Source organism: Prionailurus bengalensis, chromosome B4 (genome assembly GCF_016509475.1).
Source record: "Prionailurus bengalensis isolate Pbe53 chromosome B4, Fcat_Pben_1.1_paternal_pri, whole genome shotgun sequence".
NCBI lineage: Eukaryota > Metazoa > Chordata > Mammalia > Carnivora > Felidae > Prionailurus > Prionailurus bengalensis.
Window position 1 is genome coordinate 76,593,958 of NC_057358.1, and position 64,066 is coordinate 76,658,023.

The window sequence follows — 64,066 nt, forward strand, 5'->3', positions numbered from 1 at the left end:
GTGGGTGGGGCACCCACCTGGCCTGGCCAGAGGACGAGAGGGGTCCAAGGCCTTTGGGCGGACAAGTTGCAGCGGCGGGCTGTTTGGCCAGCAGAGGGCGCTGTGTTCCTTGGTGTGTGATCCGCGCGGCTGGGTCCGGAGCCCACAGAAGCCTGCGCACACATGAACACGCACACAGTAACCCCGCGCGTCTACGCTGACCTTCACTTGTACCCAAGGGGCTGTGTCTTCTCGGCATTGACTGCTCCGTGTGTGCGTGTGTGTGTGTGTGTGAGAGAGAGAGAGAGAGAGAGAGAAAGAGAAAGAGCCACATCAACCCACTTCCATTCTGTCACAGGGCTGATGAGGACCAGATCTAGGAGCCTGGCTCCCTGTGTTCTCAGAGGGGCATATGTGTGCATCACACCCAAGCACACACATGCTCAGTCACCCCTGACCCTCTGCTCCACCTAGAAATGGAACCTGGGAAGAGCCTTGATTCCTCCCCCTCTCTGCCCAGGGGCTGCTGGTTTTCACCAGGTAGGAAGGTGGACTTGGGGACACAATGGGGAGACGGAGGAGGGCTGAGTGTAAAGGCAGAGAAAGGACATAAGGCTGGCTGTCTAGGGAGGTGGACAGGACGAGGGGTTGAGGAGAGGGTTGGCTCTCGGAGCCTCAGCTTCCTCGGTCAGGTGTGGATGAGGCCTCCACAATTTGGGAGGATTGGTGAGACGACGCGAGGGAAGCTGCCTTGAGCCCTTCCCTTTCTGGAGGGCTTTCGTTCTCCTTGCTCTCCCAGTATGTCCCTCCTTCCCCTCCCTTTTGCTCCCTCTCCATTCCCCAAGCTGAGAGGACCTCGGTCAGAGCTCACACTGCCCCTTGTGCACATGCACCTACACACACCCCGCTCCCCGACAGACACAGCCACCCCAGCGGGCTGGGGCGCCCAGAGACAGGGCTCTAGGAGGCTAAAAGCACACGGCCACCTGACAGGCATCTGTAGGCAGCCAGGTGTGGGGCCTTGGCAAAAAGCCTCTGAGCATAAGGGACCTCAGAGCTTAGCAGTAGAGCCCAGGACTGGTGGGGTCCGGGGAGGAGCTGGCGTGGGAGCAAGCCCTGGCTCACTTGGCCTCAGGGGCTGAAGGACCTTGTTCTGGGCCAGACAGGGCCACAGGAGGCTCAGCTCTAGGCCAGCTGGAGACAAGAGCTGCTCTTGTACTTGATTCTCTCAGCCTCCAGGGCCCAGAGCAGGAGCCACTAGCCCTGGAACTGCCGCAGCAGCCAGGACCCCTCCCAGCCCAGCTCAGTCCTCACACGCCTCTCACTGGAGAGGTGAGGGGAGCGGCAATCCTAACAGCCAAAATTTTCTGGCTCAGAGACACTCTTCTGGTGTCAGCACATTTACCCCTATGACACGTGGGGAAGTGGGAATTGTCTCCATTTAAAAACGGGGAAACTGAGCTCACAGAAGTTACATATTGGTCAGGGGTGAGGTATACACGGCAGTGTGCAATTGCTTTTGCTTGTATTATCTTACCGAAGGCTCTTAACAGACAGGCATTAGTGCTGCTTGGTGGACAGGTGCAGAAAGCGAAGCTAGGTAAGGTGTCGGGAAGCCCTTTGAGGCCCTGTCTGCAGGAAGGGAGAGAGAGAGATGCCCTTGAGTTTCCCTAGGACAGCCCCTAGGCAGAGAACCTACCGAGCTAGGGAGGAATGTCACCTACACTACCCCTGTGGCCACATTCCTTCATTTCTCGAGCATTTATTGAAAGCCTCTTTTATACCAGGCAAGCATGGGAGTTTGCACTGGCACAGGGGAGGCACTAAGGAGGTCGAAGCCAGAAGTAGCCACTGGCTGGAGGGGAATATCAGGGCAGGCTTCAGGGTGGAACTAGACCTGAGCAAAGTCTTGAAAGGGAGACAAAGAGGAAAGGCATAAGAAGCCAATGGTCTCTCTACTGCAGGATTTTCTAGGCCTGTTATCAAGAAGCATCCAGGAGATGGAGAAGTGAAAACCCCAGAGGAGACTGGAACCAGCCCTGAAAGGGTGTCTGTCACTCAAAGGGAGCCAGGAGCACAAGGAGGGGCCCCCCGACTGGATGCAAGAGAAGGGCTGCCTCTTCTTCAGGGCCCGAGGGAAGCTGGTGAGGGCACGGGGCAGTGGCAGGTGAGTTTGTGGCTGGCAGGAAGGATGGGAAGAAGTCTTGCCTACGAGTGTCTCTTTCCAGGTGGGACAGGAGGCAAGCTGATCCTCTGGAAGAAAGCTGGAAGGGGGGCACTTGGAGAGCTTGGGCAAGGTTGGAAGTAAGCCTTAGAAGAATGGGGAGAGAGCGAGCAGACTGAGGATGGCATAAGGATTGCTGAGCAGATCGGCGGCCCCTGCTGAGGCCAGAGACCATGGACTTGTCATGGCAGCAGTCTGCACGGATGGGCAAGTTTCTCCAGCAGTGCTCAGCAGTGCAGATCAAGACAAAGAGCTGTGGAGGAGAATGAAATGGGAGAGATGCAGGAGGTGAGGCAAAGAGAACAGGGAGCCAGGACGGTGGGGCGCTGACCACCTGGGGATCCGGCGGGGGGGGGGGGGGGGGAGGCCAGGAAGGCTGGAAGCACAGAGAGGGAATGAGGGAGGCATTTTACAGGGACTGAGATGGGAGAGGGTGGATGGACAGAACCTATAATTAGAGCTGGATGTTCCCCTGGAAGATTTCAGAGGGTTCGATCCCAGGTGAGACAGGTATGAAGCCGTAAGAATAAGCTGGCTGAGATGAAGTAGATATGAAAGTCACCTGCCTCCAGGAGGTCAGGAAGCTTTTATTCGTCCATTTGTTCACTCAACAAATATTTACTGAGCACCAACTATGGCTAATCCCTGTGCGCAGCACTGTATGTGGGGATGAGCGAAATTTGGCTCCTGCTCCCTGAGGGACTCACTGCCTCATTAAGGAGGCACATTAACACCATGACAGCATTCTGTGGTGACTGGAGTGTATGAAAATGCCCAGGTGTGGTGGGAGTACGCAGAGGGGTCCTCCCTCACCCAGGACAGGAGGTGACACTGAAGTTGAGCCTTAGGGATGAGTTAGGAGTTACCCAAGCAAAGGACGTAGGAAGGGCTCTCTGAGAAGAAGACAGGGCATCCGCCAAAGGAAAGACCAGCAACGGAGTGTTCCAGAACCACTGGCCCTTTGGTGAGGCCACCGGGTAAAGGACAAAGCTGGGAGCGGGGAGAGGTGAGGCAGGAGGAGCAGGATCCCAGAGGACCTTGTAGGCCAGGCATGAGGGACGCTTTGAAGGGATTTCAGCAGAGGAACCGCAGGATCAGATTTGCATTTTAGAAAGATCACTCAGGCTGCAGTGTGGATAATTGATTGGAGCTGAGTGAGGGAGCAGACAGAGAGAATGGTTAAAGGCCGCAGGGCAGCAGGGGTGGCAAAAAGAGGGCACAGTCGAGAAATATTTAGGATTCGAAATCAGCAGGATTTGATGCCACTATTGGTTGGGGGCAGGAGGGAGAGGAGGGTCAAGGATGCTTCCCAGGTGCCCCCAACAGAGCTGGAGAAAACAGGAATAGTGCATTTGGGGGGGGGGGGGTGGGCACAGAGAGAGATGAGGGTCTCCTTCTGAGACAGGCTGCATTTGAGGAGCCTAAGGACAACCGGGGGATATCAACTGAGCAGGGAGATTTGGCCAGGGGCAAGGTCAGGGCGCACCCATGTGGTTAAAAGATGAAAACTGTTATCTTAACAGCCACACCGATTCTTCTTAGGGAGAGAAGGAGCACCTTTGTTTGAGAAAATACCTCGACGTGCTGCTGGGGTTAAAAGGGAAGAGCCTAGGGCATGGGCGACCTCAGGGCCAGCATTGCCACAAAAAGGGTTCGGCTGCCCTGTGAGAGGCTTGAGCAGAATTGTTCAGGCCCCTGAGAAGGAGGAGAGCAGATAGTGGAGGGGAAAGGGGCTGAAAGGGAGGGGGTGGGCAAGGGAGACAGAAAGGGGCACGGACAATGCAGTGAAGGACCAGTGGAAATTCCCAGCTGGCAGGGGAAAGTCTCCACTGCCATGCGTGTCGTCTCATTAGCTGTGGAATAAACCCCTCCTCCCTCTGTCCCCTCTGCACCCACACAGGCCCATGTCCTTAGTAAAGTTGACTCTATTCACATCTGCTTTCTACGAGTAGGGGTTTGGGTGGGAAAGGGGGAAAGAGCTTCATTTCACATCTGGGTTTATGGGGCATAGAATAGTGTGAGCCCATCTGGAGGCAGAGCCTGCAGGCAGAGGGGACCGGGACAACAGGAGCCTCTGAAGCAGGCCTTGGACTTGGGGACCTGGCGAGCTTGCTGCCTCTGAGCTGACATCGGGATGTGAGCACCCTGGAATCCCATGCCCACCATGACTCCTGTACCTGCCACCCTTGGGCCAGGCCTGTGCCTGCAGCAGAGTGAGGCCCGTCCAGCTTGGAACCCTGGAGGTTCCAGCTCAGCACCTGGAGGCGGCCCCCCTCCCCCAGCCGTCAGGTGAGCTCAGGGTGGGGCAAGCGTGTGAGCACCACTCCTTATATGAGCCCCGCACCTCCCACCCACCCAGACACACATAATCCTGTGCGCCTGCTCCCTGCACAGTCTGACCAGGTGGGGGCCAGAGGAGCCTCAACACAGTGAGACAGCCAGAGCAGGCCAGAGGCAAGAGACCCCAGGAGACAGCGAAGATCAGAGGCAAGAGGCCCCAGGAGTAGAGGCGGCAGCCGAAGCAGCAGGACCAGGACACCGTGTGGCCAGGCGGGTGAGGCTTGGCCAGGATGCTGCTGGGCCAGCTCTGGAGAGCTATCAGCAAGGAGCTGTTTGCTGAGTTCCTGGCCACGGGGCTGTACGTGTTCTTCGGTGTGGGCTCCAGTCTGCCCTGGCCCTCGGCGCGTCCCACCATGCTACAGACCGCCATCACCTTCAACCTGGTCACGGCCGTGGCTGTGCAGGTCACCTGGAAGGCCAGCGGGGCCCACATCAACCCTGCTGTGACGCTGGCCTTCCTCGTGAGCTCCCAAATCTCCCTGCCCCGTGCCGTGGCCTATGTGGCTGCTCAGCTGACGGGGGCCATTGTGGGGGCCTCAGTGCTTTATGCGGTCATACCAGGAGACATCCAAGAGACCCTTGGGATTAACATGGTAGGTGCAGGGAGGGTCACCCGGCAGGGCCAGAAAAGGGATGCCCACACAGGTGGTAAGGGTGGAGGACCAGGCCTGAGGAGAGGGGACAGGGAGGTGATAACTTGACCACGTGCTCCTTACCTGCTCTGGGCTGGGCCCTGGGACCCAGGGGAACCAGACTGTGGCCTTAGTGCAGGCAGAGCAGGAGTGGGGTTATGGTACGAGGAACGGGTAGAACAGAGAGAGGCTGCAACTAAGGAGTAAGAGTCAGGGAAGGACCAGGGATTTAAGAGGCAGGGTAGCAAGGGGGGGGGGGGGGGCTGTGGGTAATGCAGGAGACCTGGCATGCCCTTCTTCTCTCCGGGTCCACCCCATGTGCCCTGCTCCTCTGTGTTCCCATGTTCCTCCTTCCTCAGCACCCTGAGGCCTCACTCCTCCAGATTCCCCTAATCATCTATCCTTCCACCTACTTCCCCAAGTCTCCTCCTTCCACTCCTACCCACGGTCTCCTCCCAGGCTGCTTGAAAACATGCACCCCAGCTGCTCTGAGCCTTCCCTTCCCCACCAGTCCTGAGCCTGTCGCCAGCTACTGGCCTCAACAAACCGGTGGGCTAGGAGGGGGTGCCACGCGTTTCTGCAGGCAGCAAATGTCCAGGGCTGACCCGAACTCTACTGCACAGCTGTCCCCGATCCTTCATCTCCTTAAGTCCTGGACTTGGTGGTGGTGAGGCATCACCTCCTCACAGTGAGGCAGTGAGGTCCAATGGGGTCGCCAGCCCCTGGCAGAGCCCCCTTCGCCTCCAGCGTAGCCTCCTCCTCACCCAGGTCCAGAGCAACGTCTCAACTGGCCAGGCCGTGGCAGTGGAGCTGGTTCTGACCCTGCAGTTGGTGCTCTGTGTTTTTGCTTCCACCAACAACCGTCAAGCATCGGGCTCCCCAGCTATCGTGATTGGGATCTCTGTGGCATTGGGCCATCTCATTGGGGTAAGAGGCAAAGAGGGCACTGGGTGTATGCACACACTGATCCCTCCTTGGGGAGACTGCAGAGGCCCTGAAGGCCAGGAAGTGTCCCTCCCTGAGCCCCTAATGCGTTGGGCCGAGGCTGTGTTCCCACAGTCCGGGCCCAGGATACGGCAGTGCCCAAGGCGGGTGCCGGGGCTCTAAGCCAGGGCAGAGGAGGCTGTCCCCTCCCAGGCCTGCTTTAAGCCTCCTCACACCACAAACCTCCACTTGCCCCTCCAGATCTACTTCACCGGCTGCTCCATGAACCCGGCCCGCTCCTTCGGCCCCGCCATCGTTGTTGGGAAGTTCACGGTCCATTGGGTAAGAGCCTGTACTGGCAGCCATTAGGTGGGGAGAACCCGAGCAGGGGAGATAGGGATTGTGGCTTTCACCAGCGGTGGGTCCACAGGGACCTGGGGAGACAAGGCCCTCTACCACAGGCCATCTTGACCCCCAGAGGAGGTTTCCCTAAGCTCAGAAGACAAAAGCGAGTATCCTGGCTTGTATTTCCTGTCTTTCCAGCTTCAATAGCCCAGAGTACCCAGTGGAATGTCCATAAATGGGCCAGGACAGGAGATGCAGCCTTGGCCCAGGCCTTAAGTCCTGGCTGTTTCCTTATTCACTTTCTCCAGCTGGACCAGTTTCCAAACTTGGATAAAGAAAAAGACAAACAGAAATAGACACACACACCAGCAGAGACAGGAACAGCACTAGCAAGGGCTTCTGGTTGGAACACGGGAGGGGAGAGGAGGGAAACAGAGTGGTGAGGAGACTGGGCCCGCCCTATTGAAGGCAAGGTCACCTCACCTTCAGGGACCTGAAAGGCAGAACACCTGCTTCTCAATTTTGTCAACTTGCAGCAGCTCGAGGGGTCCCAGACAAGGGAGCCAACACTAGGGAGGCAGGCAGGGATCCCAAAGCTACCCTATGATCCTCATAGCTCCTGACTGGGGCACCTACTTCTCTCTGCTTTTGCAGATCTTCTGGGTGGGACCCCTGACAGGAGCTGTCCTGGCTTCACTGATCTACAACTTTATCCTGTTCCCTGACACCAGAACCATGGCCCAGCGACTGGTCATCCTCATGGGCACTGAAGAAGTGGAGAAAATGACAGGGGTAGAGCCCGAGAAGAAAGAATCCCAGTGCAGTTCAGGGGATACTGAAGTGGGGAATGCATGTCAGGTGGTATAGAACTTGGCCCCCACCTTCCGGCTTCTGAGAGGCGCCCTTTAGGTGGGTAGCATGCCTCGTAGAACTAGACTTCAGGTTTTACAAGGAAAGCGGGGTTGGGGGTGGATGAGGGCAGGAAAGACGGGGAGGCTTGGCCTCTTGTCCTAACAGGGTGGGCAGGGAATGCCACTCCCTATCCCTGGCATTATATTTCTGGATAGAAAGAATCTGGGGAGCAAATCTGTTCAGTTTCCTCCTCCTACATCTCTTAATGGGACAGAGCAGAAGGAGGCAGGGGAATTCATGACTGTCTTCCCCTTCTCTCATCCATCTGGACTCTAGTGGGCATCCTGGGCCTCCAGACCCCCTTGTCTTGGGTATTGGAGCCCAGACAGCCACTCAGCTTAGACACTAAGAGATGTAGAGACCTCGGGGAGCCCCAACTTCTCACCCCACCCTTGGGGGGGGAGAGCCAGACTTCCCAGAAGAATCAGGCCCCAGGACAGTCTCTGAGCTCCTCAAAGGTATATCTCTGCTCTTGGGTATGGTTTGGGGGCTAGGGACCTGCCCTCAGTGTGGGGGCTTCCTGAGGATAGAGACAGCCCTTCCAATAGATCTTCATTCCTCACACCTCCAAATGCTCAGGAGAGGACCCCATCCTTGGGAAGCGCTGACACAAAGAGGAGCCTTTTCTAGGGCTGGCAGAGGGGCAGCATATAGGCAAGGGAGGTTTGGGCCAAACAGGCCTTTTCCAGGTGTTTGCCCACCTTCCATCCCCCATCCCCATTCATGGGAGCAATCCAGAGAGGGGGGAAGTCCCTATCACAGCCCCCAGCCCATGACCTGGGCCACAAGCTATCTCCAGCCTCATTCTCAGTTCTACCAAGATCCTCAAAAAGCTATTAAGTCCAAGGATGGTAAGAACTCAGGAATGACCCAAGAAACCAAGATTTGCCTTCAGTGCCTCTGAAGGACTCCAAGGTCTCAATTGGTTTGCTAATATTTACAAGCTGCTGTAAACATACTCTCCCCATGACTTGGGGTCCTACCTGGATCTCGGCTTCCCCAGCTATAAAATGGGCATAGTCCTCCCCCAGGGCCTGCTGTGAAAACAAGAGATTGGAAAATGTTTTTGGAAGTTAAAATGCTTAAAAAACAAACAATAAATGATGATTATTGTAGCTGTTACTGTAATTATCGGGTTTGAATACAATTGCTTTTGGTAATGGGAGGGAGGAAGAAAGAAGAGAGATGGGGGGATGATTGAGAGGGAGGGAAAAGAGAGTACATTTTTCTCCTTTCATCTGTTCCACTTACACGGGGCCCTGCCTCCTTCTCTCCTGGGTCTGCTGACCTGGGAGCTTTGTGTGTGTGTGTGGAGGGGGGGTGAGGGGGACACCGGAACAAAGAGACAAGCCAATAAAAGTCAGTTCTTCTCATCTCTATGGTGCTCATCACCATGGTACCCTGAGATACAGCAACCAAATCCATAAAAAAGATAGGTCCTTTTCCATGATGTCTCCAAAGGCGCTGGGGATGGGAGGGGCTACCAAAGTCTTTCAAGGGCAGGGTGACAGAACAAGAGCTGAGTCCCCAAGTGCTCGTGGCCACAGCGGCCGTGTTCAGCGTTCTATAATATTGTCAGTGCAGAATACTATTCACATCTCTCCAAGCCGGGCCCCACTCATCCATCTTCACAATCTCTCAGAGCCCAGAGGCTTCTCGTGCCCTTTCATAAGCAGGGACAGCTGGGTGTGTGTGTGTGTGTGTGTGTGTGTGTGCGCACGCACGTATAGAGGATGTAATTGACTTGCTAAAGGTCATCCAGCTCAGTACCACAGCCCCCTAAGGTCTCCCCAGCTCCAGCTTAGAATTCTCCAAAATAGAGCTCCAGGGGGGCTTATCTGAGCTGCAGCCAGAGGAGGGAAGGAAACAAGAACTAGAAGGTTGAAGAGGGCAGGAGGGGTGGAGCTCCTGCAGTGGGCTCTGAAGCTCCTAGACAAATTGTCTCCGCGTCCCCAGAGCGGAGCACACACTGGGTGCTCAATAAAAGTTTGATGAATGAATGACTGAGGCCGGGCGACTGGGGAAGGAGGGGAGGCAGTAATTGATCAAGAGAATTCAGGAGTTACAAGTTCAGATGAGCCGGGATGAGAGCAGCTGAGGATGCCTTTGCTCCAAGGGAGGGGCAGCTGGACGAGAATGCACACTCACACTTGAGCCCCACCCCACCCCTCCGTCCCCCAACCCAACTACTCCAGAGCAGACTGTGTAACCTCTGTCTTAGGAACTTCCAGGCCAAAAACGTAAGGGGATCTGCTTGGAGAGAGAGCTGGGGGCTAATTTCACAACTAGATCTTTAGAGCTGTGCTCTGTCAGAACAGACTAGAGCAAGAAGACACAAGCTTCATGAAAAGTGAGGAAATAGGTTAGAATCTGAAGAGCATCCAAAGTTAGACACAGGAATGAGTAACCAAAGGTTAGTTTCTCCTTCTCTGGAGCCCTTTAATAGGACAGCCAGCCATCTGTTTGGATGAGGGAAGGGCTGGCCCTCAGGGAGCCAAATTCAGAGGTTCCAGCCAGGGGCAAAGAAGCTTCACAGTCCCGGCCCCTAGGTCTGGATGGGGGGCAGGACCATGGGGAGGACGGAGACCCAACCAGGCAGACCCTTGGTGTGCCCGCCCTTCCTCCTGTTTGTCAGGGGAAGTTTTTAATTAATGGTGTGTAATCTGATCTGGCCCTTCTCCCTGCTGAGCACTGCCTTCAATCAGTGGAGCCATCTGCAATTGCAATTCATAATTCTCCCAAAAGGGAGGGGGTGCCTTGGTGATTAATACAATTAGCCTTTTATGTTGATGATTGTCTTAGCAGGAGCAGATGATGTGAGCACAGAGCCTGGGCTGTCGCTCCCCCATTGGCTGGCAGGAAGCCCCTCTCCACTTCCCGCCCCCACTGCTACCTCGGGGCTGTAAAGAGGACACACTGGGACCACACTGTGCAAGGCTGAAGGGAGAGCCCAGGAAGGGGCCAAGCTCTGGAACACATTTAGGCTCCTCGGACTTTGGACTGAGGGGAGAGGAGGAGAAGGCTGGAGAATTATCCAGAGACTTCCACCTTCCAAACAAAATCACTTTGACTTAAAGGTTTCTGTGCACCACAGTTTAAATTAAAAAAAAAAAAAAAAAAAAAAAAAAAAAAGACTACATGAAGATATAATAGGGGTTGAAAAGGTTGACAACATTTAAAAATAGGCTCAGGCTGTTATGTAGCTGTGTGAACTTGAGCAAGTTTCTTAAGGATCCTGCCTCACTTTCCTCATCTGGAGAATGGGGTCTATGTGATAAGAGGGCTGGAACCACATGGGATGTATGTGTTTAGCAAGGCACCTGACACAGATCTCAGTGGCTGGTAGGGCTGTCCCCATCTCTGCGGTAGACTGCAGTTCCCTCTGCCAATGGCTCAGCAGCCTCCCCGGCAGTTTCAAATGCAGCCCAGTCACAGCCCAGCCGGCTAGTACTAAAGAAGGAAACACTTCCTCCCCAAGCCAGTGCCAGGCCCCAGCAATGTCAGGGGGAAGACAGGGAGTGAAGAAGGGAAGGGAGAAGTTAAGAGCTAATCAAGAAGCATCTGGCCAAATAGTGGCCACTTGGGTAGCTGGGGCGGGGGGTCTGCAGAGCCAAGATGTGCAATCACCTCTCAGGGAGGGGCAGCTACACTGAGGAGCAGTGCATAGTTAGGAAAAGCTGGAGGGGAGCTCGGTTAGTGAAGGTGGTTTATGGGAGTGTGGTGTCCGACAGCACTAATTAATAGACTGCAGTTAATGCGTAGAAAAAGAGGAAGTGAAAACTGTGTCAGAGCTCTGATTAAGTCAGCTAAAGGGGCAGTTATCGCCAGAGCTGGGTCCCTGGTGGCAGGGACCAACAACTCCACTCCAGCCCCACGGACATATGGAACGAGGCCCAGCCAGGCCAGGGCCCAGGCTGAGATCAGAGGAGAGGCCAGGACAGTCGCTGGGGATGTCCAGTTATGAGGCACCAGGCTGGAGGTGCCTCTCCGCCCAGAACGTGCTTCCCGGCCCTCTCTAGCTGCCCTGTTCATCCTGAGATGCAGCTATAATGTCATCACCTCTGAGGCTCTTGTGCCTCCAGCCGCCCACTCCTGAGCTCCCACAGCACTCTGCACACACACACCTCCACCCTGGCACTGAACACCCCTCTGGAGTTGTTTGAACACCTCTATTGGAACATGAAGCCCTTCTTAAACAAAATTATGTTTTTATTCTACTCCTTGTCTCAGGGCAACAGTTTCCTTAACTTGACTGTCTTTTTTTTTTTTTTTATGGATCCCCGAACCATGGCCTTCCAGTTTCAAGGGAGGAAAGACCTCTGATACTCTGGATTTGGTGAGCAAATTAGACAAAGGATTGCAAGAAATACTCCCAGCTCCCTGCCCAAACAGACCTCTAGTCTCTTTTACGTGTTAAAGCACCCCAATGTTTCAGTACTATGTACTGATTTCAGAACTCCACCAGGAAGTACTATTATTTTGGTCATAGCCTCACTGATTCACACTGGCTTTTCGCTACCTTTCCCCGACTCGGGGGTCACATGAAATGGCTCCAGGATGGGTCATGACTGGGACAGATTTTGATCCTATCCTACACATTGCCTGCCTGCCTCTTTGTGCTAGATGTCCCAAGGCTGAGCCCTGCTTTTCCTATCCCGCAGCCTCCTTCAGATGCAGGGAACTCCCTGTTTAAAACTCTTCGACCACAGCTAAGTAGCAGGTTCCGTGGTCTCCACATCTGGTCTAGCCAACAGCCTACCTCCCAGGAACAGCTAATGCTTCTAGACCAAATAACATGGTTAATAAGATGCACCACTATTTTATGAGCTACTAAAAAAGAAAAACACTGCACTGTATTTGTAAGATGTCATTGATTATAAGATATCCCAATCCTCAGAAATATTTAAAAAAGATATTTTAAGTGCATCATATGACCAAGAAAATGATCATTTCTCCTCTGGATCTTGGCTCTTTACATCAGATTTTAAAGTGAAGGGGAGGGGCGCCTGGGTGGCGCAGTCGGTTAAGCGTCCGACTTCAGCCAGGTCACGATCTCGCGGTCCGGGAGTTCGAGCCCCGCGTCGGGCTCTGGGCTGATGGCTCGGAGCCTGGAGCCTGCTTCCGATTCTGTGTCTCCCTCTCTCTCTGCCCCTCCCCCGTTCATGCTCTGTCTCTCTCTGTCCCAAAAATAAATAAACGTTGAAAAAAAAAAAAAAAAAATTTTAAAGTGAAGGGGAATGGAAGGCCAAAGTGGGAACCACATGAGAGGGTCTCCAGTCTTCTTCCTCTAAGGGGGATGGGCACCATTGTCCTCGTATGCTCTCAACTCTATTCCAGCTTTTAAATACCCAGGCCACCCAACATGGTAAACATCTCCTCTCCCTCAGTACCAGGGAGGCCAGTGAAGAAAACCCCATGTTTTTTTATGGAGACAAAATAAAACACAAACCATGTCAAGCAGGGACCACCATTTTTGAGGGGATAATCGCCTAGCACTCCAACACCATTTATCCAACCACTTCCCACCCTACCGGGTTATCTTCCCCAGAGCCTCCAGGCCAGTGCCATGAGAAGATGCCGAGATTAGTCATTTCCTCCTAATCGGGCTAAAACAGCTCCGTTAAGCTGCCGACTGCAGGCAGTTCCCGTTAAAGCAAAGCAGCTGGAAAGGGCTTAGCCCTTTAATGCCAGCAGCTGTATCTCCCCAGTGCGGCTGCTCTGCTGAGGGGCTGGACTCTGTCCAGAAGCATCAGGCGTTTAGCCCCAGTCAACATATATTAACCTAAGAGGAGAAAGCAGCCAGCTCCCTGGGAGGAGGAGAGGTGGTTCATTTACGCAGCCCACCTGAGGCCTTGCTTTCCAATGAGGAAGAAAAATCCCAGCCCCTTCGTAGGTCTTGCTCTCCTAAAATCTGCACAAACTGTACTATCTCACAGGCAGGAAGAGCTTTCTCTGTGGTAGGAGCAACTCCATTTTATTTTATTATTTTTTAATGCTTATTTAGTTTTTTGAGAGAGAGAGAGAGAGAGAGAGAGAGAGAGGGAACAGGGGAGGGGCAGAGAGAGAGAGAGGGACACAGAATCAGAAGCAGGCTCCAGGCTCTGAGCTGTCGCACAGAGCCACACTCGGGGCTTGAACTCACGAGCTGTGAGATCATGACCTAAGCTGAAGTCGGATGCTTAACCGACTGAGCCACCCAAGCGCCCCAGCAACTCCATTTTAAAAACTTACCTAAAGACAAATCCACTTGTTTTGACAACAAAAGACTTTAGGCCACTGACCACACAGACTCATTCTCCTTTCAGCTGATTTTGTTCCCTCTGAGGCCTGAAGTATTCTTCTGATGCCAGGTGTGCATATGTGTGGACACAACAGACTACTTCTTGGAGAGCAACGGGTCCTGGGGTTGATGAGGAAGAAAGCTGAACAGCCCTCAGAAAGCCCTGGCACAGAGCAGGCTGCTCAAGAGAGATCACTTGAAGACTTCTTACTCAAAGCCAGATGGTGAACATGAGATGGGGTGAGAGCTAATGCCACTCAGGGGGAAAGCCAACAAGCTAATCCGCTGACACGTTTCTAGAAGCAGGCTGATGACTTTGGCTCAGAGACTTGCCTATTCTTGGCTCTGAGCTTCAGAGCACACAAAATGCACATGGGTGACCCGAGAACTGACTCCCACAAGGAGGAACGGCAAACATTCACACCAACACATCCTCCTCCTTCCACACAGAAAACAGCCCTGGAGGGGCGCCTGGGTGGCTCGGTCGGTTAAACGTCCAACTTCGGCTCAGGTCATGATCTTGTGGTTTGTGGCTTTGAGCCCCACATCAGGCTCTGTGCTGACAGCTCAGAGCCTGGAGCCTGCTTCAGATTCTGTGTCGCCCTCTCTCTCTCCCCTTTCCCTGCCCATATCTCTCTCTCTCTCAAAAATAAATATTAAAAAAGAAGAAGAAAATAGCCCTGGATCACCATGCCCAGGACTTCCACCTCTATAAGACAATAAGCCCAACCATTAAGAAAGACATTCCATTCTCCTGTCCCAAATGCTTTTCCCGGCAGTCTAGGCCACCCTGCTCCTTCTGGGTCATCTATACATAAGCACATCCACATACAGCCCTGAGTGGAATCATTTACATACCTAATAATATTCCAACAGACCCCACAATGCTGATTTAAATAGCAAGCACCACAGCTGAACTCCGGTGGGAGCGCTAATCCCCAGGTTCTTATCCTAGCTAAACTAGAGATTAGTTTGTGGAAATTTATGCCAAATCACCCCTCTGAATTTACCAGTTGGGATAAGATCACCTGCCCACCCCACATGGGTGTTGTGACATCAAGTAAGATGATGAATGAAAGCACTTGATATATTGTCGATCACCGTATCGCATTTCCTAGAGGAATCAGTTAATGCCATCTTTACTGATGGCCGGAGAGGATATTAACTGGCAAGTGCTTTATTAGAAATCTAAATATCCACTTACACGTGTCTGAGCCTAGCACGCAGATGGTGTCCAACTGTGTGAGATGTGAGAGCAATCTGTATAAAAACAATGCAACTAAATGAAACTGGCAAGAGTTACAAAGGGAGAAGGTAGACAAAAGGAAAATTCCTGCTTCCAACTCTGAGTCCCTGAAAAGTGGCCTCCTTTCCCATCCCACACAACTGCGGAGGACAAGGCTCCCACACACTACAAGGTTATTCCTGGTGACGTCAAACTGCCTTCTGCCTGACTTCGTGAATAGAAACCATCAACAAATACAGACTCTGAGAACCAGAGTCTAATAAATTACACAAGGTAAGGACCCCCTGGCTCGGGGCCTTCACTTATTTACAAAATAGACCACCTACAGGGAGACTTTTTTTTTTTTTTTAATCACTAAATTCCTAGGTTAAGTGACCAGTCTCCAAATCATGTTTACACTAAAAGCACAATGACTAACATGCCCCGACTCTGCATGCTTAACAGCTTTTCACACCAGTGGCTGAAACCGGAGTCGTGATCAAGGAAATCATCAAAGCACATGGATCAAGACACCCTACTGTATGCACTGTGCCGACTTGAACCCTGAGCTTTGTGCCTCCCTTCCTTCCCAGATCGGGACTCCATAACAGCTCCTTCCCTGCTCACAGCTGAGCCTAAGAAAAGGTGACACGTGATTAAGCAAACCGCTGTTCGGTATGCCAGGCTTGCCACAATGGGTCTCCAAGATGCTTTTCCAAGGGGAAATCACATACCATATGTATATGAAGTGTGTGTGTGTGTGTCTGAAGCTTGAGGTGGGCAGGGAGGCCCTGCTGTAACAAAACAAACCCAGCCAAGGCTGATAGCTTTGCTCCCTGCACTCACTCAGCATTCGTCACTTTGTGCTGCCCAGTAATTTAGGCATGAATTTAAGAATTCAAGACCTCTTTCAATGCCACAGGTGCAGTTCGTAGCCAAAACTGACCATTTTTGTCACGGTAAATCACTTCAACACTCTTGTCCTGTGATGGAAACTCAGGTGCCTTCTATTTCTGCAAGCAATGAATTTGCCTTGTTAAGGAAGGAGAAATCATTACACACCCAGTAATAAATGCAAATTGTTGCTGCTGAATCAAACCATGTAATGCTTGCCCAGTTAAATAAACATCAAACTTAGGAGTCTTACCTAGACTGATGGAGAACGGATTTAAAGATTTAGATTCTGGTTATTAGCAAGTGAGAGAGGAAAGCTGCATTAACTGCATTACAGGCAGAGTCAGAGGCAGCATCAGAACGGGTGAGGAGCAGGAGCCAGTGTGACGGCTACTCCAAAGCACCGGACCCTTTCCTTAAATCTCACATCAAGGCGACACAACTGAATTAAGAAAGCCCTCGAAAGTCGAGCTGTTCCACATGAAGAACTATTAAAGAAGTTGAAGGTGGGTACATATTTCCCTTTGCTAATATCAGAATTATTTTCACGGCTGAGGTCTCTTGGCCTAGTCCAAAACTGAGCAACTGGCTGCCAACATCTGACACACAGGACCATTTCCTTTTTCGTTAATGGGCCATCAGTTCCTGCATAGGGTAGTCTTGCCTTCACTAACATTCTACAATCCATTTGCTTCCTCCACATTAGTGACTTAAAATGCACCGAGGGGAGATACTACAGAACAGCAAATATGGAACCGGGCCAACACCAGGCTTGCACAGACGTAAGAGATGGCATCTAGGACAAAGTTAAAACAATTAAAAATAAAACTTAACAGGCGTGTGTGTGTAAAGGGGGTGGGGGGAAGAGGAGAGAGGACCCATCCTCTTTCAATTTGCTGAGGCAAAATCTCCCTGCTGTGAGAGCTGCCACCTCCCGGGAAAAGAGCCAGTAGGTTGCCTCCTCTCTCAGCGGTTACATATTAAGCCTGCAACTGTTTACGCTCAATCTCAGATACATTCTGTTCACCAGCTTCAGAGTTCCAAGTGCAGGTGCCCTCAGTTAATCATCCCAGCTCACTCCAGAGGCACTTCCAGCAGTGAAGGATGTTCCAGGCAGTCAGCCAGCCAGAGTCGTGTTTTTTTTTTTTTTTTTTAACTGCACCATTCTGGTCCCTAAAGACTTGTTTAAAAAGTTTGGTTTTTGTTTAAAGTGGTTTCCTCAGATGAGAGGTAACAGTCAAAGGACAAATCTAGGACTTCAATTTGGACGATGAAAGACAATGAGGAATGAAGAAACAAACTCTTGGTGGCGACAGCATTGGGGGAGGGAAGGGAATGGAAATGAATAGTAGACCTAAACGCTGAGGAAAAATATTTTCTTAAAAAAAAGTGTTGAAGGTTACCTTCCAAGACAAGAAAATCAACCTCATAGTCATTTTGAAAAAACTATTTACTTTTTTCCAAATATGTGTTTTACAGAAAAGAGTCGCTATGGGTCAAAAACATTCTACAGAAAAAAGCATTTTTATAGATATTGGAAATAATTTTAATAAAAGAACAAGTTCATATTTATCTAGCTGTGGCTGTGTTCCATAGGAAGAGTTTAGCAACCAAAGTGCAAAGACAAAATGAGTGTGGCATTTCTTGCCACACAAAATATTGACAATCTCCCTTATAGCCTACTCTTAATTGCAAACTGGGACGCCAAATAGATGACATATGACCTTTAGAAGTAGGGCTCCAATGGACAAGGGGACAGGAGGGTCAAGCATCAGAATGAATTCAACCGAAGTGCAAACTGGCTTTGACCCCAGCCAAACCCAAAGTCCAGCCAGAGGCCCGTTAGAGATAAATACAAGTAGGAATATCACTTTTACAAGGTTGTGCCACTTAACACTATTAAACCTAATCGATCCAAATCAAAGCTAAGCACACCCCCATTACTAGTTCTGTCCTCGTCCTATCCCATTTTTATGAAGGCTCCACATGATAGCTTAGTTCATGCCGGGGGAAGATCTTCTAAGTTCTCAGAAGGAGCCCTCCCAAATCCTCTGTCCAACCTTTTTTTTACCCTGCCCTCCCACCTCCCACCCTGAGACAAGTCAATCTTAACAAAGAGGTGGGGATTCTGTCATTGTCTCAGGGAAATTAGTTCTAAATAACACCAGAGAAAGATCACTTCCATGAGCAGCATTTGGCTTTAAGCCAAGGGGATGCACCTTCTTCCAGCCTCCCCGCAAAATCACAACGAATTCTGTATCATCCTTTCTACCGCAGGAGAGATCTCCCAAGTTCCCAACAATGACTGCACAAGGTGCTGATATTACATTACTTGAGGAGAAAGAGAGGGAGATATATATAGTTTTAATAAAACCCCCATGCACAATTAAACTTGATTAAAAGCCTGGAGAATGCTAAAAGTAGTAATGAGTCCAGGAGGCTGCAGAGCAGAGAGTACAGGTGCAGCCTTCCTGCAGTCAGGAAATGCTGGCAAGTAACAGGAGACATGACTTCACTTGAGCATTGGAGAAGCAAAAAAGTTGCCTTGTCGTCCTAAGTTGGTGGCAGATTTGCTTTTGCTCCCAAATCTAAAGGAAAAGAAAATGAACTGAAAAAGGAGTCTATAAAAAAAGGTAAACTGTAACATTATTTAATATTATCATCTAAAAATAGGAAGCCCTCCACAACTACTCTGTAAACGACTCTTTGTCACCTGAGATGAGAGAGGGGAAACAAAACCTTTAGACCCTTTTAAAAAGGGGGTTGTTATGGCTCCAGATTACCTTTTAATGCCTACTTGCTAGCTCAGGTCTCATTCAATTTTTCTTTCAATAAGCTTCGGTGTGATAGGAAAAGAGGCCTAAGGAAGCAGCCCTATTTTACTTCCAAAGCCAGCCAGTTCCACATACCTGGGCGTGTTCTTGGTGAGGGTGGAGCGGACTCTCTGCGACAGGGAACTAGATGAAGGAGTCTTGAGAAGCTGATGCTCAGGAGTGGTCACGGGCCCCAGTAAACTCACTTTAATCAAAGTTAAGACATATTTTTAAAGGAGGCACAAAAAGGAAAGCACCCTTGTCAGTGGCCAGTTTTAAGTTGAGTATGCCATGAACCACTTAAGAGCTAAGGTTAGAGGCCCAAAGTCCCAGAGATCATTTCTGTCATTGTCTTGTAACACAGCAGTATATCTTTTGAACTGTGCGGGCAACTGCTCAATGAATAGCTGACTTTCACTTCCTGATTGAGGCCATTCTCAAACTCCAGCTTTCACAAATCTAACATCTGATCATTTGGTTCTTTTTTTTTTTTTTTTTTTAATTTTTTTTTCAACGTTTATTTATTTTTGGGACAGAGACAGACAGAGCATGAACGGGGGAGGGGCAGAGAGAGAGGGAGACACAGAATCGGAAACAGGCTCCAGGCTCTGAGCCATCAACCCAGAGCCCGACGCGGGGCTCGAACTCACGGACCGCGAGATCGTGACCTGGCTGAAGTCGGACGCCCAACCGACTGCGCCACCCAGGCGCCCCTGATCATTTGGTTCTTACCTGTATTAGAAAAAACAGTATGCTTTCTTAAAAAGGATCTTGGGGCACCTGGGGGACTCAGTCAGTGAAATGCCCGACTCTTGATTTAGGCTCAGGTCATGACCTCATGGTCATGGAATTAAGTCCTGCATCGGGCTCCACGCTGTGTGTGTGTGGAGCCTGCTTGAGATTCTCTCTCTGTCCCCATCTCTTTCTGCCCCACCCCTGTTCGTGCTCTCTCAAAATAAATAAATAAATGTTTAAAAAAAAAAAGGGGATCTTGCAAAAATAAAGAATAGGTCTCCAATGCCAGTAAAAGTTGGAAGAAACCAGCCTCGTGCATTTTTGGTGGCAATACAAATTGGCAAAAGCCTTTAAGAAATCAAGTTGGTTATCAACAATAGCCAACGTATGGAAAGAGCCCAAATGTCCATCGATGGATGAATGGATAAAGAAGACGTGGCATATATGTTATAAATAACACCAATTCTTAATAGAACATGTAACTAAATTATAGTTTACAACCATAAAAGTGATTAATAGTAACAGGAAAAGTTCTCACAATATGCTACGTGAAATAAGATCAAACTATATCTGAATTGTTATATTTTTAAAATATCCATATGTATATAAAGAAAAGAAGAACCATGTTTCATGAACATAAAAGAAAATAAGGATAGTAGAACTGTACAAATTTTCTTTAATGTTAGAATCCTCATAATGAATTTAAAATTTTTTATTGAAGAATATGAATTCCAAATAGCTCTAGCAAAGGCACGAAGAGAGTAAATAGCCAGAACTAGAGAAGAAGTCAGGTCCTTTAAGAAGCATAACTTGGGGGGCACCTGGGTGGCTCAGTTGGTTAAGCATCTGACTATGATCTCAGCTCATGTCTCAAACTCAGGGTCATGAGTTCAAGCCCTACTTTGGCCTACTATTAAAAAAAAAAAAAAAAGAAGCACAACTCGGGCCTTACCTTTAATATCTGGGGTCTGTGGTGTTGAAAAGGCATTTGAATTTTCAATGACATGCATGGGGTCAACGTTCTCTTGTTCTACCATCATGAACCGACTCCAATATTCCAGGGGCAGTGAAAGCAGGCACTCTACTACCTAAAAAGCCACCAAACATGTTAGCACACCCCCAAACCTCATTTTATCATGTTATACAAGTTTATATATATATATGAAATGTTACACAAGTTTTTGTGTATTTATGAAATACATTAAAACTCGCATAACATTAACACCCATACGTGTTACACACACACACACACACACACACACACACACACACACACACACACACACACAAAATGCACTTCTCTACCTTGGGCTGACGTTTGATGTCCTGCAACATTACCACTGGATCTGGATTAGGCACAGCATGGGCAACTATGGTAGGCCCAAAGACTTTAGCCAGATTAGCCACATCCATTTTAGTATTTGGGCTCTGAGCCACTCTAAACAAGAGAACATTCAATTAGAAGACTTTGTCCATCCACTTAAATGCAGACCAAAATATAAGATCTACCAGAAAACAATTCACCCCTCACGTTCCCTCCCTAACACCCAACCCACATTATGCTCCCAGTGGCAAATTCCCAACCTCTCAGAAACAAGTTTCTGCTGTACTCACCTCTGCAAGTGAATCATAAGGAAAGCTAATGTGTCTCTGTTGGCCTGGGGCAGGTCACCAATAGCCTGGTACATGGCAGCTTTGCTGTTGTCCTCATCTGGGATTTCTGTAAATGAAAGGAAAGCACCAAGAGGCCTAGACTTCTTTCTCTTGACAGCGGGCTTCCAAGTGATCGACCACAAAGTGTCATCTATACAGTAAGCTTCTGAAACTTCTGATTAGGTTCATGACTGAAACGAACTCCAGTTTCATTAACAAGCAGGACACTAGCCAACAGCTCAATATTAGAAATCGGAACCTTCACAAAAATCGGCCCCTGCAGTTAGGGAAAGCAGCTAGCAAGCCTTGTGCTGGGCAGGCAGGCCTACAGCCACAGTGACTACAATTACCAAGAAGGTTTTCATCTATAAAACATGTTCAAGGGCCCACTATGTACCAGGTACTATTCTAAGTGCTCAGGTAAAGCGGAATTAAGCAAAGACTTTGCCTCATGGAACTTACATTCTATTAGAGGAGTCAGTCAAAAAGCAGGTTATCTATCAGGTAGTGATACACAGGGGAAGCTAGAAAGTAATGGGAGCGGTTATTTTGGACAAGGTGATCAGGAAAGGTGCTTTTGAGGACAAGACACCCAAGAAGAAACCCAAAAGAAAGAAAGGGAGGAAGGAAGGGCATATCATGCAAATACATTCCAGGCTGAAATAATAACAAATGCGAGGGCCTCAAGATGGGAGTGAGCTTGTCAAGTGCTAAGAGTCGCAAGAACCCCAACAAGTGGAGAAGAAGAAAGAAGGGAAGGGCATGGAGAGAAATGATGCTAGAGACGTAAGGAGCCGGTTCATACAGGTGGGGTCTTTGGGGCCATGTTAAGGGCTGTGGATTTTATTCTGAGAGTGATGGGAAGCCACTGGAGATACTAAAGACAGAAGGGCTATCATCTAATATAAATTTTAAAAGGGCCCTTCTGGATACTATATGAGGATCACAGTGTCGAGGGCCAGAGTAGAAAAGGGAAAACACTAGGTTCTTCTGTCACTCCAGGATGAGAGATGTCAAGAGGGGTAGTGGTAGGAGTGGCAAATTTCAATTTTAAGATAAATTTTACAAGACCTCTGCTGACAAGATTTGCCAATGGATTAAATGTGGTGTGGGGGAAAAGAAACCAAAGACGGCTCCAAGTTCAAAATGACAATCTCAAACTCTACCAAAAATAACAACAACAATAAACGCTGTTAGCGCCCTGTATAGTTTAGACAGGAAGAGGACAGGCACCAGGAACATGGATACAGGCATTCTTCATCAAAGTATTTGAGCATCTACTATATGGCAGGCACTGTACTGGGCAGTAAACAGAAGAGTCAAAAATTCCTGCCCCTGGGGCACTCACATTCTAGAATTAAAGATCTACTCTTACCTGCTGCTTCCATGAAAGTCTTGTTTAGCCGAAAGGTCAGAAGGGGTTCTTTGAGATTTCGAAGGAAGTCCTTCAGGAGGCTACAGATAGCATGGATATCATCCACTTTGCTGAGGAGGGGTACAGTTTTCACTCTGAGGAATTTCTCTTTCAGCTCTTTTACTGTCCGGTCACAGCCAGAGATCCGATACAGGCCTGTCTATTATCAAGGTGACACTTTCAGAAAGAACCTCCTAATCATTAACACAAGTTAACAGATTCACGCTCTCTGAATGTTGACTCTTACCTCTGTCAGCCCTCTCTGCTCAATCTCATTTACGCAATGGACAACAATGGAGGGAATCATTGGAGAAGTCTGGGACACATAATCTGCCAGGATTCCCTGAAAAGGGAGAGTTTTAAGTTATTATTTATTACCACTTAGACCAGCAAATGAAGATGAATAGGAAAAACGTCTCCAAACTCATGCTCAGGTTGGGACGTCATGTTTACTTTTAAATTCCTGTTCCCAAAGCATACATTAGAACAGAGACTCTCCGTTTGTTGTTTTTTTTTTTCCTACCTCCACACCAGGACTGGTTTCTGGTCACGTACCACATTCTTGCATGAACAAGTAATATGACCACTATCTACAACTCTACTCCTGCTTCTCTTCTACTCAAGGGCCTCAGAAAACAAGCAATGACAAGATTACAGGTATAGCCTTTAATATAATTTATTATTCTAAAAAAGAAAACCTTTTTACACTTTTATTACTCTTAGTAAGAAATATTATTTAACACAAGTCACAGTTGCTCGGGACACAAACATATCTGTAGGGGAGAACTCCATGTCTATATCAGAGTACAGAAAATTTGTAACCAATTACAGGCACAAATAAGAACTCCTAAGATTAAAAAAAGTAACATTTGATTTGCTGGGGGCTGGATAGCAGCATAATCATTTTGTTTTGAATCTTAACACTGGTCATACAATAAATAATTTATTAACAGATTGAATCAATGTTTAGAAATAAGCAATCTAATCTTAATAGCCTAGTATAGAATATCTCTAACATAAGAGAAAGTACATTCACAGATGAAATTACAGGATGGCTGGGATTTGTTTCAACACAATTCACTACACAGGGCCAGGAGGACATGGGGGTATTGATAAATCAAAATTGGACATGAAGTAGTAATCACAGAAGTTGAGTGACAGGAACCAGGGATTATTCTAATCTCTCTACTTCTGTATATGTTTGAAATTTTACAAAATAGGAATAGAGTGTGGAGGGGAAGGAAGAGAAGAGGAAAGGAAAGGAAGGGAAAGGAATAAGGAATGAAAGGAGGAAAGGGAAGGAAAGGAAAGAGTATGAGTAGGGAAGAGGGGACAGGGTGGGAGAAAGGGAGGGAGGGAGAGAAGGGAAGGGAAGAGGAGTGTGGTGTAGAAAAGTTATTAAATAGACAAACCCAAGCAGGACTCTCCTGCAAATTAACATTTTATAATTTCTCTTCAACATTCATGGAAAAAAATACGCTTCGTATCACTTATTTTAGGAAAAAAAACGGACAGTAAGCTTTGGAAAAGCTAAAGAAGCCATAACACAAGGACAGCTCCCACAGTTGTCATACCTCTCCAATCTTGACAGGTGTTCCTATCAGGGTAGGAATGCAGGGAAGGGGACAGCGGTCCCGACATTCTGGATGAGAGACCACACGACAATCTCGACACTTCAGAGACAGCTTGCCAAACTTTATCCGCTTTCCACATGGAACACAAGATTCAGGTTTAATAACCTGAGAACAAAAGAGGGCAGAAAGAACAGACCGGTCTGAATTAGAAAATTATCATCATCAACAACCAACAACCTCCTAATTCCTTTACACTTATTTGTGTAATTCTCGCAATAATCCTACAATATAGGTTTTGTTTTCTTTGTTTTAAGATAAGGGAATAGAGGGGCACCTGGGTGGCACAGTCGGTTAAGCGTCCGACTTCAGCCAGGTCACGATCTCGCAGTCCATGAGTTCGAGCCCCGCGTCAGGCTCTGGGCTGATGGCTCAGAGCCTGGAGCCTGTTTCCAATTCTGTGTCTCCCTCTCTCTCTGCCCCTCCCCCGTTCATGCTCTGTCTCTCTCTGTCCCCCAAAAAATAAATAAACGTTGAAAAAAAAATTTTTTAAAAATTAAAAAAAAAAAAAAGATAAGGGAATAGAAGCAAAAACAGCCTGTGTAACTTGCATAAGGTCATCCACCTGGAAGTGGGCAGTGTAGAGTAGTGGAAAGAATCTGCTGACAAGGAGTCACAGAACCTCCGTGTTAACTCTGCCACTTACTGTCCTGTGGCTCAACAACGCAATTGATTTTTCTGAGCCTCAGTCAGTTTGCTTGGGTTTTTATGAGGAAATCCAATGGGACAAATGTAATACATGCTATTTTTAAGAATACAATGTAAATATGTATCACCGAAAAGCATAAACAATTGTTTCTGAAAAATTGGCTTTGTTTCAATTTAACATTACTCACAGAATGGAAAGATACACACCTTCTGTAACCAGCAGTTAGCCCTGATAAGTGGAAATGAAAGAAGGAGACGTGACATTTAACTTTCTAACACTAAGTTATTTAAATCTGCTCCTGGTATATATTAATTTCACAATCAAAAAACTAAGTGTGCCCTAAGGTGCCTGGGTGGCTCAGTTAAGCATCCAACTTCAGCTCAGGTCGTGATCTCATGAATTGTAAGTTTGAGCCCCACATCGGGCTCTCTGCTCAGTGCAGAGCCCGCTTTGGAAACTCTGTCCCCCTCTCTCTCTGCCCCCACCCCCACTCACGCATGCTCTCATGCTCCCTCTCTTTCGAAAAAAACCCAAAAACTAAATTAAAATTTTCCATTAAAAAGATAAATAAACAAACATTAAAAGAGAAAAAAACTTAAGTGTGCCCAAAAGAAGGAGAATCACGGATCTACCGTCTTAGAGACAAAGTCATGCAGGCGCATCCCTCCATTATTCTGTGGAGTGCCGGAACTGTCTGTCTCCGTTCTTGGCTCCAGCTGCCTGCTGCTCAAGGTAGAGTCGCTGTTCCAAGGTTGTAAGGTACCTAGAAAACAACCATCTTTAAGCCTTTGTGTCTTAATATTTTGTCCCTTATGAATTTTAACCCTGATTCTAAAATAACTGGTAGACAACCAGTAATTTGTAACCATAATCAGAAGTGACTACAACAGCTATGCAGAAAAATCAGTTCAAGAATAACAAGTTATACACAAGTGGCCTAGGCCAGGCTAGCAACCCAAAGGCAGAGTATGATACTGTGCAGAAACGTGCAAGAAATGAAGGAAGGATTCTAAAAAACCAAGTCTCCCCAAATTTTACCAGTTGCTTTACACAGGCAATTTAACCAAAAACCCAGTGGACCTGTTTTCCTTCGGCTTCTCGTCCAATATGGCACAGTCTCGATTGTAGACACAGCTTCAATGGGCCCGCCATCATTGGGAACAGTCACTGTAGTTTTTGCAACTATGGATTCATTCCCCTGAAACAAAAACAGAAATGAGCGAAGAATAAACATGTGACTCTAATTTCCCCTCCGCTAAATACCCCTCCATAGGGTGTTTTGGAGTGGTTGAAAAGTTCCTGAATCTTGGTCAGGACTTAACGACCCAGCTCAAAACACTCTTAAGTTGAAACCTCATACTTCAGAACAAAAAACAGGGGCACCTGGGTGGCTTCATCAGTTAAGTGCCTGACTCTTGATTTTGGTTCAGATCATGATCTCATGGTTGTGAGATGGAGCTCCCCCTCGGGCTCTGTGCTGGGCTGGAGCCGACTTAAAATTCTCTCTCCCTCTGTCCCTCTCCTGCTCACACACACACACACTCTCTCTCAAAAACTAAAAACTAGGGGGGCCTGGGTGGCTCAGTCGGTTGAGCGTCTGACTTCAGCTCAGCTCATGATCTCACGGTCTGTGAGTTCGAGCCCCGCGTCGGGCTCTGTGCTGACAGCTTGGAGCCTGGAGCCTGCTTCCGATTCTGTGTCTCCCTCTCTCTCTGCTCATGTTCTGTCTCTGTCTCTCTCTCTCTCTCTGTCAAAAATAAATAAACATTTAAAAAAAAAAAAACAAACTAAAAACTAAATACACAAATAAAAAGAATATTGAAAAAAATATATACAGGGGCGTCTGGGTAGCTCAGTTGGTTGAGGCTCCGACTTTGGCTCAGGTCATGATCTCACGGTTCGTGGGGTTTGAGCCACGCGTCGGGTTCTGTGCTGACAGCTCAGAGCTTGGAGCCTGCTGCTTGGATTCTGGGTCTCCTCTCTCTGCCTCTCCCCTGCTCATGCTCTGTCTCTTTCTCTCTCAAAAGTAAAAAAAAAAAAAAAAAAACCTGAAAATATATATATATGTGTGTCACAGAGGCACACATACAAGCAATGAAGAATCAAATATAAAGCTGAGAGTTGTTTATTCGGAGTAATTCCATTCATAAGGATGATGAGGATCCTATTACATTGAAAAACTCACCAAATCTCTCTCTCAAAATAACACTGCAATGTTGACTCAGGATTTTTAATGCTTGGGGCCACTAATCTCTGATGTGTTCACAACCACAATTCTCTTGGCCTGAATCTTCTTACCTGGTCTACTGTGGAGCCAATGGAACGAGTCTTCTTTACAGGTCCAGGGGGACCATCAATGAATTGTCGGCTACTAGAACGCTAGAAAGGAAACAAAGACCAATAAGTTCAGTGCCAAATAGAAGATCTGAAGCACAGAAGGCAAAATTATTCCATTAGACAACCTGGTGCAAGTCCTAGCTACCAGGGCTATGGTAAATGACAATGTGCTCTCTCCCATTCTATTTCCATTTCTTAAAGCTTACATTGTACCAATACAAAAGTGCCCTCAGTGCCCTAGAAGAAACAAGCAAGCTTTGGAAAAATCTAGATGACAGCACCAGAAAGAGTACAGCTGTAATCCTATCTAAGTACATGAAGACTCTGGAAACATATGAAGTACCCTGAACAACTGCACACAGACAGATCTCCGCATATCCCATTATACACACATTTCATCTGAAAATTTCATTAGAGTACAAAAGTACTGCGTAAAAATACATATGACAACTCAAAACAAACTTAAGTATATCCTTTTCCACCCCATGAATGAACTGAAGCAGCGAGAACAGTGAAACAGGACAAGATTCTGTCCTGAGTTCCTACCTTAAGGAACATCAATGCTGCCCCCCAGCATAAATTCATTTTGTGGTCAGTGTTTAACAATGACTAGAGCAACAGGTCAGGAATGCTGCATCTAGGCAAAAATTCTAGAGAAAATCTTTTATTGCTATTTTGTAAAAACGGCAACAAAAATTAAACAAAACCATACCTACCCTCTTTTCTCTCTTCTTCAGTTTGAAAGTCTTTACCAAAGAAGAATCCCAATCCTGTTGACAATTACAGTGTATTAATTCTTTCCTGTGGTTAGGCCTTCCCTAAACCCTGTGCAAATAAACTTACAGAGAACTTTATTTATTTATTTATTTATTTTTAATTTTTTTTCCAACGTTTTTATTTATTTTTGGGACAGAGAGAGACAGAGCATGAACAGGGGAGGGGTAGAGAGAGAGGGAGACACAGAATCGGAAACAGGCTCCAGGCTCTGAGCCATCAGCCCAGAGCCCGACGTGGGGCTCGAACTCACGGACCGCGAGATCGTGACCTGGCTGAAGTCGGACGCTTAACCGACTGCGCCACCCAGGCGCCCCTACAGAGAACTTTAAAGGCTTTCTGACTCAGGCTACCTAACTTACAATTTGAGGAGAGGGGGAAGGGAGGGTCTCAAGTGTAGCTACAGAGCGACAGTATGTTAACATGCTTTCTTTCCAAAATTGAAGCTATTATAATAGAATCAGGAATCAATACCTCAGAGGCAGAAAAGGTTAAAGAATCAACTTCTGTCGTGATTATCTCCAGTGCCTGGTCCTTTATTTCTGATTATTTTTGTAATTAGTTTTAGAACTTACAGAATCTTAGGCGCTATACTGATCGTGTTGTATGTGATTCTTGCTCTTAAGGGATTATTATTACTTAATCAGATGTTCTGCACAATATATACCCACTTTAGTTCCAGTTTAGGTTTTGTTTCTCAAACATCCCTCTTCCTTGGGCCCCAACAAAGACATTCACCACTAAAGAATTATTTTTTACGGTAGTCTAGTTTCACTTCACTTATTTTAACCATTTACATTCAGTTTTAGTAGCTACCTGTGACTTCCTTACTCCTCATAATCCCTGAAAACACAAACCCCAGAAACAGTAGTACATAGCAAATAGTAACTTAGCTAAATAAATTTAATCTCTCCAATTCACAGTCAAGTAATTTAGCTACTCAAGGTTTGATTCAGTTTCGGTTACAACAGATATACCATAAATAGGTCTAGCTCCAAAATCAGCTATGAATATGTTCTACTTTTTTTTTTAAGTTTTTACTTATTTATTTTGCGAGAAAGAAAGAGCCAGAGAGAGGGAGAGAGACAATCAAAAGTAGGCCCACACCGCCAGTGCGGAGCCTGATGTGGGGCTCGAACTCAAGGAACCATAAGATCATGCATGACCTGAGCTGAAACTAAAAGTTGGACACTTAACCAACTGAGCCACCCAGGCACCCCATTCTAGTTTTATTATATATTCCAGACCTATTCATATCATTCCTTATTTCAAAAAGGGGTACTTAGTATTAGTACTTATATCTATAAAATGGCAATGATTTCCTCAAACACTGATTTGGGACACAACGCTCCTAACCCACGTAACAAGTAGCTGTCACTTATTTCGCTATCAGAAAACCAACCATGGATAACCTCCTGATTTACTGATTTGCTAGCTTTCAGCCAGCAAAACAGGAAAAAGATACACAAACCAATAAACCACCAGCTTCTGAACATCAAACAAAGACTGAAATCTCAGGAGATGACCTTTTATGCAGAAATACCACCTTACGTTAAGAAAAAGGTGCTGCCCCACAAAAGCAAGGTAACAAAGAGTTTAGATACATTAACCATTGTTGAGCAAAGCATTATAGAGTGTCTGGAAACTCTGTCAGTCTTCTGGCAAAAGTTCCAGAGCATTGGTTTCTTTCTAATTGTGAAGTTAGTTTTCCTCAAGAATCAAACTAATTCTGAAATAAGGCACAAGTCTATTATTTCCAAGAGCAGAAAATAAACCTTGACTGGGTAGAGTCTGGGTAACTTTTTTTTTTTTATTTTTTTTATTGCTATCTGGGGCTTTTTAATAAGCCAAGATATAGTCAATTAGTACAAGTAGTTCACAGATCCGCTAAAGAAATTTAACCTCATGCCAAACCCTGAATTCTATATTCTCGCTTCCAGAAACTAAATGTATAAGCCAGTCTCTTACAGCTCGTGTAGACTTTTATCTTAAAACGCTAGCTCAGTATCTATAACACATCAACTATTAAAACAGTAATAAAGGAACTTCAGAGGACAGGAGATATTCCTAAGGGAGCAGGGGTTGAAAAAAAAAAAGACAATTCTCAGAGATCAAATGTTCATTACCAGCGATTCATCAGTCTTGTCAAAGCTGATATCTGATAAAATGGAACCAGATTCGTCAATAGTTGACAATCTAGATGAGGCAAACAATACAGTATTAGAGAAGACTGTGAATACAAAATCCATGAACACCCAGAACAAGTCACAGTGGTCATGTAACACCAGCAATTTCACAGCAGTACTTTCCTATGGAGACAACTACAAGCTCAAAGCCTAGTTGTGGTGGTTGCTTGCTATGGTTTCCGTGGGAGAGCGCAGCTGCACGTGCATGAGTACACACGCAGCAGGCTGCTTTTTCAGCAAAGACTTCACAGCAGCAGTTGAAAGTTACAGTTGGGAGCATGGGTGCTACTCCCTGTGGAATAGGCTACTAAAAATTCACAGGCAGAAGAATGAAGTTTAACCTGATCCTAATTGTGGTTGCTTTCTACAAGAAAGAGTATTACCCAGCATTAGCTTTTGAAGAAATTAAGCCCATATATCTTCTCAGTTATAAAGATTCCCCATAAAACAACCAAGCAACAAAATAAATAGCTTTAAGAGTGCTGACCTTTCCCTACGTATTGTATTGGGGGTGTTAAATTCAAAGCCTGGTTGAGACTATTTAAATAGTGATGCAGTGGAACCAAAATTATGGTCTGGTCTTGTCTCACAGAAGGCCTTCTAAACCCGAAGAGCTACAAGAGATCTCTGGAGAGTAAACACTGAAAGTATTGCTGAACTGCCACTTTCACCTTTAGGTTTCTTAGCAATGAGTAGGATTAGTTATTGATGTGCAATTTAGCGCCAACATCAAAATTTTACCCAGGGTGAAACCACATCCTAAGGAAAGATCAAAAACAAAACAAGATAAAAGAAATAGGGAGGCCCTCGTGCCTTTATTTCCCACCCACCCTTCCTCCAAAGTCTTTTTCTGCTTTATTCAGCACACATTCCAGAAGCTGTATATTTAAGAGTTCAGATAACAAGAACTTCTGACAGCTGCATTGCTTGTGATCAGATAACAACAGATGCAGTTTCCCCACCTTTTGTTCCCAGCATTGCCGCTGGATGGTTGGCCCCTGTTGAGAAAAGCCAGAGCTGATTTTTGCTCCTCACTTAGTTGAATGCTGCCAGATGTGTCACACATGAGCATCTCTCGAATCAGCTGAATCTGTCTTTCCTGCAGACCAAAGCAGAGGAGAACATCCTAGCTAACCAGGGGAGAAAGCTTCACCTCAAATTTATGGGACAGACAGACCAGAAGACATTAAAATACAGCATTATGCAAATGAGCCTCCAGGAAGTCTGCTACACCAATAGCATATTAATTCACATCAAGCCCAGATTGTGCTTCTGATTTCTGACTGGTAAAATGAACTCCATATAGAATAGTGGGGTTTCTGCTACTAGACTGTTGGGTCAACCTGCTAATCCAAGACAGTATTGCAAAATGAGAGTCCTAAAATAGATTTCACATAGCAAAAACAATTTAGTGTCATTTTATCAGGACAATTATTGGCCTCTTTTATGGATCAAAGCAGCCACCCACCTTTCTAAACGGTGGAACAAAATGCATTAAAATGGATACAAAGCTGTGACGCACTGGAACCAGTCAATTTGAGCTTACTGAGGCATTTAACACTGTACCAAGATGGATTAGTGCCTCCTCGTAAAGGCTTTCCTTTGTATCATGACACACCCTGGTACATCAAAATGATAGTGTTCCCCGTTAGTCACATTGCTCAACTGGCTGAATACGCCCAGCCCCTGACCCTGAATCAGGAGCGGTAATGAAGGAAAAACCTAAGAGTTGTCTTGCCTGTATCAATAACAAAGTACCAGCTACCGACAAAAGGATGAGGACATTCTGGGTAGCAGAAGAGAGAGCCAACATCTTGTGACAGATCAAGCATACTAGGAATTCCCTAGTTTTCTCTAAATTCTCATTTGAAATGTATTAAGTCAGAGTTTCAAGTGTAAAAGAGAAAAAAAATTTCAATTTCAACCTATGAAGAACAGGATTTCCTACACTGCAATTTCAGCTCCCATCAAGGCCAAGTTGTCATTGGACAGGTTGCTTTTAGTTCTATAATGTGGAAGAAAGGGAGCGTAACCGGCAGGTGGAAACGTTACCAGATGACGCTGCCCCCTCCCCCCACCGCACGGTTCTGGCATAGAGAACAATACACACCAGCTTCTCACAGTCAGCCTCAGCTCGCTGTCTCCGTTTGATCTCGACATCCACCTGATTGCGTGCGTGCTTCAGCTTAACATCCAGCGCACTACGCTCAGTCTCTGCTTTCATCAAAAGATCCTTGTACTTCCCCAGCTCATGGTCTGTTCTCTGCCACTTTTTACGGAAATCTTCAAAGTCTTTTGCCAACTGGATGAATTCTAAGGAAAGGGGGAAACTTCAGTCATTCAAGCACCAAACAGGGTACAATGCTCTAACGAATGAGTCCTCTAGTTAGTTTTCCTCCAAATTTTTAACTAAGGGATCAGCTAGACTCTGGGCAAATCTACCTGAAAATAACCAGGAGCAGGGCTGGATATATGTTCATCACCCGACATGTCAGCTTTGTGGAAAGCAATTCCTGTTTCGATAGGCTACTTACTTTGGCTTAGCCAGTGGCATCTGCTATGGAATAAGGAAATCATTAGTCACCTGGCTCCAGATGTAATACCAACACTGAATGCTCCTGAACAGAAGGCAATCAAAGGGGGATACCTTTGGGGCAGCTGTCACGCACCAGGACAGTTACAGCTATAAAACAAAAACAGCCTCCTTTAGAGTCACGCATTGTTGCGCCAGAGAGACGTTAAATAGCAAATTCAAATATAACTGCTGTAATATGCTCCGGTAGATGTAGATTAATATTATAGATGTCTGGGCCTGCAATTCCATTCAACTATATAATTATACAAATATTGATTTGAAAGTAAAGAGCCAATTTGCTTGTGCTGTTTAACACTGCCCTGAAGGGTATGCAAACATTTATGTGGGAAAGACACAGTAAGAACAGATCATAGTAACTTAGGGTGAGTCACTGATGGCAGAATGTGGACTCTCCTCAAATGTCTGCAGAGAGAGCATCACTTCCAAGGCAGTGCCTCAAAGCAGGATAACCCTGGTGCATTCACACTTGCCACCTGCTATTTGGCAAAGACTATTCAACACTGCCTTCCTATTTTCCAGTTACCTTCAATCTATCTCTAGGCATCACTCCCCACCACAGTCATGGAGGAAGTTCCCAAGGTGTACATCTGCTGCTGGTCAAACTAACCCAGTTTACAGTTGAAACTAGGCCACAGGCACACAAAGCTAGCAGATTCTTGGGTAGTAAGGGCATTTTTCCTATTTGAATTTAACCTAAGAGCACAGAAACATGAATACAGTGCCCTTTTAAAGCAGTTTTAATAATTTGACTAAATTTCATACCTACAAACTAGGATGCCAATTCAATCTAGAAAAAGCAAGTCTTACACATAAGGACACTTCAGTTTATAACAACAGGTTTTAGCAGAACAGGGTATTATGACCTAGTTATCTGAGACAATGCAAATATCAAAGATACACACACACACACAAATATGTATCTACATATAGCTTTAAATGGTATGCTGGTTTTGTTAACAGTTTAGAACACATTACTATGTTTTTTCCTCCTGAATTTAAAGAAAAAGAGGGGCACCTAGGTGGCTCCATCAGTTAAGCATCCAACTCTTAATTTCAGCTCCGGTCATGATCTCATGGTCCTGTGAGATTGAGCTTCACGTTGGGCTCTGTACACTCTCCCTCTCTCTCTCAAAATAAATAAACATTTAAAAAAATAATAAAAGAAGGGGCACCTGGGTGGCTGAGTCAACTGAGCGTCTTACTTCAGCCTGGGTCATAATCTCACGGTTTGTGGGTTGGAGCCCCACATCGGGCTCTCTACTATCAGCTTGGAGCATCCCCTGCTTCAGATCCTGTCTCCCTCTCTGCCCCTCCCCCGCTTGTGCTCTCTCTCACAAAAATGAACATTAAAAAAATAAAGAAAAAGAAAGAAAAAGAAAACAAACAATATTTCCTTTTGCATATTTATTTCAACAATGTAGACTCACAAAACTTTTTTAAAGAGCTCGCTCTCAGCCACATTCACTCTGGCAATTCATCAAGTGGTACACTTTACGATTTGTGTACTTTTCTGATGTATGTAATAGCACTTCAATATCAAGAAATAAAGAACAAGAAACACACTTTTCAACTATACATCCAAAATCTTTCTAGCTCCACATTGAGGTCAATTCAATATTTCTAAATACAGTGCTGCACACACACTCAAATATTTAGTGAATTGAAAAACAATTTTGAGGAAAGATTTCCATTGGACCTAATTGTGCTGGTTTGTTTGTTCTTTAGGATACTCCTCCTTGGTAAGTCTTGTTAAATTGGAGTTTTAATCCCTATTCATTGTTAATTGGCATATATTATAGGTCCAACCAAATTGGACAAAGGAACTCAAACCAAATAAAGTATAAGTACATTTCAAGGGAAGAATTCCTATATTAATCGTACAAAGGACTAAATCATTAGTGCAACTTGATTTATGTTAGACCAAAATCAGAACATCTGTGTATCTACGATACTACTTACATACAATTCTGTTATGAATGAACTAAGTTTGCTAGAATGGGTCAAAATGGCATGTTAGGGACATGGGTGGCACTGAGCCACTGGGTGGCTCAGTCAGGTGAGCATCTGACTCTTGATTTCGGCTCAGGGTCGTGGGATCGAGCCCTACACCAGGCTCCACTCAGTGTGGAGCCTATTTAAGATTCTTGCTCTTTCTCTCTCTCTCTCCCTCTGCCCCTCTCCCCTGCTCACACCATCTCTCTAAAATTAAAAAAAAAGAGGGGGGGAGCACCTGGGTAGCTCAGTCAGTTAAGCATCCAACTGTGGCTTGGGTCAAGATCGCAGAGTTTGTGAGTTCGAGTCCTGCATCAGGCTCTGTGCTAACAGCTCAGAGCCTGGAGCCTGCTTCGGATTCTGTGTCTCCCTCTCTCTCTGTCCCTCCCCTGCTCACACTCTGTCTCTCTCTCTCTCTCTCTCAAAAGTAAGTAAATTATAAAAAAAAAAAAAAAAAAAAGGCACTTTACATCACAGATCAGGAAAAATTTTGATGTTGGAGATCAACAAACATGGAATTTTGGGGACGCCTCGATGGCTCAGTCGGTTAAGTGTCTGACATAGCTCAGGCCATGATCTCACGGTTTGTGAGTTCAAACACCACATCAGGATCTCTGTAGTCAGCACAGAGCCTGCCTTGGATCCTGTCCGCCCTCTCTCTCTGCCCCTCCCTGGCTCACACACGTGCTCACTCTCTCTCTAAAAGAGTAACAAACATTTTTAAAAAATGGCATTTTTTGGTCAGTTTATGAATCACAATGCAAATTAATGTTAGCCCCCGTCATGAACTACATGTACAAAAGATTAAATTCAAATTAGCTCCTCTAAAAAGTTATGTATATATTAAACTATGAAATGCATCTATCAGAAAGGCGGTAAGAGAAAGGAGAATTCCTTAAAACAAATTGAGGATTGGGGTGATTGGGTGGCTCAGTAGGTTAAGCATCTGATTTTGGCTCACGTCATGATCTCACGAGTTCAAGCCCCACATTGGGCTCCATGCCTGTGATGCAGAGCCTGCTTGGGATTCTCTCTCTCTCCCTCTCTGCTCCCCTCTCTCAAAATAAACAAACTTAAAAAAAAATTGAGGATAATCTTTAATTAAACACACACACACACACACACACACACACACACACACACACAGAATTTGGTTCATAGTTTAACAAATAGATTAAAACAGTCCCACAGATCTCTCTTTCTCTCAGCTCACTCCTCCTGGGGCCTTGCACAGGCTCTTCCCTTTGCTTTTCCCCCTACTCTCTGAGCTTCTTAAGGGCAAGGGCCCTGTGTCTCTTTTATTTCCAATGCCTTATAGTGCACAGTAGGCACTTTATTCATTGAACAGATAAATGAAGAATTGCTGCTCAGATCAAATTTATTTATTTATTTGTGAAATGTTTATTTATTTTGAGAGAGAAAGAGAGTGCAAGCAGGGAAGGGGACAGAGAGAGAGGGAGGGAGAGAGAGAATCACAAGCAGGCTCCGCACTGTCAGCGCAGAGCCCAATGCGGGCTCAACCTCAAGAGTCAAACGCTTAACTGACTGAGCCACCGCGTAACTGACTGAGCCACCGAGGAGGTGACCCCAGACCAAATTTAAACTCCAGGCATCCAAGCCCACCTCACCATCTATTCAAACTTACCTCCCACCGTTACACATTACTCTTTCTTGTCCCTGCTCCCAGAACAGACCCATGCTCATTTCTGCCTTCTCTCATGATCAAGCTATGTACTCCAAACAGAATGCCCTACCTACACTCTTCTTTATGTATCCATTCTTCTAGTCCCATCTGTTCCATGAATCCTTTCCTAATCTGTTTGCTCCACATTACTTTTTTCTATACTTCCCAGAAGCATATATTTTAATACTTGTTTTATCTTCTGTTTCATAAGAAACCTGTCTCTGAAACTTAAATACCATAATCTTCTTGAAGACAGGTCATGTCATACACACTGTAATATCACCTAATATATAGCATAGCACAAACCCAGCATTGTGTTAACACACAACAGGCACCTGATAAATATTAATTATATTTATTCCTAATTTACACACCAATGACCTCAAAAAATTTCAGGCAGCTCATGATAAAATAAAAATCATGTAGACTAGGGAAAACAAAGATAACAAAATACCTAGGCTATTAAAGTCATTTTATCTGAATATTAACCTTCACTCTGATATTTCAGGAATCTAGGACTTAGCTTTAAAAAAAAAAAAACTATACAAAAAGGAGAGAGAAGAATGAAGTTACTATGATGAAAGACAATAAGGAGTCTGGATACTTAGTCATAGGAGGAATTCCTAGGATCAAAGAAGAGGACAGACTTAGGTGGTTGCAGAAAGGAGATTCTAAGGGAAACACGGGTAGCTTAGATGGTTAAGCATCCAACTCTTGATTTCATCCGACTCCGTATTGGGCTCTGTGCTGACAGCGCAGAGCCTGCTTGGAACTCTCTCTCTCCCCTCTCCCTGCTTGCAAATGTGCGTGTGCCCTCTCTCAAAATAAATAAACATTAAAAAAAAAAAAGAAAGAAAGAAAGAAAGAAAGGAGATTCTAGAGTCTAGAAAACACAAAACCACTCTATTTCCTCAAAAGCCAACGTTCTGAGTTAAGGATCTGGAGAGGGAGGAAAAACATACCTCTATTCTATAACAGTAATCAATGGGAAGATAAAAATGTGTTTATAAAACAAAGATACCTGTAAAAATAAATATCTTTTTTTTTGGCATAATTACTTCCAAAGTATTTTCACAACTGGTATCTCGTTTTATCCCCCAAATGCTCATAGCACTCCCACAAAGAAGATAAAGACATTTGAATTCCTATTTTACAGATGGAGAAACAGACACAAAAATAACAGTTAAAAGCCAGCACTAGTTATTGAGATTCTAAACCTCAGATTCCTCCCTCTGCCCCCACATCCTATCAGCTGCCTCCTCCTAGAGATCTTATTACCACAGTCTCTTCTGCCCCTTTCCCCTTATTTCCATCTTTACATCACAAACACCATTCCAGGGGCGACTGGGTGGCTTAGTCAGTTGAGCATCCGGCTTCGGCTCAGGTCATGATCTCACGGTTTGTGAGTTCGAGCCCTGCGTCGGGCTCTGTGCTGACAGCTCAGAGCCTAGAGCCTGCTTCTGATTCTGTGTCTCCCTCTCTCTCAAAAATAAATAAACATTTAAAAAACAAACAAACAAACAAACACCATTCCAGTTAGGGCTTCTCCTGCCTCTTTCCTGAGCTATGGCAACTGTGCCCTCATCGGTCTCCCAGCCTCCACCTCTGCTTGGGTAATCTTCCAAAAGTTCCGCTGGGATCATCCCATTCCCCTACTCCTACTCCCCTCAAACCCTGCACCCACTTGCCTCCACATAAATGCCCTCTTTCATCTGTCTGCTGGGATCTCACCCTACATCTAAGGTTCCACTCAAACCCTACTTTTGTCCATGAAGCCACTCAGCCAGTCATCCCTTTTCCTCAACTCAACATGTACTAAAAGCTGTTTTAGGTTTTCACTAAATATTTGAATGAGCCTGAATTTGAAGATCTCTTATTCAATACTCTTCCCCACTAGACTCCAAAGTAATCCATCTTCTGAGATGATATAACCTCAAAGAGAAGCCTAATTAGTATGCCATCATGGTTACTGAGCTGGTATCAGATGATAGAGCTATGGAACAGCTATTAAGAGAGAGAAAATAGAATATTGTCTTAAAAGGCCTGTAAGTGGATAAGAGCTATTAAAAACATCAAATTAAAGAAAATGCTGAATGGCATAAGCAAGACACCATACTAAGCACTGTGAAGATTAAAAAAAAAAAAAAAGTTGAAGACGCAGTTCTTACATTACTTTTATACCAGTCAGGCTGACTTAAGAGCAACACTTACTAAATTAGGTATTAATGAAAATCTGAAACAGGAGAGGATGGCAACCCAAAGAAAAGCTGATAAAAATAATTTCCTTAGATCACTTTAGTCAGGGCCGTCAGCCCTACCTCCTTTCTCACTAATCTACTTCCCAGCCCACTATTCTATCACCACCTCCTTTTTCTCCCCAGCTCTCTACCCAATTTCAATCCTTTATTACTAAGAATCAAATACATGAAATAGGTGAAAGCAAATGAACAGTCCCATCTTCAAAATGAAATTATGACATTTTTCTCCTCTTCAATTGAAAATGTTTTACATCACACAGGGGAAAAAAGCCCAGGGTAAAAAATAAAGATAACTACTAAAAAAAAAAAAAAAAAAAAATCCCTGGACCTTCAGATTCTGCCCAGTTCTTGGTATGAAAATGAAATTGGCAACTAATGCCAACTATTCAATGGAAAGAGAATCTTGATAATGAAAGAAGTCTGCGTGAACACATTTAAGAACAACTATCAGAAAAAAGTGACCGGTTAGAATGAGTGTCCATTAAGCTTTGACCATGGATAAGTGACCATCACTTTCTTTTTAGGAAACCCAAATGAAAGACAATTTTAAGACTGGAACACACTTCAGCTTTGCAGAAAACTCAGATTTGAAATCTGCTTTTCGTCTCCACACAGGCCAACTCAGAATGACTTACGGAGTTCATTTCCTTCACTGAGAATCTCCACCCGGCGTACAAGCTGCTCAAACAGATTCCGCAAATTCAGCATCGTCGTATCCATCTTTCTGCCAAGAAATCAAATATACATTAGGGGTCCTACCTTCTCCCCCAGACAAAAGATTCAGTAGCAATGCAACAGCCATCAGGGACTAACATCTGGACTCTTCCATTTGTAGCTACCATTATAAGGATCTCAAGCCAACAATTGGTGTTTTGTACAATCTTTATTATAAAAACAAAGCTGGAATGTTTTTAACACTCATTTGAAAATCAGAAAAGCATTTCAGACCTCCGAATATAACACCTCCCTTCCTGCCTACTTCTTTCCCCCCACTCTGCAATCATTCTGGAGCTCTGAGGAAAGCAGTTAGGGACAAGCGTGTCAGTTGATTACTAGGTGACCAACTATAAAATGTGGTTCTCAGTCTACTGATTAATATAATGCTTTTGCCACTTTAATCCTTCTGGACTGTGAAGACCTTCAACGTAACTTAAAAGGTTTATTTTTTATTTCACTTTTAGCTAGTACCCCTGTTGCAACTGCCTTTTAAAATGCAGGACATGGTCAGCACATTTCCTACCAACGGCACAGATGACGTCACACGAGTGATTAAGTGAGGAAATCGCCAGCTCAGCAGCACAAGAATTATTTCTGTAATGCAGGGCTCTCTGGACTGTGTGCAGGGACTATGTCTAATAAATTTATACTAAGTATAGGCAAAGGATTATGTTGTACCACGTTCTGGCATCAAGGAGACAATACACCACCTTCACAGTTAGAAGGGCAAAGGAAAAAAATCATTTGCTACTGTATTCTGTATAGCAAATTTCAGGCTTCATATTTCCCCCCCACCAAAGACCTGCTGATATTACATTAAAAAGGAGTGTCCTTACAGGCAGTTCTGTTCTGAATAGACTTTAACTGGAAACACTCTGAGGAAATAAGATCTTCATTTAACAGTCAAGAAAAAAAAAAAAAAGACATCAACTGGATGTCACAAAAATTATCAAGGAAATGAATTAAAAAATAAATTTCATTTGAAAATTGAACGTCCTCAGAAATACCATTAAAGGATTCTTATGTTTCTCCAAATCACCCCTTCTACATTCTAGTACAGGTCCTTATTTGACGCATCTAAATAAAATTTTAACAACTCTTTTATGAAGGTTTAGTGATTTTACAATGTATATAAGATTGTACTGTAAGCTAGGAGGGTTGAACAGGGTGTAAAAAAAAAAAAATCCACAAAGGATAAAGGAATAGATAAACATAAAGATATTTTCTATTAAATGTTAATTATTCATTTGTACTCATAGGATGATTGTTCTAGTAGCCAAAAAGCTTTCAGTTCAGTTCTAAGCTTAGAGGCAACATATACCTGAATCAGGGCCGGAAACCAAGATTTTCAAATGGCAACGTGTCTGTTCCAAGCTACATAATCACAGCAAGCTGCTAAGCAACCAGACTAACAAATTTATTACAAAAATCTCTCTAAACTAAGAACAAAACTAAAAGAATAGCATTAAAACTGACAGAAAGAGTCTGGAAGTCCTGAAGATGCCCATGACTTAACAATATGACAAAATAGGCATATATACCCAAATGCTACAGGGCAGGAGCAGGGCATTCGGTAGCTTATTCAAATGATGATTTCCTTTGGCCCCTGTAAAAATGGGAAGAGACTGATCAATTTTAACGTAGGGCATTGATTTCCGTCATCTCAGCACTTAATCTATGTATTCTGAGACCTTAAGACCGTGAATTCGGTACATAGGAAAACTATCTGCCCAAGAACGCAGAAAAGGAAAATTTCACAATGCAACTAGAGTATTAAAAACTGGTTTCAAAAAAAAAATCAGAAGGTTTGATGTTCTAAATGACAATACAATAACCTGATCCTTTCTTCCCTTTAAAAGAAATCCTCACATTTTCTCAGGTTCCTCTAGCCCACTATTCTTGCCTATGTTCTTTATGAATACCACTCACTAGAGTGAGTGAGGGTTGTGGAGGTACTCTCTTGAAAACACAACCCGATTCCTAAAAAGACTAAAGACACAAACAACCTACCAGGGATATCTCCTGATCACAGTGTTACCTCTTACAACTACCTGGACCTACATTATTCTCCACACATGCTGCCTGGTACCCAGGAGATCACTGTTTAACTGAACTCGCAGTGCTCTGCTATAAAACAAAGAGGTGACCCTTAACTGCCAGACTGTCAGAGTCTCCAGATTTAGAGTTTTATGAAGAACTTATGAATTGTTTTCTGTTCTTCCCTCTCAACACCAGACATTCCCTAAAATTCAATCCTCCAGTCTCTAGAACTTCTCAAGCTATCCCATGTTAGTCACTATAGCTCTCCAGACAATCACCTGCTTCTGAACACAGCCTCTCTCCTAACTCCAGTTCTGTAACTCTCAATTTGCTTGGGATGCCCTGGAGGTGTAGCCTGATTCTGAGACTTTGTTCTATCCTTCCCCCCATACATATTATTAGCAACTACTCTATCCACTCAACTACCCTACCGACTCCCAATTTTCATTTCCTTATTTTTATCATTCACTCAGTTCCAAACCCCAGAATCACCCTTGTTACTCCCCTCTAACATCTGTGGACTCTTCTCTCATGTGTTTTATACCCATCCCCCCATCACTGGCAGGCCATCATCACTCATTTCAACTGACCTATCCCCCACTGCTGTGTGTTGGCATTCAGACACACACACACACACACCCCCACACACACACCCCTTGCGCTCTAATTTAACTTTACCATGTTTGGGGGCACCTGGGTGGCTCAGTTGGTTAAGCATCATTTGAGCCCCATGTTGGGCTCTGAGCGGACAGCTCAGAGCCTGGAGCCTGCTTCAGATTCTGTGTTGTCCTCTCTCTCTCTCTGCCCCTCCCCCATTCACGCTTGGTCTCTCTCTCTCTCTAAGAAAAACAAAAAACTTTACCATGTTTCTACCCTATGTCCTGGGTAGACTATACATGTAAGAAGAAACCTTACCTTTGGCACTACTGTACTACACACACACTCAATATTTAAAAATAAATATTTGATAAGGGCATCTGGCTGTATTAGTCGGTAGAGTTGTGGCTCTTGGATCTCGAGATTATGAGTGTGAGCCCCACATTGGGCATAGAGTTCAATCAATCAATTAATATTTGCTAAATGAAAATCAGAGAACACACACACACACCCTTGATTCTACTGTCAAAAGAATTTCCATTCTACCTCAACATCAATGTGTAATATAGATGAAAACTGAAAAAACGGTTTAAAAAAGGGGTTGTTTGTACAGAAGCCCTGGGATCAAGTTTTAGTTCTTCTATTTACTAGTATTACCTTGGGTAAGTCAAATTCTGAGATTCATCTATAATTGGGAACAGTAATAGTGCTCCATTTACCTCACAAAATATCACCAATTCATGCAGGTAGAAGTTTTATAGTGTATAAACTGAACCTTACTATTAAAATATAGGATATTAGAAGGGTGCCTGGGTGACTCAGTCAGTTAAGCATCCCACTCTGGATTTCAGCTCAAGTCATGATCTCAAGGTTTGTGAGTTCAAGCCCCATGTATGGCTCTGCCCTGACAGCACAGAACCTGCTTGGGATGCTCTCTCTCTCCCTCACTCCCTCCCTCTGCCCCTCCCCTGCTCACTCTCACTCTCTTTTAAAATAAATAAATAAACTTAAAATAAAATAAGATATACGGTATTATAGTGAGTATGACGTTTTTTGTTTTGGTCTGATAGTTGTCATTTACATCCTACCACAGTGATTACCAAATCATAGCTGGAACCCAGACCAAGAAGAATGGAGAAGATAGCAAAAATCTGACCAGGTCTAGGCTCTTTAGCAAGCTGTTTTACATGAGGCTTGTAGCATATGAGAATAGTTTTTCCTCTAACACAGGTTTACTTAGGGTAATCCAAAAACAGCACTAGCAAAATATAATCCTCTTCTCTTTATATGCTAGGGGACTATGTATTTTTATTAACGTTCTATAGAAGTGACACTCAGGAGTTATTTATAGATGACAAAAATATCTTTCTGCATCAGTACTAACTCTGATATCTCAGCCAAATTGTAACTCAAAAAGCTAAAATTCACTCATCCTATTCAATGTCAATTAAAAATGGTCTTAATTTTCCTGCCGGGTCACATTTTCACCCACATGAATACTCCTTTATTTCTCTCCCTTTATTATTTAGCTCCATAGCTAGGAGATACACTAATGTGAAAGGAAACAAAAACAAAGTCATATTGTACTACATTGCTTTGCAGCTGTAAAACAGCTGTCACTTTTCACTACAGAGGCAGCTGCCTTTTGGGAAAGCTGAAATGATCCCTGTGTGTAGCAAGGAAATCAGTTTGTGGAGCACTTTAAACAAAAAGGTGCTAGAGAATCTCAGCTGTTATTGATGAGAAGCCCCAGAGGTGGAGAAGTCACTATGTTACAGATTCCCAATCTGTGAGTATCCCTAAGGGAGCAATTTCACATCACCAGAAAAGAGTCTCAGCTTGATGTGATTGCTTTGAGTCCCCAATTTAATTTCAATCACCCAGCCAAGAGACAGACATCGTCCTTCAGAATAACAGACTATTATAGATCTTAACTGCAGAGTATCCTGGGAAAAGTCTCTATTCTCTTCTTCCTCCTAGAAACAACATTATTAAGAGACCTATACATCACATTTTAGATGCATCAAGGGTGTTAAATATTGTAAGACAAAGCAATAGAAGGTTGTCTGAGTTTTCCAGGAAAGAGTTTTAATGAAAAACATCTCAGGAACATTACTAAACCTGGAAATTCTCAAGAATTCAGTAATACAGGTTCTCCCCTGCCAAAGAAAACCATTCCCTAAGACAGTCTCAATACTGTAAGATTCTTTCATATGAAAGCATTTCAGAGCAATTCCTCTTCCTAAATGTCCAGCTTCTGCTTCACTATATCAGAAGCCTCTACACAACTGCCAGGCAGAAGGAATATCTTGAAACCAAATGTTCTTAAGAGCAAATCAATTGCAGAAAGAGTAAACAGAATGTTCTCAGTCCAACATGAATGAAGACTAAAATAAAGAGATGAGTTGAATTATTTCTTAGAAAATTATTACCAGTTTAAGATACTAAGTTTTCTTTTTTTTTTTTTTTTCTGATTCTGTAGATTCTTCCCATTCTGCAGTTTCATTCTTCAAGGTCTAGTGTAAGTCTTACCAATTTCACTAAAGCATTCCCTAACAATTTCAGTCCAAAATTGTCTCTTTATTATTTCTAACATTCATTTGGCAGATATAAAACACTGCATCATACTGTAAATTTTCTAAGTTCAAAACAATGTTTTTTTAATAATGAAGCTAAAACCTCATCACCCTAAACAATTACAAGCATCTCCTTATCTAATCTTTGTCCATTATATACTCATATTTCATAATATTGCAATCATAGATTGATAGAATTTTGTGTTTTGCTCTCCTCTTTCATGTTTCCATTAAGTTACAAAAAGTTGATTAGCAATTATTTAACCATTCTCTTCTTTGGGTATTCATGTAATTTCCAGTTTTTCTGTTACATCTACCTGTAATCCCTTGCATGGTTACACCCTCACCTCCTGCAGGGATTTATTCAAATGCCATTTTCTTAGTGAGGTCTTTACCCAATTTTCAACTGTAACCTATCCCTCCAACACCTCTGCTTTGTTTTCCTCCAAAGCACTTATCTCCATCTAACATATGTATATATTAACTTATTTAATTGTTTGTCTCCCCAGTAGTTTAAGTTCAAAGAAGGCACAGATTTTTGTCTGTTTTGTTCATTGCTGAGTCCCTGGTGCCCCCAATAGTGCCTGACAGTTGGCAAATAACTAATATATATTCACTGAATGAATGAACATTGCTGTGAACATTTTTTTTCTTCAGGTGGCTGTATTCCTTAGAATAGTTTCCAAGGCTGGGATGACTATATCGCAGGGTAAAAAACCTCTTATAGCTCTTGATAAATATTGCCAAAATATCTTCTAAAAGGGCTATACTAATGTATAGTGTAGAGGCCTACTAGATTCACCACAGTTTATCTTTTTAAGTTCTATCGCCCCATATAAAATGCAAGCTCCTTTAAGACTAAATAAGATTGTCTTGTATTTATATTATGCACTGAATAAACACGTGAATGATTAAGCTATAGGAAAAGCGCCTTCTCAACACTTTCAAGAAGTCGAAAAGCTCACCCACACACTCAAGAGAATGATAAGGACACTTCCTTTAAAAAAGGGGAAAAAAAAAAAAAAAAGGCTTATCTTCTCACCCACCCCGCGTCGCTAAACACTCCTTCTGCCTACGAACGAGTTCCAGCGAAGAGAAATGTACGTGAAATTGCAAAAGTAAGGCCTCGTTGTTCCTAATTAGGATGGGACTGGCAAGATGTCATTGCCTCCGCCCACCTACCTAGATAACACGCAGCCCACAAGGAAGAGGGGCTCCGCTTCAAGCCACCCCAGCCTCTCAAATACCAGGGCTTCCTCCCTTCCCAAAACCCATGCTCCTCCGAAGAGAATGGGAGTATTACCCCACCCACTCCCAAACTCTGTATTTAAGTGAAAGTCACTTCTTTGGGGGGGTGGTTCCTGCCCAGTTCAAGCCATCACCTCAAAAAGACGTCCCCGGCTTTCCGCAAAACACAGCGGCGAGAAAGAAACCCTCCACTCCCAGCCACCGCCCCTTCGGGCCACTGCCTCCCCCGGCCGGTGGAGACCCTCAGAGGAGGGGCCGTAGGTGCCGGCCTTCTCCCCCACCCCCGCGGTGGCCATGGCTCACCACCCCAGACGCTCTCCTACCACAAACCCAGAGAGTCAGACGCACTTGCTCTCGCAGCCCCTAGCGCCCACCTGGCCGGTTCCGCCTGGCCCCCACCTGGGCCGCCTTCCACTTCCCTCCGCACCTTATCCAACGGCAGAGCAGCAACGCGCCTCCGGCTCGGGTTTGAAATCCTGCACCAACCAATCACAGAGAAATTTATTCCTCTACGCTGCGACGCACGCCTCAGCGCCACGGGGTGGGGGAGGGGCCAGGACTGAGCATGCGCATGCTGCCAGGAAGACGCCAAAGGCAGCCATTTTTACTAAGGTCAACAGGGGGCGGGGGCGTTGATTGGTTTTAGGGATTTTTTTTTTTTCCTTCGGAGCCGATTCCTGAAGCCATTCTGGAGACCGTGTTGACTAAAGGCAAGTGACACTCTGTGAGTGCAGAGTATGGTTAGCCTCTCTGTTTTCCCCAAGCAGGGAACTAGAGCTTTTGGAAATTATCAATTGAGCAGTGTCGCGTCTCGCAGTTGAATTGGAAGAATTCCGGAAGAAGGTAGAATAGTCATTTGTAACCATATTTATTGAGCTATATGATGCCTTCATTCATTGATACGTTCATCCAGGGTTTCACTTGGCACATATTTATTGAGTGCGCCTAATTCATAACAAGCGCTCTACTAGGACTTGGAAAAATAAAGATGATATGATCTCTGCTTTCCAGTAGCCAAGAATGGAAGAAACAGCTTGGGGGGGGGGGGGGGGGAATAAATGCAAATTAAAAGTACTATAATTCCATTTAATAAATGGTCATTTAGAACTTGGAATTGTGCTAAGCACAGAGCTTTCATATTTTTTCATGCAGACTCACAGTGTGAAATAATGTTACATTATAACCAAATATCACAGAGATCTGCTTATCCTTACTACAATGTAATGTACTCTGAACTTTTCTATTCTCCCTTTATCCCTGCCTCCATGTTGGTTGTCTCTATGTCATTGAATTTATTATTCAGTATTGAATGGCTACCCACAATTTGAAAAACTACTGGCTAACACATACAAAAAGCAGTGTGGTTTAATGGAAAGGTCACACAGGCTTTATAACCAGAAAACTTGATTCCATTTGAACAAATACCTTTGGAACCCTTTTGTGCAGTAGGCATACCACAGAACCGGTTGCATTATCACTTTTTAACCCTTCGGTACTTCATGTTCTCCAACTATAAAACAAAAATAATAGTATAACCCCTGGGCGCCTGGTGGCTCAATGGGTTAAGCCACCGACTCTTGATTTCGGCTCAGGTCATGATCTCACAGGTTCAGAGGCCACGTTGGCCTCTGTGCTATTGGCACAGAGACTGCTTGGGATTCTCTCTCTCTCTCTCTCTCTCTCTCTCTCTCCCTCTCTCTCTCTCTGCCCCTCCTGTGCTCTCACACAAGTGCATGCACTCACACTCTCTCTTTTTAAAAAATGTTTCTTTTTGAGAGAGTGTGCAAGCAGGGGAGGGGCAGAGAGAAGAGGACGGAGGATCTGAAGCAGGCTCCACTATTTATGACAGCAGAAAGCCTGCTGCAGGGCTCCAACTCATGAACCAGGAAATCATGACCTGAGTGAAAGTCAGATGCTTAACCAACTGAGTCACCCAGGTGCCCCAATAAACTTTAAAACAATATATAAGGAAATAATAGTACTATCCCTATCTCACATGTTTATTCCCAGATCAAATGAGAGTGTGTGGAACACTATCAAAGTTTAAACTTTGTAAGCTGTAATACTAGATTGTTATGAATGTTATTTTGTTTTTATTTTTTTAATGTTTATTTATTGTTGAGAGACAGAGTAACAAAGCATGAGCAGAGGAGGGGCAGAGAGAGAGCGAGACACAAAATCCAAAGCAGGCTTCAGGCTCTGAGCTGTCAGCACAGAGCCCGACGTGGGGCTTGAACTCACAAACTGTGAGATCATGACCTGAGCCAAAGTTGGACCCTCAACTGACGGAGCTACCCAGGTGCCCCTGTTATGAATATTATTAAGGAAGGTATGAAGAAAGGAAATATTGGCTGTACATGTATTTTCCCACTTAATCCTCCTCACAACCCTTTAAAGTCAGGAGCACTCAATGATTGCATTAGTTTGTGCCACCTTAGATATCTATCATACGAGAAGTATGAGGGCACAATGTGTGTGAAGTGCTTTAGAAGTACAGAAAAGGAAGCAGTTAATCCTACCTGGGGAGTGGGAGTGTTAGGAAAGCCTACAGAGACTTAATATCTGAGCTAGTACTTGAAACGTGAATAGGAATTTACCAGATAGAAGGGGGTGGCACATTCCTAGCAATGGGAGGATCCTGTGACCTCTCAGGAATGAATCATGTGTATATTTAATAAATACACAAGCAAACAATTTATGGAGGTGTAGGGCTGTGAAGGAACATTTCCCTCAACACGCAGGTGATGGGGGTTCAGTGGGCGTGATGCCTTCTTAGGCAGCTTTAGCCTGAGGAGGGGATGAAGCAGCTAGCAAAATATGTAGCGACCAGACTAAGAAGGGATTGGACTTTGTCCTGAAATAGACACAATGACAAGACAATGGGGCTCAGACTGACTTTGACTAGGTTTGCATTTTACATGGGTCATATGCTCAGCTGGCTTGGAGGATTGTCTGGAGAGGGAAAAATCTGAAGGTACAAAGACTCCTCCTGTATCATTAGGGAGAGAAGACATGAGCTGAATTAGGCCAGTGGCAGTAGGGATGGAAAGGAGGGACAGATGGGAAAGATATTCATGAAATGAAGTGCATTTATTAAATGATTGGACCTAATGATTGGAAAAAGAGAAGGGGGGCGTAAAATGATTCAGCTTCTCCCTCTCCCTTTCATCCCTTATCCAATTACTGAGCGCAACTCTTAAGTATCTCTTGTGTGCGCACACTTTTCTCCTTCCTACCGTCACCGCCCGAGTCTAATTCAGTAGTCCTAGCCACCAATGAAATTGTTTACCCCTCACTTACATTCTTTACACCCTGAGTGATCTTTTAAAAATGCAACTCTAGGGGCACGTGGGTGGCTCAGTCAGTTAAGCATTTGACTCTTGGTTTCCACTCAGGTCATGATCTCACGGTTTAGGGGTTCAAGCCCCGAGTCGGGCTCTGTGCTGACAGCGCAGAGCCTGCTTGGGATTCTCTCTCTTCCTCTCTCTGGCCCTCCACCACTCGCGCTCTTTCTCAAAATAAATAAATAAACATTTTTTAAAAAACGCAACTGTCATCATGTCTCTGTCTCGTTTAAAATCATTAATGACTTCAACTTCCTCCTCAGTAAAGACCAAAATCCCTACCAAGACTCCCCTAACCTGGCCCTAACCTGGCCCGGCTGGCCCCTGGAGCTGCACTTCTGGACACTTCTAGAACTTATTTGCACTTTTTCCTCCACATCCTCACTGCCTTTTCACCTGGCTAAGTTCTACTCACCCTTCAAGGGCAGCTTAAGAGTTTTGCCTGTTTCAGGGGCACCCGGGTGGCTCAGTCGGTTGAGCCTCTGACTTTGGCTCAGGTCATGATCTCATGGTTCATGGCATCCGGCTCTGTGCTGACAGCTCAGAGCCTGGAGACTGCATCGGATTCTATGTCTCCCTCTCTTTCTCTGTCTGCCTCTTCCCAGCTCATGCTTCCCCTTTCTCTCTCTCTCTCTCTCTCTCTCTCTCTCTCTCTCTCTCTCAAAAATAAATCAATAAACTTAAAAAGGGAGAGAGAGAGAGAGAGAGAGATTTGCCTGTTTCGGGAAGGTCTCTGAGGCCTGGAGCCATGCATTTGCTAGAAGTTCCCCTAGCACCCTGTTCCACCCCCCTTTCATACATGTCACCTCATGTGTACATCTTCCTGATTCTTCTAGTTACCGGTTATATGGCCTTTCACAGGTCATCTGTGCCTTTGCTCACTCATCTATAAATGGAAATCATAATAGTACCTATGCAGAGTTGTTTAGAGGAATAAATGAGGTATCATGTAAAGCACCTAGCATAGTCCCTGGCACACAGCAGGTGCTCAGGAAATATTCCCCATCTTCCCTACTAGACTATAAACTCCCAGAGAACAAGAAATGGTACTCCTCTAATTTACTGCTATATTCTTGATTTTGCAGCTCTAACAGGCATCTGAGTGAGCAGAAGTGAGTTCAGTGGGATGGTGGTAGCCATTAGGGTTGGAGACACTGCCCGCCTACACCTCCCACCACCCAAGGCACCACCACCATACCCCCCACCCCCGCCACCCCCGTTCCACTTAAGCCCCTTTTCCTGCTGCACCAGCCGGGTGAGAAGAAGGCACAGAAAAGGTGAGAGAGAGTGGGGGGCGGGGCAGGGAGGGAGGGTGGTTCTTAACCCCCTTTCTTCCCAAACTATAGCTCTCTGGTTAGGGAGGCACTGCACCTGTTATGGGAAAAGCGTGAAAGCTGGTGCCAGAAAGCATGGGTTTGATTCCCGGCCCTGCCACTTATTAGAGGCGAGATCTGGGCTTGGTTATTGAATCTCCTGCTTCCGGAGTCTCACTCGCCCGGGTGGTTCCGCGGTGCCAGCGAGGTAATGGCTGTAAAAGGTCCTCTGCCTCCTAACGCGCCGTCGGAGGACGCGTGAGCACCGGGACTGCCGCCCTCCCAGCCCGAGGGGGAGGGCGGTCACCTGAGCCTGCTCCCCCGCCACCCCCGCCGGCCGCGCCGCCGCCTCGCGCCGGGAGCCGCTAATGGGATTTATGCTAATGGCGAGGACTCGGGTGACCGCCGGAGCGCGCCCGCGCCCCGCCGCCCCCGCTCCCCACCTCTGCAGGGCCGGGCCGCCGGCCCAGAAGTCGCAACAGAGCTACTGTCACCGTGGGTCACCAGGCGGCCGGAGAAGCCTGGCGCGGCGGGGCGGGGAGTTGGAGGGTGGGGGTGGGGCGGAGAGCCGGCCCCTGGCTGCGGTCCGTCTAATCACACTCCGATGTTCGTCTTCACCCTTTCGCTTCGTCCCGGTTTCTGCCTCTCGGTTCCTTGTCCTTTGATCTCCATCTCTAGAGGTCCCACTCCCTACCTCCATTCGAGAATTCTTGTCAATTAAACCGTGATGTGAGCACTTTCGCGTTCCAGGCAGTGTTTCTAAGCACGGAGGTGGGGTCCAGTGGGGTATAAAGAGGGCGGAGTCCAGAGGTTGGGATTGTGTTCTGGGGTTCAGGGAGAGCCAGCCCCACTTCTGGCTGAGGATCAGGAAGGTCTGCCTGGAAGAAGAGGCATTTGAGCTGAGCTTTGAAGGATGCATAGGATCCCAACGGGGAAGGGAGTAGGAAGTGACGTGGTCAGTAAGTGTTCAGAGAAAATGGAGAAGTTGATCCAGTGTGGCTGAAAAGCAAGGATCTTGATTGGTGAGGAGGGGTGAAACTGAAAAGAACTTTGACATCACAGTGTGAGGGACCTTGGAAACCATGCCAAATTAAGTTCAATTTGATTCTCCAGGCACTAGTGAGCCATTGAAGGTTTCTGAGCAAATGACAGGCCTTACTTCCTGTTTCTCTAAAAGAAGCAGCGAAGTATAGCGGTTAAATGGGTGAGCTCTGGGGTTATACTGGCCCTGGTTCAAAGTCTACTTCCATCACTTACAATTTATGTGATGGGCGACTGGACTTCTCTGTGCCTCTATTTCCCTATCAATTAAACTGGGATGAGAATGATAGTATAAAGCGCTGTTGAAAGGATTCAATGAAACAGTGTTTGCACTCTCAGCACGTTGCCTGGTGCATACTTAGTGCTCCATAAGTATCAGTTATTATTTTTTTGTGTCTCCTTGTCTTCCTGTCTGGACAACTCATCAAAACAAAACAAAAACAAATCTTCCCATGTCCATGGTTTCCCCGCTTCATGCCCAGGAATCACCCTCTCACAATGAATCAAGTGTTGAACTAAATCAGACTATAATAGAAGCAAGGCCCCTTTGGAAACACACCGCTGCCTCTTCTAAGCATCCAGGAACCTTGCTTAGGGGCGGGATGTAGTTATTGTACTGAACTCGACTCCACCAGATTCCAGTCTCTTTAAAAACAGAGACCACGGCTCATTCAATCCCACTTTGTCCCATCTCTGACAACATGCCTGACCTTCAGTAGGTCCCTGCTCTATACCAGGGGTTCTCAAATGTTAATATGCATTAGAATCCCTTCCAAAGTTCTTGTTAAAACACAGTGCTACTGGTTTGGGGACCACACTTTGAGAACCACTGCTCTAGAATAGCGATTGAATAGGAGAGGGAAGTACCTGGTTCTTTAAAAAGACCAGAAATTTATGTAAATCATAGCAATACCAATTCTACTAACGGTGAACCCTAAAAGTCAAGCCAAGAACTAGTTCTCAGTAGTCAGACTGCGAGTCAAATCTGGGCCCTCTCCCTCTCTCTTCGATTTCTGTTATCTCCAATGTTAAATGAGAATAATGGAACCTACTTCACAGGGTTGATCTGATGATTAAAAAGGAAATTACAGGGGTGCCTGGGTGACTCAGTTAAGCATCCGACTCTTGATTTCAGCTCAGGTCAATCATCTCATGGTTCATGAGTTTGAGCCCTGCATTCGGCTACACACTGACAGTGCAGAGCCTGCTTGGGATTCCCTTTCTCTCTCTCTGCCCCTCCCCTGCTCATTCTCTCTCTCTCTCTCTCTCTCTCTCTCTCTCTCTCTCTCAAAATAAATAAATACACTTTTTAAAAAAAAAGGAAATTATAGATGCAAAGTTCCATTCCCCGATCACTTCGTTATTTACCCAGAACTTCCGCACACATTTCATTAGATCCTCCCAACAATCCCGGGGGGGGGGTGGCGATAAGAGAGGCATTATCCCCACAGAGAGGGGGATGCTCAACTACTAGTTCCCTCCCATTTCACAGATGAGAAAGCTGAGTCGTAGAGAAGTTAAATGACTCATCTAGAGTCTGTGCAGCTTGGGTAAATAGAGGAAAGGGCTCAAAGCAGACCAGGCTGCTCCTCCCCACTTTGCCCTTCGTTTGTTCTTGTGCCACCTCCTTCCCTTGGGTCCCTCTTGCAGCTCCTCTAGGTGTGTGTTACCTGAATCTGAATGGTAAGAAGACAGGGCGGGGGCTCTCTGCACCTCTTGGAGACGGTCCTGTTCTCTCGCTTCCCCCTAACCCTCTGCCTGCAACTTCCTCCCTACGTAGGCCCCTGTAGAACTGATACTGGCACTCTGTGTGGCAAATCTCTACCCTAAATGCGAATTCCAGAGCAACCCCTCACTAGGGGGTTTAAACGTGGATTTAAACAGATCTCTTCCTTTTAGCTTGTCTCGTCATCTAGGACATAAGGACTGGTTTCAATCTGTGGTCCCCAAACTGTAGAGCGATCACAGGAGATTCAGCCTCTGGCTCCATGAAGACTCTGAGGACCCTGTCTGTGTGGAACTGTGTAATTGCCGGGGGAAGGATAACTGTGTAATTGTGGGTGCCTGGCTGGCTCAGTCTGTAGAGCATGCAGTTCTTGATCTCGGAGTTGTGAGTTTGAGCTCCACATGAGGCATAGAGTTTACTTTAAAAAAGTACAACCGTCAGCATGTCAGGATCGTGGAGAAATTTTTTTGGAATGAAAAGTTGGGAAACCTCTGGTCTAAATATCCTCTGAAGGTCCTTGCAACTACCATCCTACGCAGCTGCGCTGGAGATTGGGCTTTAGACCACCAGGGGGCGCTGCAGCCCCACACGATGTGGAAACTGAGGCCCATGGGCCAGAGGACAGTTCCAAACTAGGACAGGGTGGGACCAAGGTTCCAGTCCTGGGTCTGTAGACCACACTGAGACCTGTTACACATAAGGTTCTGTAAGAGATGTATCTCCACAGGCAGGGGAGGTAAGGGACCCAGAGAGGACGGTATCCTGTGTCCCAGGCCACTCAGCACTGTGCAGACACCTGTGGTAGTGAGAGGTAATTACCCGTCTGGTTGGACCTTGAGCTGCAGCTCCTAGCCTCCCACATAGGATGGGCCTCACATTCCACCTCAGCTATCCTCGGGCAAGGGGAAGTGACTGAGGGAAGAAAAGGTACAGAACAAGGCCTGGATGGCCACACCTCAGGAATGCAGGGAACTGATGAAGACCTGGGGAGGTAGGGAAGCCTTTCTGAAGGTAGAGTTGGGGACAATCAGAGAAGAGCAGGCAGGTCAGTTCAGGCAGGGAGTTCTGTATCAAAAGGGAATAATTATTGCTTGACAATAGGAGGCAGCAACTCAAGGCCAGAAGGGAGGACAGGAGAGGCCAGCATTCTCCCTCCACTCTCTCACCAACCCCCCCATCCCACCCCACTCCAACCCTGCTGAACCCTGGGCAGGGCTCTGACCCAGCTCAGCCTCTCCAGTCAGAAATTTCTTCCTGGCAAGGGCCAGAGAAACTTAAAGAGGGAATTGAGCTCCCACACACAACCCTCAGAGGCTGAAACTCAAACTGTCAGGATCCAGAAGACTTTCCAACCCAACCTGAAGGTACACACAGACAGGTGCTCACAATGATGGGACACAGAGACTCTGCACCACCCTAGGACGAGCTCTCTCTCTCTCAGGCTTGATCTTAGCAGAACAAATGGAAGACGGGGTGCCTGGGTGGCTCAGTCAGTTAAGTGCCGTCTCTTGATTTTGGCTCAGGTCATGATCTCACGATTCGTGAGTTCGAGCCCTGTATTGGACTCCACTGTCAGCACAGAGCCTGCTTGGGATTCTCTGTCTCTCCTTCCCTTTGTGCCCCTCCCCCACTTGCATTCTCTGTCTCTCTCTAAATAAATAAACTTAAAAAAAATAAAAAGAACAAATGAAGAAGGACCCGGAGCCTCCAGCCCCCTTAGTCCAGAACACTGGACCCTCACCCCTTAATGCCTCATTCTTGCTCTAGATGGGCCACCCCTTTCTCCTCCTTGGCCAAGCTCCACTCATCTGCTGTTCCTCTCTTATGTACCCCTGCTGGCTCTAAGCAGCAAATTCCTTCCCACAACCACTGTGCTCTACACGGCCTCTCTCCCTATTTGCCTGGGCTCGGGGTACCAGCCCTGACCCCCAGGCTGAGTGTCTCCCGAGCCTGTTCCTTCTGCCCTCCCACACCTCTAGGCCTTCCACGGTGCCTATCTGAGATTTGCCAAGCCTGAGTGTTCTTCTAAGCAGAGAAGACCAGAAGGAGAGGCAACCGGAAAGGGCATTCATGTTGGCAAGTCTTCTCTGGGCAGCAGAGTGGACAGAAGGACAGGCGGGGCAAGCCAGCCATTCTGGAGAGGGTGGGCACACCCTGCCTTCCCCCATCTCAACAGGACCACCTCCCAAGCTTAGAATTTTGGCTGCAACACACACACACACACACACACACACACACACACACACACACACCAGGCCTATCTGCTCTGCAGAAATATGCTTCCCTGGGGCCCCTAGGGCCTGTTTCCTCATTGCCCACCAAACCTTTCCCATCTGCTTTCACAGGGGAACCTTCAGTCATGGGTTTGACCCAGAGATCTCCCAATTTTCAAGTCTTACAGCCTTCTAGAGACAAGGCCATACCAAATCTGGGATCATTGCAGTTGCCCCATTTACAGCCCAGCCCCTGTACCTCCCTCCCACCTCACTGCATCCCTCCCACCTCTGTGAAGCCTTTGAGGCTGGGAGGGAGGTCAGAACGGAGCCCATCTTGGCAAAATGAGAAAAGATTAGAGCAATACATTTGCTGTCAATGGCAATAAGGCTGCCTGAACAGGGGAAGAGGAATATTTGATTTCGGGCTCTCCAGGGGTCTCGGCGGAGGAACACTGGCAGAATGCAGCCTCAGGCCTGATGGAGTGGGGAGGGCTGGTCCCAGCCCCAGCCAACTAGGGACCCTGGAGTCCCAGCCCTCCCATCTCCTTATCGACCCCATCCTCCGCAGTCACCCGCAGGGTTACAGCTCCACCCCCAACCCTCCCATCATTTCTCCCTTCCCACTGCCAAACTTGTGTTTCCCCACAGCAGTTTTTCTACCCAGCACAGGGTGATGGAGCAGAAAGAACACTGCTCTAGGGGCTGGAGAGGAGGCCTGGGTTTTAACCCCCCTGCTGCATCTAAGCCAGGGACTTCATGCAAGTCACTGAGCGTCTCTGAGCCTGGGGTAGTGTGGGTTGGGGGACAACGTGCCATTTGCCATCCTGAGGTCAGCTCGGCCACTCACCACTTCAGTGGCCTTGGGTATCATCGCTTCACCTCTCTGAGCTCCCATCCCCATCCATAAAGCAGGGATGAAGCAAATAATAAGGCCTATCTATGTCCTAGGGTTGTGGCTGGTGTCAACAAAGCCTCGGATAAGAAAGCTGTAAACAAGTTTGACATAGCATTGTCTTGTTTCATGGGGATTTGCCATAGGTTCCCTAGCTGAAGGATGGACCCAACCTTCATCCAGAAGCTCCAGAGGGTTCTTTCCAGCCCTAGGATCTCGGCTCTGAGTCCCACTCCCCCCTGTGAGTAGAGGGAGTAGTTTCTCTGGAAAAGGCAGATGAGGGTTTTTTGTTTTTGTTTTTGTTTTTGTTTTTGTTTTTGTTTTTGTTTTGTCAAACAGACCTGAACTGAGGAGTCAACTCTCCTGGACCAATTCTGAAAGACATTCTGAAGAGACAGGTGTTTTAGAAGCAACTGGTCAATAGTGTCTCTTTCCAACCTCCTACCCTCATGTGTACAGGGAGTGCTGCCCCCTGGAGTTGTGCAATGGATGCAAATGAGGCAACTTCTGCCCTGATCCTGGGTGAATAGTCAAGGTGTTCCCTAGACTGACCCTTGACCTTAGGCAGCAGAGGGTGCAGAGAGCCTACAGGATGGAATTCACATCCACTTTCAGGCTGCCTGGAAACACCTGCAGTGTTTTTCTTACGCTTTCTGGTCTCTACAACAGCCCAAGAAGGAGGTATAACCAACATGAGGTTGGATAACTTGCCCTAGTCGTATGCTGCAAGGAACTATGACTCAAGTTGGACCACAGCACTCGGTGCTGCCTCCTGTTGGAGCAGAAGGTACGAGGCTTCCATCCCAGGCCTGGGTCCCTTGGCTGAGATGGGAACCTGGGTGATTCTTTAAGTGGATTATACTACTCAACCGAGGAGCACAGAGAGTGCTTTGGAGAGTGTAGAGCCCTGCACAAATGCATTATACTTTCATGTGCTTCTCTTCTGGTTCCCACTTCATTTGCCACTACCCCGCCCCCCTGCCTGGTCCTCCCCTCTGGCCAGATCTCCTCACTTTATTTTCCATCTGATACATCAGGCTCATTCATATCCTCCCCTCCCCACTCTGCCTATCCAGATCTCACCCATCCTTTGAGGCCTCCATGAAGTCTTGCTACCTTGCAAAGTGGCAATAAGGACAGACTTTCTTGACTTACTATTCACCTTTCATGAACGTGTCCTGGTCCCACAAGAGAGTCCCTAAATGATGCTCTGAGAGCCTTAGACTGTGTCTCCTATCTCTTTGTAACCTTGGGGCTTGCATAGAGTCTGGTACATACTGGGTGTCAGGAAAGCATTTGTAGCGGGAGGTGATGATTGTGGGGGTGGCGCTCACAATAGAATCCACATTTGGGGAGGGGGGATGGTGGCAATAGCTCTGGTAGCTGTAGTGGTAGGTATGGCGGTGAGTTTGAGAGCGTGCTGGTGTTGGTAGCGACGGTGGCGATGTTGATGTTGTGAGTTTGAAGATGGCGGTAGCGATGGGGATAATGATGGTGATGGTGGTGATAAGAGGTGGTGGTGATAGTGGCCGTGTAAATTACGTGTGGCTGCACGACAGATTACTCCCAACACGTAACGCTTCAAAACAAGACACATTTGTTCTCTCAAAGTTTCCGCAGGTCAGGAATCTGGGCGTGGTCAAACCGGGTGCCTCTGGCTTGTTTTCTCATAAGACAGCAACCAGGGTGTCGGCAGGGGCTACAGTCTCGTCTACTGGAGGCAGATTTGCTTCCGAACTCACACATGTGATCGTTGACAGGATTCAGTTCCTCTTGGGCTCTTGGACCTTGCTGGGTGTTGGCCTGAGGACTCCCTCGGTCCTTTGTCACATGGGCCTCTCCGGAGAGTAGCTGGCAACATGGCAGCTTGCCTTCCTTGATGCAAGTGAGAGAATACCCAGGACAGAAGCTACAGTCTCTTTGTCGCCTAATCTAGAAGTAACATCCCATCACCTCTACTAAATTCTCTTCACTAGAAGCGAGGCATTAAATACAGCCCATAATTTAAAATGTTTTTATTTGCGGGCGCCTGGGTGGCTCAGTCGGTTGAGCGTCTGACTTCAGCTCAGGTCACGATCTCGCAGTCTGGGAGTTCGAGCCCCGCGTCGGGCTCTGAGCTGACGGCTCCGAGCCTGGAGCCTGCTTCCAATTCTGGGTCTCCCTCTCTCTCTGCCCCTCCCCCGTTCATGCTCTGTCTCCCTCTGTCTCAAAAATAAAAATAAACGTTAAAAAAAATTAAAAAAATAAAATAAAATGTTTTTATTTGAGTATAGTTGATACACAGTGTTACATTAGTTTCAGGTATACAACAGTGATTCAACTTCTCTATGTGTCATGCTGTGCTCACCACAAGTGTAGCTGCCATCTGTCACCATACACTGCTAATACAATATCGTTAACTATATTCCCTATGCCGTGCCTTTTATTTCCATGATTTAGTCATCCCATAACTGGGAGCCTGTATCTCCCAGTCCCCTTCACCTGTTTTGTCCATCCCCCTCCCCCCTCCTTTCTGGCAACCATCAGTTTGTTCTCTGTATTTATAGGTCTGATTCTGCATTTGTTTTGTTTATGCATTTGTGGTTTTAGATTCCATATATGAGTCTAATCATATGGTATTTGTCTTTCTTAGTCTGATTTATTTCACATAGCATAATACTCTCTATGTCATCCACGTTGTCGCAAATGGCATATCACATCCTTTTTTAAGGCTGCATAATATTCATTATATATACATATATATATACACATATACACACACACATATATACACACACATATATATACACACATATACACACACACACACATATATATACACACATACACACACACACACACACACACACATATATATATATATAAATGCATATCTCACATCTTTATCCATTTGTCTTTTGATGGCCATTTAGGTTGCTGCTTCCATATGTTGGCTATTATAAATGATGATGCAGCGAACATGGGGTGAATATACCTTTTCAAATGAGTGCTTTTGTTTTCTTTGGGTAAATAACCCATAGTGCGATCACCGGATCATGAGGCAGTTCTATTTTTAACTTTTGGAGGAACCTCCATATTCTTTTCCACAGTGGCTGCTACCATCTTGCATTCCCCCCAACAGTGCACGAGGGTTCCTTTCTCCCCACATCCTCACCAACACAAATACAGCCCATACTTGACAGGACAGGATGATACAAGGGCATGAATGCTGGGAGGCAGTGGCCACTGGGAGTCACCTTAGAGGCTGCCTACTACAATGGCTATGGCGGTGATGAGATGGTAGAGGAGGAAAGATGGAGAAGTACAATCGTATCAGGGATGGTAGGGTATCAGAGAGTGGAAGTATTGGTGTCCATAATAGAGTTGGAAAATGGTTCCCCCAAACTAGATCTGGGCAGAGGGGTACAGCTGACTGGAGCCAGATATACAACACCCACTCTCCTCCACCACACTCCAGCCTCATCCCAGGTCCAGGCCCATATCCATTCCCCTAGAGTACTCCCTCCCCATTGCTTTCTTTGCCAATCATCCCCACCCTAGGCTGATGTTCTCCTTTAGGCAATTAATGAGCTAACTAATGGCCAAATGGAGAGCAATTACCACCAGCAATCAAAGGAAAGAGGAAGAGAGTGGTCAGAGGCCCAAGGGAGACAAAGAGGTGCTGCCCGTTTGGGGGCTGGGCTGTGGTTCTTGCGAGGTGGATAAAGCCATCCACCCGATCCTATACTGAGTCCTCATGTCCTTGGTCTCCAGCTCCACATTCCCATAGGACAGAGCCCACCACCGCCATCCCTTTATCTTTCCTCTCTCAATTCTTCACAAAGGCTTTAGGCTAGAGCTTCGCTAAGCCCAGAGCAGCCCATCCTCTCCAGTCCCCCTGCCTCTACCTCCTGCCTCTAATCTCTTCCTACTTCTGACTACCTGCCTTTTCTTAAAATCCCCCCCATATTTCCCCTGTCGTTTGATAAGCACAGAAGGGGCTCATCTTTTCTGATGTCTCATACCTTCCATGGCCATCACTAAGCCCCCTCATCCTACCCCAATGCCAAGGCATTTAGGTCTGGTAAGCCAAAATAAAGCCTATTATCCGGAAACGTCTCTTTAAGCAGCCAGGTGATATTGGGTGCCGTGGAGCCAAGTCCTCTTGCAGTAGAATCATCAGGTTGAGTGACAGGGGTAAAATAGACTGGGAGTGAGGAGACCAGGATTCTAATCCCAGATTTGTCACTCACTAATCATGCCACTTCTATTCAATGTTCTCATCTGTTTAATGGTGGTAGTTGGAGGTGGAGGGTGGATCAGATGGCCTCTAAAGACCCTGCCAGTTCTGAAGTTCTCGGATGCTAATTCCCATGAGAAGGGTGGAAGTTGAGTGGAGGATGATAGCCAGGCTAGAAGGCCAAGGACTACGTGGCTGACAGAATAGTGTCTGCTTGCAAAGGACGGTGAAACCTGGTCATAGTAGGGGGTCTTCACTCCGTGCACTGTAGGGCCCAAGGCCACCCCAACCTTCCTTTCCTATATCTGCCCAGGCTCCCCGCCCCCCCCCCCCCCCCCCATGCATGACCTTAGAATTGCCAGCTTCCCTCTCTGGCCCTTCATCAGCATGTCCAGACAGTCCCCATCTGCCACTTCTGTCTCTAAGATATCACTCACTTCTTTTGTTTCCTTTCTCCTCCCCCGACCCCCCCGCTACACACCCATACTGTCCCCACCCTAATTCAGCCTTTGCCCCTTCTCTCCTGGACCTCTGGAAAAAACACACCTGACTGTCCTCATGCCTCCCACCTCCTTGGTCTGCATGACACCTCTCTCTCCTGGTTCTTCTCTTTGACCAATCTTTCTTGGTTCTCTTTCTCTTTCAGCCTCCTTTCCTCCCGTCCTCCTGTCCTCCCATCCTGCTGTTCACCCCTTAAATTTAGGTGAACTCCCTAAGGCTTTGTCCTTGGCCATCTCATAATGGTAACATGATAACAAAAGCAAAAACAACTAGGATTTAATGGTTCTTACATGCCACAAAGGGCCTCCACATGTATTTTTATTTGATTCCATGAGGTAAACTATTCTCTCCCACTTAATGGAAGTCAATTTTGCCTTCATGGAGTCTCTGAAAACTGTCCTTTCCTTTTGATTTCCACTGCCACTGCTTTAAATCAAGCCTTTAATGCCTTGTCTTAGACCCTTGCTTCAGCGCCCCAGCTGACAATAGTGTAGGTCTTAGCGGCCGATGAGAAGGGAAGGATGTAGTTCCAGTTAACCAATTGACCAAGGGCTTTAGACTTAGCTGAACCAGACCAGGCCCCACTCAGAACACAGTAGGCTGTACTATAAAGATAAGGCACTCAGAAGTAGAATCATTCGGGGAAAAAGATTAGGGTCACAAGCAAAAATTCAGAAATCTGTGATTGGTCTGAGCATAAAGAGGACAGTTCCTGATGAAATAGGTGAAAAGCTGCATAATGAAGTCCAGGAGAATCTCTCTGGAAACTCCACCGTGCCAGGACCTTTGTGACTGGTCCCAGATCAACTCCAGGCAACCCAATCGGCACCCTCAGCCTGCTGGAGCGGGTAAACCTTGACTCTTTAGTTTAAGTCAGGAAAATCCTACCTCAGGAAGAAAAAAGAATAAGAATAACGAAAATAATATTAGAAATACTGAACAAAGAAATTTAAATTCATGATATTGGTTTCATAGTGGGCTTTTGGGGGGGGGCAATCGTTGTAATATTGTTTGTTTTGTCTGCTTTTAGAGATGTTGAAGGTTTTTAAGAAAATCTGCTTTATGAAGAGTCTAATTGCCTTCATTTGCAGTCAAGGTTTAAATATATGGGGACATACGATTTGCCAAATTCACAAGTTTTTGAATTATTGGTTGTATAAGTAGTATGAAAATATTTAGGGGAGGGGTACCTGGGTGGCTCAGTCAGTTAAGTGTCCTATTCCAGCTCAGGTCATGATCTCACGGTTCAGTTCATGAGTTCAAGCCCTGCATTAGTCTCTCTGCTGTCAGCACAGAGCCCGCTTCAGATCCTCTGTCCCCCCTCTCTCGCTGCCCCTCCCCCCATCTCAAAAGTAAACATTTTTTAAAAAGACTATTTAGGGGAATGTTAATGATTGGATAAAGACTAATAAACTGGACATCAAAGTAGAAAAAATACGGAGTATTCCCCTCTGTGCCCCAAAGTGCCTGAGACATTAAAGTATTTATCATCCTAAACTTCCCATCTGTGATTTCTACGGTCTTCAATTAATTCCCATTCTCCTGCCAAGACTTCCATGTCCCCATTTTCTCATCTGTGAAATGGGATAATATTACCTACTCAGAGGGTAGCTGTGGGGATTGAGAGAATTCCTTCCAGAACACTTAGAACAATACCCACCACACAATGACTCAATAATGTTGCCTATATTTACCCTCCCCCAATACCACTTGATTATGCCACCTCCTTCTCAAAACCCTTCGATTGTTCCCCAGTGACCCCAAACAAATGGAAGCTCCTCCACACGTCAAGAACCTTCCTGTCCTCACCTCTGCCTGCTTCCCAGCCTTGGCCCTCACTACTCCCCCTCAGCCACCAGACAAAGTTACCACCTCTTTGCTTTGCTCTCGTCCTCATCATCATTTCTTCCATTTCTTCCTCCTCCTTAAATGCCTTGCCTCCTTCCTGTGCCATGATGGCTATTCAAACTCCTACCCACCCTTCAAAACCCATCTCAAATACTACATCCTCCAGGACACTTTCCTGGTCATCTTCAACTCTCTCCCTCCTTGGGGCACTATATTAGTAGTTCTCTCCTGGCAAGCATCACATTCTGTCATGCATCACAGTCAATTACTTATGTGTCTGGTCACCCCAGTTAGGCCATACGTTCCTTGAAGATAAGACTCACTTCTAATTGATCGTGGGGAACACATGGCAGCCTTGCCCAGGTCCTGGTGTGTAGTAGGTGCTCAGTTAACAGACGTTAGATTCTTCTAGCTCCAGGTAGTTGTGTCATCTAAGCAGAGTCCGCAGGGACCTCCAGACTCCCCAGGCCAGGGTCCCCACCCTCTCTGGCCTACACAGACTGTAGAGCACAGGAATCCGAAGGAGCCAACGGTCTGTATGTACCAGGGCCCACAGGGCAGATGGAAAAATGGCATAGCCAGACTCCAGGAGCATGTGCTCAGCTTATCATCACTCTCCCAGAAATTCAAACCCTCATTCGAGATTTTTTTCGGACTCTTCTGTGCTAGGCCCTGTGTGAGGCACGGCAGATGCTGGTGCCACTTCCCTAAAAGAGGTTGTGCCCATGTGCCCAGAACTCCTGTGTGTACACATATATGTGCCCACATGTGTGCCCCACATGCCGGAGTCTCTTCTCCTGACAAGCCGAGCAGTCTGTAAGCCCAGGCTGAGAGGGCTGCCTTTTACCCTGTTTCCAAACAACTCCCTTTTCTGCGCCAGCGCCCTGCTTCTCCCTTCTGTTTGCCCCTCGCCTCCTCCTCCCTCTGTTGGGGCTGCCGCTGATGATGAAATTTGGCTTGCAACACCCTCTTCCTCCCCTTCCTACAGGCCTGGGAGAGGATTAAGCCACTGGAGTCTGAAATCGGAAAGATCCCAGCTTCTGCTCCCCAGCACCTCCCCACGCCCCCTCCCCCTCCCCGCCCATGCAAAACCAGAAAATTAATCTCCCCTTCTGCCTGTGATATGGCGGGCTGCATTACAAGCTGGGCGTCGAGATAAAGCGGGGAGCCGCGGGACAGCGGCCCAGCGCAGGGGCCCCGGGTGGGGCCGGCCTGGGAGATAAGGGCCTCCCAGCCCCATGAATTATTCACCGGCACTGCCTCCTCCGGCTCAAAGGCTGCCCTGGGCGCTGAGATTGCACCTTCCAGAAA

General features: G+C 46.1%; 2 protein-coding genes and 1 long non-coding RNA gene across 6 annotated transcripts; 2 read left to right on the plus strand and 1 right to left on the minus strand.

The window, feature by feature from the left end:
• Window positions 1-3,590: 3,590 nt before the first annotated feature.
• On the plus strand, window positions 3,591-8,484 carry AQP6 (aquaporin 6). The gene is made up of 4 exons (XM_043563850.1): window positions 3,591-5,136; window positions 5,944-6,102; window positions 6,361-6,441; window positions 7,099-8,484. The coding sequence occupies exons 1-4, from the start codon at window positions 4,774-4,776 to the stop codon at window positions 7,309-7,311; spliced, it is 816 nt and encodes a 271-aa protein (XP_043419785.1). The 5' UTR covers window positions 3,591-4,773; the 3' UTR covers window positions 7,312-8,484.
• Window positions 8,485-15,916: 7,432 nt separating this feature from the next.
• Window positions 15,917-16,588, plus strand: LOC122473376. Its single transcript, XR_006294653.1, has 2 exons — window positions 15,917-16,261; window positions 16,462-16,588. It is a non-coding gene; the product is annotated as an uncharacterized LOC122473376 (long non-coding RNA).
• A 599-nt stretch (window positions 16,589-17,187) lies between these two features.
• RACGAP1 (Rac GTPase activating protein 1) lies at window positions 17,188-46,171 on the minus strand. Of its 4 annotated transcripts, none has more exons than XM_043563853.1 (17): window positions 46,030-46,171; window positions 39,113-39,201; window positions 32,058-32,260; window positions 30,910-31,046; window positions 29,888-29,957; window positions 27,704-27,757; window positions 26,949-27,029; window positions 25,731-25,848; window positions 25,283-25,413; window positions 23,945-24,109; window positions 22,618-22,713; window positions 22,332-22,530; window positions 20,918-21,023; window positions 20,609-20,741; window positions 20,256-20,391; window positions 18,665-18,773; window positions 17,188-18,343 (listed from the first exon to the last, which is right to left on the minus strand). In XM_043563853.1, exons 2-17 carry the CDS (start codon window positions 39,195-39,197, stop codon window positions 18,268-18,270), a joined length of 1,899 nt encoding a protein of 632 aa, XP_043419788.1. In that variant the 5' UTR covers window positions 39,198-39,201; window positions 46,030-46,171; the 3' UTR covers window positions 17,188-18,267. The 4 variants fall into 4 exon arrangements, with proteins under 4 accessions (XP_043419788.1, XP_043419790.1, XP_043419789.1 ...); XM_043563855.1 differs by having other exon boundaries at window positions 39,113-39,197; window positions 46,030-46,127; XM_043563854.1 differs by having other exon boundaries at window positions 46,004-46,098.
• Between the last annotated feature and the right edge of the window lie 17,895 nt (window positions 46,172-64,066).

Coding starts and splice junctions, on each gene's coding strand:
- AQP6 (XM_043563850.1), top strand. CDS start 4,774: ATGCTGCTGGGCCAGCTCTGGAGAGCTATCAGCAAGGAGCTGTTTGCT. Junction 5,137..5,943: donor AGACCCTTGGGATTAACATG/GTAGGTGCAGGG, acceptor CTCCTCACCCAG/GTCCAGAGCAACGTCTCAAC. Junction 6,103..6,360: donor CATTGGGCCATCTCATTGGG/GTAAGAGGCAAA, acceptor TTGCCCCTCCAG/ATCTACTTCACCGGCTGCTC.
- RACGAP1 (XM_043563852.1), bottom strand. CDS start 40,764: ATGCCCTGCTCCTGCCCTGTAGCATTTGG. Junction 32,261..39,112: donor CAGTGAAGGAAATGAACTCC/GTAAGTCATTCT, acceptor CCCTTTCCTTAG/AATTCATCCAGTTGGCAAAA. Junction 18,774..20,255: donor ACAGACCCCAGATATTAAAG/GTAAGGCCCGAG, acceptor CTTTGATTAAAG/TGAGTTTACTGGGGCCCGTG.